Below are 68717 nucleotides of genomic sequence, written 5' to 3'. Positions count from 1 at the left end.
CATTTGAAGTTCTATGAGGACAACTACTTCCAATTGCTTATAACTCTACCACAGTACACAGTCAACATTGAAAGGCTTGCATTTTAGGTTCTAATCAGCATGCTTATAACCTGAGCTAAGCCAGGATTTACTTTATATTCTTTTACACTGGATCACTACTAGGATATGTTATTTAAAAAAATAAATTGCCATGGAAAAAATTCTGCTGTTTGTTAAGTATATAAATCACAGTAACTATGAAATGCTATAAGTGATTTTATTAGAGTATTTTATTGGAGTAGGATAAGGTTGGCAGGCACTGTTAAAGATTCTATAATGCATGATACTCAGTCATCACTGTCTGCAGGAAACAAGCCAAAAACTGTCCCAGCTTATCGTTGGACTACACGATTGGAGCTTGGTAGATCATTCAGAAATTATCACCAAGCCTGTGGAAATTCTTTCTCAGTAAGTCATTATTGAATGCTTTCATTCAGATCAATGTGTCTTAGTTTGTATCCTAGGTTCAAGATATCAAAACTGAAAACTGTCAAAATTGAAATCAAATGTGCATGCTAAATAGCCCTTATTATTAACATAGATCTTAGCAATATTATTACATTAGATAGATTCAGTTCAGCTGAACTCCAGAGCATAACATAGTTATAATTTAGTGCAAGACTATTTCTAACACAATAGGATTACTACTTTGCAGAAAGACAACTCCAGTTTTTCCTAATACTATATTTCCATTTGAGTACACCTGTAGCATCCCTTCTTTTATTCTGCTATAAATGTTGACGTTGTCTTTATAGCATATCTCAACCACAGCATCCCATGTCCTGTCACCATGTTGAATCTGAATTTCTATCTGTGTCTCAACATGAGAAAACACTTGATTACCGAACATAGGTGGAATATCCTGCACATATTTAGATTTAAAGTTAATACAACGTTCTTTAGGTTGTAAACGAATAACTTTTATAGGGTAAGCAAGGCAGAGAATCTACAAACCAGATAATCTCTTTGAAGACATGCTGGTGTGACCACAAACGGGAACCATAGCCTATCACCAATTCCCAAATATTCCTGAATATTAGCATCTGAGTTGGTGATTCCAGCACTCAGTAAACTGCCCTGTATAGGTTCATGAGAGCCAAACCTTTCCACCATTGAAGATGAATAAATCCGTACATAAAACTTCCGATTCCCACCATAATAAATCATGAGACATTCGCCTTCATGGATATTGTTGTCGTTCACAAACACTTCCCATCCAAAATCAAGGCACATGTACTGTCTGTTTTGCTCTGTCACTTTCAGCAACTGAACACTCCACGCTCGCCTGTTACTCCCACGGATGACTTTCACCGGACTATGCACACCAGCTAGCATGGTATTCCAGCCCTCTGGTAATTCCTGCAAGACATTGTTGCAGACAGCAACAAGGTTGTGCAAATTACCAATATAATTATCCTCAGATAAAATTTAAAGACATTATGTGCATGAATTCTGCTTACCAGCTCTCGAACGAACTCATCTTTGAAAAATACCATACAACTTGGCATATCTCTGTAGAAACTCATTGCCCCTGCAATCATGCAACTGATTAATACATAGTTTAAAACTTTAAAAGAATGGCATCAATGTGGTATATATATATATGTGTACAGCAAATGGCATTTTCCATTGGAAAATGCTACACAAGTAGAATCTAAATATATATAACAAAATCCAATCTTAATCAGTTGGAACCTCATATTACCCTTATTGAAGTCTACCAAGTAATGATTAGATGAATTGAAATCAGATTACTTCACTATGCAATCAGGCTTTCAAAAAAAGAAGGACAGATGGCAGTAGTGTGTTAAATCAGCTCTCTACAGCTTTGAATTTGATACTTCTGCATAGGCAGGCCTTTGAGGAGCTTCAAGGCAGACTTCTTTTAAAGGAGCCACAAAAAAACAGCTTTCATAGTGCTTATTTATGCCAGTACATACAATTAGCATTACATTTATGCCTATTGACCATATTCAAAGCATTTTCCCCACAAGCATTATTTACTGCTTCTTTAACAGTCAAATGTTCACACTGATTGAAACCTACATGCTTTGAACAAGCCAATTCAAGACCTCATTCATATCTATAATGTTTCACAATTGTATGTCCATAGAAAAGTTATTGGTTGAATCTGAAACTCACTTGGAAAATGAAACAATGCTTTCTATGTACTTCAGTCAATACAAGACATGGAAATCAGCTTTTAATTTTTGGTCAAGTTTAATGTTTCAAGATGCATGTACTTACTTATGTATAATTACATATTGATGCTATCTTATAATTAAAACTGAATACAGGATCATATATATCATGGCCTTATTGTTATTATTCTATCATACCTGTACCAAACAATAGTATATATTAAATCAGCAGATTGCATGAGAAAATTAACACAACAAAAAGGAAAATTTATTCTAAAAAGGAACAAGAAGCAAAAAAAGAGAAACAGAAAAAAAACATCCAAGGATGTATGGTAGCAAGGTCACATTGAACTTCTTCAGTTAGAAATGTTATGCATAGCGGGATTTAAATTAGAATATTAGTGCTCTTTTTAGAAGAAGTTTACCAAATGAAAAAAAAGCCTAGGATAGTGATTCTGGGTTACATGACCCATGTCTACATCTTGCACAGTTTGCATTGATTACAAAATAGCCTCTTTTGGTGGTGCTGCCCTGTGAATCTAACAATGATTAACTAACTTATTTAATACATAAAACATAATTCTGCGGAACAAGATTATTTTACAAACACAAGAGATCGTAGTCTTTCCAATGTAGATACAAGCATTGGCTACCCACAGATCTACATCTTTTAGTGATCAATACATAGGCCTTTTATTATCACTTACTCAACTATTACAGAGGATACATGTTCATGATAGTGCAAAAGACAAGCATATGAAATGGACAGCAGGTCTGACTGAAAAGCTATGCTGGTCCAAACACCACTTCAAATAGGAGAGGAAAGCCTGTTCGGTAAACCACTAAAGCACCTAAACCAGACACGGCAGACACGTGTTCATAAAACATATTCACACCATTGCGTAGTACACATGATGTGATGCTACCTTCTTTCCTATTCACTTGCAAATCAACACACCATTGGTCCCTTCTGTGACGAAGAAGAACAGCCGTGCAAGGATCTGCTGTCCAGAAATGCATTGTAGCAAATGGAGTTGGGACAACCTTTTCAGAAGTATATTTTACAAACAACCAATAATTAGATATCTGCTAATATAGATATGGTGAACATGTATTAATAGAATATAAACAGATATACAGTTTACTGACTCTAAAACGTACAATAATTCCCTGGAATATAGACCGAACATCAAAGATATACGTAAATGATGGCTCGGGACGTTGTTGCTGCATTAGCCTCAGGTGATTTTCCATTTCTGCAACAGACAATGGAAGCCTTCTTCGAGTGACTATGGTTTGTGTGACTGGTATACCATTATGGGTTTTATCATGACCATCATCTGAAAAAATTTGAGTGTGAAATACTCTTCTGCCTTTATAGTACATTATCAAAGTATCTCCAACTTCAATATCATTATCCGAGATGAACTCTTTCCAGCCTCCTTCAACATACATTCCAGTAATCATATTTCCAGATTTAGTGCGTCTAATAACAATATCCCATGCTGGTCCATCGCTGCCACGAAAAATTTTAGCTGCACCACATTGATTGTATAGAATGTGATAGAAAACAACAAGTATCTCCTGAACCATAACAAAAACACAAGTAATTAGTTAGATCAGTAAATACCCACATACATGCATATAACTGAATGTAATAACAGCAAATGGAGATGCATACTGCCATATCTTTGTGGTCTTCTTCAATTCTCAGTATCCATTTCATAATAGAATTTGTTTCAGCCTAATATCAAAAGAAGCCAAGGATTTAGATAAAGGTAAGGAAATACTTGGCTTAATTAGACACAGTTACAAATAACAAAATTGACATAGTTAACATGGACTGTGCTTACCATTCTCTTCAGAGCTAGGTATAAACAACATGTACTTAGAGTTGGGTGCTCATAATGCCTTAGCCCCTCCCTTTATATAACAAAATACCCTTGACAGTCAAGCTCTTATGCTTAGTCCTTGAAAGAATCTAATTGTTAACTGTGGCCATGTGAACTGCACCATATGTTAATATCTACTGAATCATTTGTGTACATTATGTGTTGTCAATCAATCATTGCAGAAAAAAGATTATCTTATAAGATTTTTCCATGCATTATACTTAATATACCACTGATGATATGGATAAGTAGTGATATTTTTACAAGTAGTATCACATTGATAATTTCATAGACTTATTTATAGACACTTAAATGTTTGTATCATGCGTAGCTCTAACAAGGCTACAACCATAGGGTATTTAGTGTATCAATATTTCTGTTATATGTTTTATGGCTTTAACAAAGCTACAAACTTAAGCTATTAAGTATGCATCAAATCATTACATACGAAGTTAATTCTACGAATTCTTATTCAAGCTTTCAAGGCACCATCCATTCATATAAATATACATTACAAAGAACTACCTGCCTATACTTATATGTGACGTTTTTTAAGAAAACAGGACATCAAGTTATTAATCCTTCAAAGTTATAACTTCAAATGCTCATATAAACTACCCTTAAATGTTATACAGATCAGAACTTTACGAAAAAGGTCACATATTAGAATTTGCATAGGACAAAAATCACTGGATAATTCTTTTAGGCATTATAGGCACGTAGATGTAGAACTAATGGCAGCAACTATGGTTGAATACCCTAACAACCCAATTGGATACAATGTGACACTATTCTTTGCCAGTCAAAATCTATAAATCTACATGTAGAAAACGGCCATTGTCCTCATAGATGAGTATTTAGTTTAACCAATGTGCATGTGGCATTTATGAGCATCCAATTGTATGCAATCCGAAAAAGCAAGTATCATTGTCAAATCCTTTCGACTATAAGCATATGTCATATAAGGGAATTTCATTTATAAGCTGTATATATAAGATTGTAAACATTGTCTTTCTACATGTGTGAATACATGTAAGCGTAGGACATGCAATTTTTGTTAAAAAAAATACGACTAAAGCCGTTAATTAACTAACCGATGCCATACATTGGACCATAAATGTTGATTTCAGGTGCCTATTGATTTATCTTTGGGCCATAAATGCAAGTATCATTGCTAATATTTTTTGCTCGGTTAAGTAGATAATCAATCCAAGGCCACTTCTTAGTCTACACCACCTATGAATTAAAGGGTAGTTTAGACTATTTCCATATATCACAATTATCCTATTTCACAAATTGCATTTAATGAGAGATGAACATTAGACTTATTATAGAAGTAAGTAGTACATATGGTCAACATTACTATTACAATAGGTTGCTTAAATGACTTATCATTTTGTACTTTGATAGTAAAAAGACTACAAAAAAGAACAAAAAAAAAGACAAACAAACAAAAAAACTATAACTTTAAAAGGACATGCATTTTATATTACATGGCTTCACAACCATTCAAAATAATATCTCATCAAACTTTAAATGTGTTTTCTATTATTTTATTGTTTATAAATGGTACCACTCCCTTAAATCTAGCAAACTTAAGATTTGCAAACCATACTTTTTCACTTTTTGACTTGACATTGTTTGTCCAACTTTGTGACCAATGCCCACTTTTTCAAGTAATTAATTAATTAAAAAGGCAAAAGAAAATCAGCAAGTACAAAAGGCAATCAGAAAATGGATTATATTTCAGCAATAGTAGTTGTAAACAACAGCAAAAAAAAAGGCATAGCAAAACCGTAACAGAGTTTGTAAGCAGAGGAATTCATTATCTGTCAAAAACTTAGAATGTACTATGCTACTGTTCGTCCTGCTTCAAAGGTCATGTTACTGTTCCAGTTTGATTTAGCTGCAAGCTTATTCATTAGTTTACTTAGCTGTTACACTTATTTCTTTTGGTTTAACTATAAATAGCAACCTCACTTCTGCCCAAAAATCACCTTTTCTATCTTTCAGATTCACTTCCTCTCTTGAGGTACTCTTATCTCTAAAGCCCTTTAATTTTTTTGAAATGCAATTCTTTATGCCATTGTTGTACTGCATATTCTGTTTAATCATCTGTTTTCTTCTGTAAGCATAATAACCATTCAATCTGTAAACCTTTAGATGGAAAACAAAACAAGAATAAATGCATGCTAGATTAGGCAAATAGTCTACATCTATTACAGAATCCGTTTTTTGTAATAAATGCAGATACTTAGATGTTTACTGCTTGCATCTTGCATGTCAATTATATTCTGCTTTCTAAGAAACTGTCTATAGAATATTTCCTGCATAGTGTTAATACCTTTTAATTGATTCTGCCTATTAAATGCTACAAATATATTTCTTTAATGGATTTTTACATGAACATTTATGACTATGTACCATCTATATAGAATATTCTGAGCTTCAGAATCTTCTGCGTGAAATACAGATCAGAATGTATGGACCTGTTCATTAGATATTGAAAACCACATAATATAGTTGGTCTGAAAACATACTCCCTTTTTTGCATGTAATCATACTTTGCATCTACCACTGTAAGTTACTACTTAAAAATTTTTGGATTTCTGAAATTTCAGTAACATTTTTGTTATCTTGCATGTCATGAATTTGACAACTTACATACCCTTTGAATCATTTGCACAGTCCTTTTTTCGTAAGACCACCATATGTAGAATTAATCATGTATGATCAGAACACATAATTCTTGATCATAAATGTATGCCTTATACACAGCTCTATTTCATAGTTATCTATATAACTGTATTATTACTGAAACTGGGTTGTTCTGGATTGTAGTTGATATACAATATGAAGCTTGAATCAGTGTATTTGGATGAGCTCAATACTCAGAGCAAAGATTACAAAGTTAGAGTGAAAGTTGCTGAAAAAGGCCGTCCCCGAGAATCACCAAAAAAGCCTGGATTAGTCTTCCAAACACTTATCATGGAAGATGAGAAAGTGAGTTACAGTATTTTAAATTTTGTTTACCCTTCAGCTTCCATTTATATATAGCTGTCTGAAAAAAAAAAACAAAACCTTAATTTTGATACACTGTTGCATAGGTCATGACATGATAATATAATATGGAGCCTGAAATATTTAGCATTGTCTTATTAGTTAATTATATCCATTCTATAATATGGTAGTTAGTGTATAATGAGAGAGGACAAATAATATAAAATCTGTACAAGGTTTCGTCTGATCAACGATTTATAGGTATATTTAAATATGAATGCCATAACAAAGCTGCTCTTAAGTGTTCAGCTGCAAGTAAACATTAACTACATTGTATTGTCTGTGTTTGAGTCTAACCATATGTTATTCTTTGAGATTAAGTAACATTATGTTGCTTTTGTATGACTCATAGAAAAACAAGATGCGCTGCGCTCTTTTCGGCGAACAGATCAAGGCATATGAAGAGATCCTGAAACCCACTGGACAATATGAAATATCCAGGGCTCCCATAGCTGCTGTAGATGATCAGTTCAAGTTTAACCTTGAAGAACTTCCATTCCAGATGACTATTGGACAACAGACCGTTGTGCAGAGGTTGAACCCTGAAGATGGTTCTATTGTTCCCAAATATCAGTCTCTATCAGCTATTCCAAGGACAGCTGACCCAGACATCAGATTTGGTATTCTTTCCTTTGTTACTTTACTACTTGCAGATCCTATTATACCACACTATGTGGTTTATTTTCTGACCTAATTCTGATTACATTGCTTGGCTTTAGATGTTGTCGTAGTAGTTCTCTTTGTCGAAGAACAGCCACGCATGGTTTCTAACTCACGTGGACGTGAGAGTCCAGTTCGTGAGATAGTTGTCACTGATACAAGGTCACCTCACTTTTAGCCAGTTGCTTTTAAACTTTCAATAAGCCTTATCAATTATTACTTGACTGTTATGCTCACATATACTCTCAAACCTATGTAACAACCATGACCAGTCTATCACCATTTCAGCATGGAATGATCTTGCTATCAATGACTGCAATGCACTGAATAACTGGGCTGATAGATTCAATGTTGTAGGCTTTACTTCTCTCAGAGCTCAGAACACACCAAGAGGTAAATTGCTTTCACACTTTTACCATTCAAGCTTGCAACACCAGATATGCACTATGAATTTAAGAATTAACAGACAGCACTACTGCAGGATTCATTTTGAGCACTACTATGTCAACTCGATTCATTCTAGAGCCTCAAGGAGATAGAGCAGCTGTGCTCCGCGAATGGTACATTTCTTACTATTCCATTTATCATGGTATATCTACCCTTTATCCTAAAATTGATCATGACTACACATTCATTACAGGGCGAAAGTGTACCCACAAGTCTTGCTTGATAGGCAGGCCAGGGTGCTTACTGTAAGATTCCCCAGTGAAGAGAAAAAAATCTACACAATTGCAGAGCTGAGAAACAAAATGGTTCACACTTTACTGTCATTACTAACATCGCTATACAGTAATTGTAGTTAATCTATCTATAGACAACAACTAACAGATTTCTTTTACAACAAATACAGCCATCCAACACTATGCAAGAAGAGATAGCATGGATAAGAGTCACCATCCCAAATGCTGACCTTAACAAAGTTCATGCTTATGCTGGCTGTCAGGAGTGCTCAAAACGCACAAATCTTCCGGTGGGATCTCGCTATCGGTGCACTGTCTGCAAAAAAACAGATACTACCTCTGTTCACAAGTAATTTACTTAAATGCTTTCTTTAACCTGTGCAGTCTACATTTCAGACTAATTCTAACTTCATTTCATTTATGTTCAACAGAGTAACATTCAAGTTTGAAGCTGTGGATGACACTGGAAGTATGTCATTCACCACTTTCAATGATGACACAGAGAAGTTATTCAGAAAATCAGCAACTGAGATTTCAAGTATCAAGAATACTGTAAGCAGCCCTTTCCTTTACACATGACCATGCTTTACTTTTTTATCTACTCCCAAGTATGTTACTCTTATTTATTTCTGCTTTGCTGTAAACAAAAACATATTCTTGCATTTGGACTTGGTTTTGAACTCTAAATATTAATATTACACAGTGTTTACTTTTAATGCCAATCACAACCGAATATTTAGCCCTTCTACTCAGCTATATTTGTATGCATAGTCTATCCCTTATTTACTAGATTACAGAAATTAATTTCTCTTTGTTTACTGAACCAAAACTTAAATTGCCAATAATGGATCACTTTATACATGTTCCAGGAAAACCACCAAGTTTTTGCATCTATACAAGAGATCCTGTCAACTAGCCCATTTTTGATCAAGGTGGGACCCACGAAGGAACTGTCTATGAACAATGTACTCATTTGGACACTTAAAACTGTCGAAGTGGAAGATGAAGCACAGCAACAGGTAATGTCTGCAATGGATACAGACCAAGAAGAACCTGTGTTGACTGAACAAGAGAAGAAACTGCAAGAAGATTTGATGCTCGAAGAACGAGCACATGGTAAAAAACCTCTGGTGATTGAGTTCAGTTCAGACCCTGCTGCTACTCTAAATCCATCAACCGGAAATGTTGCTGCAATTGCTGATCTTGCACAGTTGGAAGAAATGAACTTAGCCTCTCAATCATTCGATGCAGACATGTTCTTGCTGTCCGAGCCAAGTTTGGAGCCTCTTCAGCTTTCTGAAATCAGCACCCCACCAAAGGAAGCACTTCCAAGTTGGACCAGGCTATCTCGCAAACGTAGCCCAACAAAGAGGAAAGAATCTTCTGCAGCTGACTCAAAGCCAGAAAAAACTTCTGATGACACCCCGCCTAGGAAAAAAGTTAAGACAACACTGTTTCAAGACTCCAATGTTGAAGAAGGTTTTTATGAATTCGGTTCTACCACAACTCAGCCTGAAAACCCATGAAGTTCTGAAAGTCTTATTATGCATAGTCACCACATTTTGTCTTAGCTACTGGTGATAGTTAAAATCAGCCTAATGTTGCTTTGGATGTAAGTTACATGCTGCCTGATATATAGACAGGCATAAATATTTTGGGGGTTTAAAAGGAACAAATATGACCAGATATTGTTCCCTATAAACACCAGTTATGTCAGTAGTAGTGATGCTAGAAATATTAGAATATAAGTGTAGGCTTAAGTGGTAATGTTTGGATTTTGGGAATGGTAAAACATTGTACAAAGTAGTATTAGCATGTTTTGCTTAGTGAAGCAAAAAACAATATATGTACTGAAATCCTTAAATCAGGATTGTTATACATAATATTAGTAAATTTTAGTACCTCCCCTATGTCGATTATTCAAAGTTTAATATTTCCCTTACACAAGCATAAAAATAGAGCTATGGCCAATGCATACCATCTGTCTGCAGTTATTTTGCATACCATACATTTACAGATACAGTGTTTACAAGTACACCAGAAAGCTAATGAAATTCAGACTCATGTACATTATTCTGCACTCTCTTAATCAAAACAGGAATACACTTCAGGTGGACTATGGCCATGTTTATTCTGCCTTATATAACCCTTATCAGGTGCACATTTAGGTGTTGGTGTCATCGTCTGAAATAGGTAACACTTGGATGTGGAGCATTCCACGGCCAGCGTAGCGTACATTTAAAATATCACCCTGTCTCACTTCATTGTCAGATACAAACCTATCCCATCCAGTGTATAAAAACACGGCTTGTGTTTCAGGCAAATCAGCACCTAAAATTTCCACCTCCCACATTGGGCCTCCATTAAAGCGCTTAATACATACAGGACCAGAGATGGTTGACAAAAAAAGCTTCCAACTGGCTGGCAGTGGCTATAAGTAGAAAGAAGTACATGCATTAATCAGTCAGTTATTAAGTACAAATAAATGCAGACAGGCGTGTGACGCACATAGACATAAATATACACGATGCATGCTTAAAAGATGATCATGTATACAAGCACTTTAGATACAATAATATGTGTGCAAGAACAGAAACATGTCAATAACACTGCATACACAAAACAGCCTTCGTATATTTAGCTTATTTACAAGGTTTAGTGATATACCAGAGCATTTCTGTAGCAGTTTCGATATTCAGTGATATAAGCTGGAACATTTGTAGCCATTTTCTCGCCTCCTGCTGTAGAAGATTACTAACTTATGACTTCAATTATAATTTTTTGTATTTAATTTTGGGTTTTCTTTTTTCTTTGTTTGTTTGTTTCTTTCTTTCCTTTTTAGAGTTGCAAGATCATAAATAGAGTAGCATTGTTGTATGAGCAATTCATTTACTGCCTATTCCTTTTATATACAGATTTTACAAATGATGATATTTGATGCCTGTTTCTTTTTGATTGGATCCCTCTAATTTCTAAATCTGTAGTTATGCATGCGTGAAACTATTCACAATGTCAGATATGAATGTTATTTCACATCAATGGGCCTAAGGAATCTACGTAAAGCTTGGTATATGGTGCACTTGCCAATGAAACTAAGCATGCCATTGATTATAGGATATGACCTTAATCTGAATGTTGACAAAATTCTGTTTACAGAGTCTGAGTTATGGAATCATTTAAGTGGCAACAAGTTGTATTACTTCTCCTGTGTTTCAGTTAATATTCCAAACACCATTGAATAGTCCAAATAGAACATCTATCAATGAAATATCAGCAATATGTTTTGGTGTATTATCCAAAAGCTAGAAAAGAACTGACAATGCTAAGCTGAACTATACATGCTAATATCTAATCACTTACAACCAGATTCAGACTCAGACAGTTGCTATTAAATTTAAGTACATGTATATAGAACTGTCCATTATTGCATTATAATACCAACTCAGATAGATCTGTCCATTACCACATTTAAACTACCTTTATTTCAAGTAAGCCACAAAATACTAGACATTAACACAAAAGATTACTTTGTCTCATGTACATACCACATCATCTTAAAATGTTCCACATTGCATTCAAGTCTAAATTACTAGAACTGCTAAACAAACCAGACTATAGTTAGTATAATACGCTTTATTAGAAAACTTCCTAAGCCTTTCTCATTTGTTAATCATACTAAAACTAAGTCCACATCAAACACCCTAGGATAACCCTTCCTATATTTGAAGAGCCCAGCTTCATCAACTTGAACATTGCAGCAGTCCAGGAACTCTCTGACTCCATTCCTCAGAGAACACAGAATGATCTTGCCATTCTTCACCGCAATCTTCAGTTCAACTTCAAACTGTTTGTCATCATACTGTAACACAGCAGCTGTGGTTGGAGGGAATCCCATGAAATGCTCTTTTGCAAAGGGTAAAGGAATATTCTGACCAGCAAACGATCACAAGTATACAAAAAAAGGTATTAGTAATGTGCATTTAGAAATTAAGCTCCACAAAGTATACATATTATAATAGGTACATCGATATCACACTCACAATTATGGCCTGATTAAAGTACTCTTTGGTGAAGGTAAATTTGAAGAAATCTTCGCCACATGCTTCTGCGAGTGCATCTAACCAGGCATTTGCCTCTTTCATCTTTGCAGAACTACCTTCAATAGTTGGCTTACGGCCGCGTTTCTTGCCACTGTCACCAGATCCACGAGATTGTCCTGCTCCTGCACCCTGAGGGGGGCCAATGCGATAGATAATTCTAACCAGAAAAGAGTTATCACCAATGTACTTAAGCATTAGGACATCACCAACATTTATAGCATTGTCATCCATAAAATCGGACCACCCTACGTCGAGGTACATTTTCCAGCCATTGTCAGCCTCTTCATGCAACAGAGTGACATACCAGGGATCATCGTTACCATCTACCAGCAATTCTACGTTCAAAAATCCATCTTCTAAAACCTCCTCCAAACTATCAGGAACACGCTATAACATATATACAGATAGGTAAGCAAGCAGTAGCATAAAAAACCTGGCTGATAATACAAACCTTACAATCTATGATGTTATAAAGACTAATCACTGACTACGTACCCCTGCCTGAAACTAATAACCAACCACCACATTGCATACACTTTATAGCAAACAAATATTCATTTGCATATCCTAACAATCAATTACAGTTTATACAAAAACAATGAAAAAACAAGAAAAAAGAAAAAAACAAAATCTTTGAAACCAATATACTGTCTTCGTATTAGTCACCCTTTACGTCAATGCAATGAAACACAACACTAAATTACCATGACTACAGTATATTTCAATCTTATAGCCTATATATTCTCAATCGTACATCTAAAAGTTTTAAATGTACCAACCAAATTTACCTTACTTCATTCCATATGCTTCTCACATTGCAAAACCAATTATCGGAATAACACTATGGCCAAATTTAAACAGAAGATATAGAAACACAATATTAAATCAACCTTAGAATACAGAATTCAATTGTCTAAAAACAGGAAAACAACAAAAAAACAAAACATCAAATGCATAACCCTTTTCAATTTCAAATGTTCAGCATTAAACATATCAGAACCCTACAACCAAAAATCTGAGGAAAAAACCCCCAAAAAGTATGCAGTATACAAAGATAAACAATCCCAGTGTTTTGTCTTACCAGTTTGTCACGAGTTTCAGGTTCCACACGAACAGCGAATGATAAAGAGTATTCAGCCATTGCGCTTTAGATATCCAGAGAATGCTTGCAAATTCTTATTTTTCCAGTTTTGCTTTTTTTCTTGAGACAATAAACAGATACTACACTAAAACCCTATGTATAGCCTCATGAAGACTAAAAGACTTGGCATACAATACCATTAAATATAGTAACCTACTTAATTAATAGACTCATATCTCAACGTCTTTGCTTCTAATGTTAGGCTTACAAAAAGACAAAAATTGCTGCACATAATTATTTTGCCCAAAGTTCAACTTACGAATGATCAATATTCCTTTGCAACATTAACATCGAATGCAGAGAAAACTTCCTAATAAAATGGATTATCACTGTCCTGCAATATTCCTTATCTATGTGTGCATAAAAAGAAAAATACGTCACGAAATGAACCATTATTTTACGTGATCAATATACTAACCAAGGAAATCCCATATAAATTTTCTTTCCAATATAGTTATACTTCTTTTTATTTAACTTTCTTAATACCCGCAAAATCAGTCCAAAAAGGTCGTACTTATGTGATCAATATACTAACCAAGGAATTCCGTCTTGATATTACCTTGAGTGAATTGCGAGTTATATTAATAGCTCTATTTGGATTAAATTGCGTTTTGGATTAGAGTTGAATAACGCTACCCCTATTCGATTTGACATAGGTAAGCATTAGGTATCTCCAACAAACTCATATAAATGTATAGTAGTGTACCGAGTAATACTTACTTCACAAGAAATATCCCAAACTGAAACATTTAAGTGTATTTAATGCGTGACACACGTACAAACTGAGTTATACCTTAATCGGCCATTCTATAAACATCAACATGTTTTCTCGCACATAACCCTCTGCCACATGAACTATAGCAAAATTCCAGTAGTAATAAAATGCCATTAATATATATTCAAGTTGTAAACCATGCATGTGATGCCTTAGCTTATAACTACATAGGTTATATATACATTTCGACATACATATTATAACACCTAAACAAGTCACTACGTCTAAGCATTGTCCACAACATTCATAGCATACCGTTGGGGGGGCGCGCGCATTTGCGCGCGCACCAACAACTAGTTATGATAAATATATTGCAAATAATCAAATATACATTTAATACTTGTTATAATGAAAGTTGATTTCCAATATTTGTCGTCTTTATCGGTTAGAAGCTTAGAACTTAGGAGGCCAAAAATATTAAGCAACCGTTATACGGATTATTTTTATTTAGTCAAAATTTAGCAAATCAATTAGCAACTGCTAAAATGTTAAGGATGTCAATTAGTAGCTTTCAAAAAAAAAAAAAAAAAAATGTCAATTAGTAGTAAACTAATAATTGATCAAGATAACAATTAACAAATCCTGGGGTCAAGCCATAATTAAATTATAATGTGGTCATAAAAGATGTACTTGTCAATTTGGTTGAAAGTGATTGAGCCAATTGCATCACGGATGCACCAAATTGAATCCAACTCTTGACCCTAGTATCTTTTTTCGTTTTAGTACAAGGGTTATTGAAGAATAGTGATGCAGCGTGACTTGATCGTAAATTTTGAGTATTCTTCCATTCAAGCCTTTTAAACTAGGTTCGACTAAGGCCCCGTTCTTTAGAGCTGCTCTGCTCTGCTTTGCTCTGCTGAAATCTGCTCTGCTTTGCTCTGCTCTACTCTGCTGAAATCTGCTCTGCTTAAAATTAATACTTAATATTGAATTATTATAATAATAATGTATATTTAATAATAATAATAATAATAAATAATTAATACTTAATGATAATAATAATAAATATTTAATAATAATAATAATAAATAAATAATATTTAATAATAATAATAATATATATTTAATAATAATATATAATTAATATTTAATAATAATAATATATAAATAATATTTAATAATAATAATAAATATTTAATAATAATAATATATAAATAATATTTAATAATAATAATAAATATTTAATAATAATAATATATAATTAATATTTAATAATAATAATAATAATAATATATAATTAATATTTAATAATAATAATATATAATTAATATTTAATAATAATAATATATAATATTTAATAATAATAATATTATTAAATATTAATATTTAATAATAATAATAATTAATATTTAATAATAATAATATTAATAATAATATAATTAATATTTAATAATAATAATATTAATAATAACATAATTAATATTTGATAATAATAATAATATTAATAATAATAATATAATTAATATTTAATAATAAAATTTAATGATTATAATAGTAGTAGTAGTAGTAGTATTAGTAATAATAATAATAATTGTAGTAGTAATAATAATAATAATAATAATAATAATAATAATAATAATAGTAATAATAATAATAATAATAATAATAATAGTAGTAAAAATAATAATAATAATAATAATATTAGTAATTATAATAATATTAGTAATAATAATAATATTAATATTAATGAAATCTGCTCTGCTCTGCTCGGCTCTGCTTTGCTCTGCTCTGCTCTGCTTCAATCTGCTCTGCTTTGCTCTGCTCTGCTGAAATCTGCTCTGCTCTGCTCTGCTCTGTCCAGAAGCTCAAAAGAACAGGGCCTAAATATTTTCTATCATACTCCATAGTTATACTATGATAATATACATACTACCTAGTAAAATGGTTAAGTCCAAGCTTTGGTACATGTCACAAAATAAAAATCGGTATGACTAAAATTGTGTTCAAGACCCTAAAATTCCGCATGCTATAGTTCAAGTACTTAGGATCAAAAATTTTGTCCTCTTAATCAATTGAATCTTTTTAATTTGCATTACCTTACTACCCTTATATGGAAAAGAATCTTCTACGATTGACATTTTTGTATTTTTCAGCAACTTGACTAAAATGGCTAATTAGTAATTTTTAATTAGTTATTCTAATGCAGCTGAAAGTGCGTCCTTATCTCATATTTGTATGATAATCACACTTAACTACTTAATGTTTTAGTTTAATAAGAAATTAGAGACTCTAATCTATAGTCAATTATATAAATATTAAGTACCTAACACTCAACATTATTATATAAATTTATGTGGGCACACACTCCACGTATATGACGTCGTCATATGTATCCGTCAGTCCACTTCACACATTTTTTTCTTGATGTTCACCTTAATTCATGTAAAATTTTCCTATAATTCGCCAAAATTTTCATATAACCTATGCTTTTGAGATTCAAAGATTTTATTATAATCTTTGGAACGTTAGGTTGGAAAGGTAGTTGGATTATCTAAATAACACAAGAATTGAACAACAAAGTTCCACTACCACCAATACTATTTTTTCTTATCTTTAGCTTTCAACCTATCAAAAAAAAGTGTAACTACTAGTGAAATTGATCATACAACAAAAAAAAAGTGTACCAAGAAAATATGGGAGCAATGAAAGGGGCAGAGGTGTTAATGAAATCAACAAAACATCCACCAATTCCGACACCGCCACCACCACCGCCTCGGCCGAGGTGGAGCAGCTATACAAGGAGGGAGATTGAGAGGTTTTGGAGGAAGAAAAGACTTGAAGAAGAGGAACACTTTCTTGCTGCTATCAAAGCTGCTGCACGTCTCAGAGCTACTCATCTCTCTGTAATATAATCCATCATCCTATATCCACTAATTAAAACTTTAATTAGCTAGGCTAATTTTTTTGTTTCGTATATCAATACTCCATCCGTCTCATTTTAATAGTCTGTAAGTCATATATGGTTCGCAGTTATTTAAAAAAATAGGCTTGAAATAACATTTTTGTTCGGGTATTGATGTATTGTTATTTGTCCATGAGTCATGTTTGGTTCGGCCTTTGTGGTCATTTAAGGAATCGGGTTGCAATAGCATGATTTATCGAGTATTGATTAAATGATTTTGTGTTTTTTTTTTATAGGAAGAGGATTATTTGTTTTTTATAGAGAGTTTAGAGGAAGAAGAGGATGTTAACACCATCGTTCAAAAGAAGATTTGTGGAAAAAATCAAGAGATTCGTGTGGGAATTACGGATTGGTAAGTCTTTATTTTTGTAATCAATTAATGGTTGACTTTTTCTCTTAAACCCCTAATTCTTTTAAATTAATGTAATTATTCATTGAAAAAATTTCCTGAATTCTATAGATTTTAAGTGATGGTACTAATAATATACACGAAGTATACATGTCATTTGGAGTTGGTGATTGATATAGTAATTCGAATTGGGCGTTTGCCCTTATCATTTGATTCAAGTCTCGGATTAACCCGAATTTTACATTTAAACTTAACTTAAAAGTCACAATACCTCTAATTGAACAAGATTATTGATCCAACTTTAAATAAATCGATCTTAAGTCTGAACTACTTTTCTTATGTTACTTAATTTGGAATTTGTTCTGTTACTTAGTTATGTAACTTTTGTTTTGCTTTGCCTTTATTTGGTATATATACTTTAGCTAAAAGTGTCAAAATTGATAGTGAATAGACTATAATGTCTAATTAACCAAGTAAGGAATATGTTATAGTATTGTCACACTTATTTTATTATAAGATGAAATCATGTTGATCAATAAGGTGCAACTGATTTTCATTGGTGAAAGGATTTGAGTTTGTTGGAAACCTTAACAGTATCTAAACGGAATCTAAACATTAGATAGTATCTATTTTGCCCAAAAGAAACTCTTTTTTTTTTAAAAGAGGTGTATATAAGATAGTAGGTAATTCCCGTACATTTTAAATATCTTTCCCGTGTAGGTGGACAAAGAGCAAATATGCGTACTTGAATCAACCAGTGATTGGAAACGTGGGTCGTCCAAGCAGACGGGCATATTACAAACCAGACAGTATCATTTGGTTCTACCAGAAGTCATTCCCAACAACCACTGCTTCAGCTGAAGCTATTTATCTTGGGGCTTAATTGGAGCAACTTCCCAAGTTTTATGCAACAATAGTAAAATACTATGATTGATCAATTAATTCTAATGTCTTATTTACCTTGGAAAGAATTGTAACATTTGATGTGTGATTGTGATCCTAGCTAATTATCATGGATTTGATCAGCATGAAATGCAATTTATATTGATTTGCTCTGTAATTATGAAGTTGTTAGTTTGGATTTCAGATGTGCCAATTACAACATTGATAATTCATGTTGATGTACATATATATATATTAATGCTTTAATTTATGTGTCATCTATCATCTTATTCATCTAGCTCTTCATTTAATGAGAGCATTTGGCTTCCAACTGTACATGTCAATTCAAATTAAGTTGATTAAAGTTAGTTATTGCTTGATGCAGCTTCCAACTATACATGTCACCCATGTTTCTAATATCTTCCAATTTGTTTAGAGTTGTATGAAAAATACTTGGGTAAATTCAGGTTGCAACGAATACCCTACCGTGACATTTGATAATCTAGTAGTCCCTAATTTCATGGTCCTTCAACCCTAATGATCGATAAGGCAAACTCTAACTTCGTCTTTTGATTCTATACTAAAGGTGTCTAAATAATGCTTTTATAGTGGCTAATCGTACTTGGATAATGCTTTTATAATGGTCAATCACACAACATTCATAGAAGTTACCAAATCAATCAACCAAAATCATGAATCGTAACTATGATTGAAAATAATCACTCAAGTAGGGCTATATATCCCTCTAAATCATCTCAAGTAAAAAATAAAACTCCATATCGATCTAAAGATTCATGATTTTATCTACGACTTCTCTCAAAACTACTCAAATTCATACAAGTAATAAACTACAAAAATGAAGAAATCACAGTAATAAAGTTAAATTGATTACAAAAAAAATCAATAATAATAGGAACTGAAAAACTAAAGACATGAAATCAAACCATAACTAAGCTAAACAAATTCATTTATCTTTTTTTTTTTTTTTTTTTTTTGATGCAAAGGAGAGACAAAGCCCAAAAAAACAAACAAGACACTTACACCACCATCCGTAGCAAAGCCACCCCAACCTACAACCTAGTCCTCCCAAAGAAGTTTGTTTATTTCGAGTGGAGGATCATCGAAATAAACCACCCTCTCTTGAAGACCTACCCCAACATTAGCAAGCTTATCTGCTACCCTATACCCTCCCTAAAAAAATGAACAATGATAAAAGGCGACAAAAAACTACTAAGACGGATACAATTATTAATGATGTGGACACATTCTCCAGCTTGATAATATAACACATGTTTGAGAACCAGTGTGTATTGATTAAAAATGGGCCGGTTCATGGGGGCTTAATTGGGCTCGAAAGGTGAGTGATAGGCCCACTTTTCTGTAGTGTTATGTTTGGGCTGACCCAGGTCTAGTCCGTACTATACTATCACTAGATTCCACCTGTTTTAATCAGCTTAATTAAGAAAAATCGAAACGGCACCGTCCAATTGATCATGTCAATTACGTTCTTAGCCTATCTGGCATGAATTAATCATAAATTTCAATTGTTAATTAATGTATATTGTACTTAATTTACAAAAAAAATCCATTGAAAAAGTTTAATTTTAGAAGAATAGTCTGCAAATTAGACCAATCAACTGATTAAGGATTAGAAGTGTTGTTGTCCACAAGACTACATTTGGTGGGTCCATTGTTTAGGGAGGATAATTCACGTGACATTCATCAAATTTCCATGATATTTTTCAATGTTTTTCTTGTTAAGTTGTTATATCCTTTAAGCTGTTTTATGACTGGCAAATCATGGAACGGCAATGTTTTTATAAATTTTTTAATTTGAGACGATTTATTAAAGACAGCACAGATAATGTGGTACGAGTAGAATCAGTAGCTGATTTTCTTTTGTATGACTTGAGTAGGGCTGGCAATCGGATCAGGTCGGGTCGAGTTCGTGTTCGGGTCAACTGATTTCGGGTCAGCTACCCCCTGACCTGAACCTGATCCATTTAATGTTTCGGGTTAAAAACCTCAACCTGAACCTGATTTTTTCGGGTTCGGGTCAACCCGAAAATGACCTGATTTGACCCAAATTTTTTTTGGTCTTAAAAAAGGTTGATTTATTTGGGTTGGGTCAACTCAGTCAATCTGATTTTATTCATTCAAAAGGTTTTTTTTTTTTTTTTTTTTTTTTTTTTTTTTTTTTTTTTTTGCAGTTCATTCAATTGCATTTTAAATTCTGAACCAAAACAGCGATTCAAACCCAAACAAAATTGTCTAACAAAACTACTTAATAGATTACAAACCAAGTAGTCTATTTAACAAATTACAAATTGAATTTCAAAAACTATAGTGATTTAAATAAAATCTTCAAATCTCTTTATTATGCCCACCCTCTATAGTGAATGAATCTTCTCCTCTCTGAAAGAAAAATGGATTTGAGTGGCCGCAACTTGCTGCCATTAAAAATAACACAAACAATAATTAAGAACATAATTTCAGTATGTAAAACCATATAAATACAACAACTATTAATATTAATTAGCATGATAAATTCGTATAATTACATAAACTAGCATAAATTCGCATAGATCCATAAATCAATTCGTATAATTACATAAACCAACATAAATTCGCATAAATTTGTATAAATCAATTCATACAATTACATAATCTAGCATAGTAGCATAAATTCGCAAAAATCCATAAGTCAATTCGTATAATTACATAAACCAACATAAATTCGCATAAATTAATTCATATAACTACATAAACTAGCATGAATTCGTATAGATCCATAAATCAATTCATATAATTACATAAACCAACATAAATTCGCATAAATCAATTTGTATATACTTAAAATAACAAAATCAATTCGTATAAACTCACAAATTAAGAACAATAAACAAGAAAAGTACCGTATGAGAGTGAGAAGATAAGAATTGTAGTCGAAATCAACAATTGTGAAGACTTGAAGAACTTTGATTGAACAATGGTGAAGCCGTGAAGAGATTTAGGGTTTTTGAGGAGAGAGAAGAGAGAGAAGTGGGAAAAAGTAGTGAAAACGGCTGAAGAAATGAGTGTAGGATGAGAGGGGTTTAGGGTTTTCATTTTACATTAAGAAGCCTCTAAGGAATTTGGGCTGGGCTTATTTACTTATTTAGAGTTTTAAGGCTTTTTACGTTTTCTTTTTTTTTTTTCACTAAAAATACTTCGGGTTATCAGGTCGGGTTCGGGTTGACCCGACCTGATTTTGACCTGAAATTTATTTCGGGTTAAGTGGATCGTTTTCGGGTTGAGATTTTCAACCTTAAACTGACCCATTTAATTTCGGGTTCGGGTTCGTGTCGACCCATTTAAGTTTTCGGGTCGAAAATCTCAACCCTAACCCGCTTTTTTCAGGTCGGGTTCAGGTCGGGTTTTCGGGTCGGGTCAGTTTTTGCCGGCCCTAGACTTGAGAGAAAGGGATCCGAATTAGGTGTAAAATCTGTAGTTACGAAGTAAATCAGTTAGTTAAAATCTTTTAAAGGATATTTAAAATTAAATCTCGCCTATAATATTACTTGTATGTTTTGTGCATACAGTCTTTTGTGATTCCCTGTATAATTAAAGAAATTTTCTCCAATAAATTACTACTTTCGAAACTATCATTTTGTTCTTTGACTTAAAGTTAGGACATGGGTTTATCTTCTATTAACTATAAGGTAATTTCAAAATTGTCATATTATCAAGTCATATTATTATATACAGATATACAGTAACATACATTATAGGTACTATGTTTACAAGATCAAAGCTAGACCTTTAATGGTTCAATTCAAAACAACTAATAAGTCAAATTGAAATGCTTATCAAACAAAACATGTTTTCAAAGAAATTTACTTAAAACCAAAAAGTCAATGATCCACCAAATCCCCTTTCAACAATCATAGGCCAATAAAGAATGAGTACATGTAATTCAATAATACTACCTCTGGTTTAATTTACTTGACTCGCATTTTATATTTGGTGTTCTAATTTTTTACTTAAGAAATTTAATATTTCAGATTCATTTTCATATTCTTGAATTTGAAATCAATCATTCGCCGAAATTTTTTCTCCATGCCTTTTTCACACTCAAAAATCTTGTGCAAACGATTGAGGCAAATTAATTAAAACAAAAGAGTACTTGAATATGATACTAGGACCAACTCAACTTTTTTAGAAGAAAAGATTGGCTAGTTGGCTACCAAACTCGTTGGCATAATCTCAAACAGCGTACAAAGTTGGCTCTATTACATGTGGATCAGATTGTGATTTATATCCGGATAGGAATAAACAAAAATATATTATCTTTAGCCAATAATACAATTCATAATTTTAAAATATACTATATGTATCAATATATTATAAGCTCATCACATAAACAAAACCTCAATCATTGTATACATGATCAAATCTACTAGTTTATCCACAGTTATTTTGAGGAAACATAAAATTGACACATCCATGACAATATGACATACAAAACTTATAAAGTTCCATGTTACACAAAAAGCAAAACATATTCATCATTAAAATAAATAAATGGGGTAAATAAAAAAAAATAAAAAAAAAATAAAAAGACATTGATATCTCCCTTTTGAACCCAATTAGACATCAAGTTCTAGATCACATGATAACGATTCTCACGTATAGAGGGGCCCACCCCAAATTCCATAAGCCCAAGGCCCAAGCTGCTCCCTGCCTAACTTTTTGTACAAATGAAAAATTGTTCAAAAATGTGATGCCAAAGAATTTAGGAGAAATATTTGTATAAAACCGTTAAACAAAGTATTACGAAGTATTATAAGACCGTAGTTGTGACTTGTGAGTCACTGACCCTATCCTAGTAGTTCTTTTGTCTTGACCCAATTTATCTATAAGGTGGTCTTATAATGATAAGGCTGCATAGTCTAAAATTAGTCAATGAACAAATTATACATTCTAGCCTACAACGATACAACCCTACCTATAAAATCTCAATTCCTATGTAATTTTCCTACAACCAATGAACCAAACAAACACCAATTTTATGTGCTGTGACAAAGAACAAACACTCAATTATCAACCTATTACAAAAATATACGATGTGTGATGATGTATTAAGTGTTGGTTTGTAGGGCACGTTTGGTTACAAAAACATAGTGTAAATATCTTAGCTCAAACCTCTAGCTTAATTTATCATCTTTAGATTATTCTATAGCAAAATAAACGAATTTCATATTATAAGTCATAAAAAAATCTACTCCGATAACAGTTTTACAAGTGTCATTCCAATACAAGTATTAATGGACACACGTTAGAAATCCCCCTTTATAATTCTTTACATGACAATGGCATGTACAATTCATTTATTTGCCAATGAAGTTGATAGTCGAAACTTTGTTGTTTATTTCATAGTTGCGTTTATTAGATTTTTCCTTATCAATAAAATCAATAAACATAAAATAAAATCATAACTCAAAATCAAATAAAACAACACAAAAAAAAAGGTACCCAAAAACAAAAAAGGCAAAAAAAAAAAAAAAAAATTACTCCACACTAGCAACAGGAGTATGACGAGGAACAACATAATCAACGGCTATAAAATGATCATCAGAAACCTTAAACTTTTCAATCAACGATCTCATTTGATCTTCAAACTCTTCACCACCGTCCAATTCAATCAAATCAGGGAACACCACAAGTGCCGCCACACTGAATCCTTTCCCACGATCACTAAAATTCTCCCCAAAACTTATTTGCACAAAAGGGTCTAAATTCTCCTTAATTTTCTTCATACCCTCCAATATCTTCTCCTTTTCATCTTCACCCTCAACCTTCAGAAAAGTAAACCTCATAGCCGAACCGGGCCGGGGTACAGTCGGGCCCAAAAGATTGACGGCCCAATCGATGGCGAAAACGTCGTCGCAAATGGGCTTGACGAAGGAGTCGACGACTGTCACGTGTTGGTCGGAGAGAGAGTAGGTATCGAGGTCCGCACGTGTGGGGTAACGGGCGTGAAGCATGTGAGTGAATTTGAGGGAAGAAGGGAGGGATCGAGTGCGGAGGATAGGACCAGCGGTAAGGTAGACCACTGAATCGAGTGAGTTTAAGCCGTTGAGACCGTTGACCATTGCATTGACTTTTGATGGATCTTGATCATCTTCGTCTTTGATGTTGAAGAGTACCACGTGTTCGATGATCTCGCTTTCTGATGATGGAGAATTTGCCATGGTTTTTTCTTGGGGGAAGAGAGAGAAAATAGAGGAGAGAGAAATAAGGGTGAAGATGTGAGAGAGTTTTGAGTGGTGGTCTTTAGATGGACAAAGGTTTATTTTTATACTATAGTTTTTATGACATTTTTTAATGGATGATTATAGTGAAATTGAAAATGGGATAATGGATGGTACGGAGTAGATGCTTTGGTTTTGGGGTAGGTTAAGAGACCTAGTTTCATGTGGGAAAAATAGGGATAATAGTAGAATTTTGATGCCATCTTGAGAAATAGTGGGCCACTTAAAAGAATGGGAATATCACGTGTTTTACATTATTTTTTTGATGCATTAAATTTACACAATATCTTAATTTTTGTAAGTCGTATTCAAAGTATATTGAAGAAGGTTTAAAGTTACAAAACTGAACTTTTATAGTATAGGTTATATGAGCAAAAAACTACGAGCATGGTTTGAAGATTGAATATAACAAGGTCGAAATTTTGTGACTAAAGATAATCAAAATTAGCGCTAACAAAAGTTTGAAGACACAATGTCGAATTTACTCATTGCAAGTGACTGTGGGATGTGGGGATTAGATCTATTGAAAGTTACAAAAGTACTAACTCTGAAGTTTTGAACTAACAATCATAATGTATTAACAAAAAAATCACTAGGGATATTGTACACTTATGAGAACTCTAATAAACTACTACAAAATTGAACTAATATTTAACTTAATTCCCAAAAATAAAAAGATTAAAAGAAATTTTAATCTTGAATATATCTAAAACAACTAATTCAAAGAATCACCCAAATATGACCTTTCTAATAAATTCAATGCACCCTACCTTGTCTTTGGCATCTCTTTGTTTGTCATTATCGGAATCACAACTTTTTCTATCAAAACTAACTAAAAGCTTCTTCAACCAGTGATCAGGATCCTTCGGTGGCGGAATTGGCATAGGTTTAAGGTAAGCCAAGGCAGCATGTCTAGCCAACGGATTTTTTATCTTCTGAATATCTTCATAAGTTGATTTCTGACGTAACTCTTCAAAATTTGGAGGGATCAAGTCACAAAGACTTGTGTACGAGTATTTAACTGATGATTGCAACTCACTATTTGTATCAATGCCGATGGTTGTTATTAGGTGTTTTGAAGACATGGTGAAGAGAATACAATAAAAATATTTTTATTGAGTTTTTCTGTTTTTTTGAGTGGAATAATTTTTTAGGGTGGAAAAAAGCACGTGGGTATGTATATAAAGCGGGTTTTTGGAGGCAACAAGAATTTGAGTAGAATTAGGAATATGGAATTAGAGATGAAAAAATATAAAGAAGGAAGTTTTTATTAAAAGATAAATTTACAATTTGTTACACAAGTAAAAGTTGCTACTAATATAAAAAACGACTTTTTTTTTTTTTTTTTTTATCTTGTTATTTAGGAAATGGGCTGAAAAATTATCATTATGATATTTGCTAACCATAAAAACATACTTCGTATTAGACACCAATAAATTAGCCAAATTACTGTTCAGGAAATCTAGTTTACACTCACTGATTTATCCTGCTCATTCAACCATCCAAGACTCGTTCAACTATCCAAGATTCCAATTTCTCTCTCCTACAGTAACAGTAAACACATGAACTATCTCATTATCTATGCTATGTTTAAATTAGGTTTACAATTAATATCAATTAACATTATATAGTTGCTATTTTTCAGGGAATTGCAAGTAATTTGGTTTATTGCTGATAAAAATGGCTACTTTATCTGGGTTGCTGCCAAATTCTTCCGGTACCAATTTCTTTTTTTTTTTTTTTTTGACGAGCCGGTACCAATTTCTTTATTCACTCAATTTTTTGTTAATTGAATTGTTGTATTGAAGATATTATACAAAATTTTGACTGCCCTTTTTCAATTGATGTAGTTTTGGGTCATAAAAATGGAAACCCATTGCTTTCGGTTCGATATCGAATGTCTATTGAAGCCAATTCTAGAGACTTGATTGCTTGTAAATTTGTACCGAAATGGGTAAATAATTGTCTAATTTGTTCTATTGATTTTTTTTTTTCCCTAAGCTTAATAGTGTTTTGCATAGAATTTCTGAATTGCCCATTTTATATATTGCTAGAATTTAAGGTCAGAGATCAATTATTCAAACAAGAGGCAGATTCGACCTCGGTTTTCGATGTCTAGGGGAGGAAGTTATGGATTAAAGTTTGATGATGAGATTGATGAGGACCCATTTTGGGTGCATTTTTCTAAGGAAACAATAAGGTAATAGGATTAGAAGAATTTGTGTGGAATTATATTGAGGTTGAGGGAGTAGTAGCTTGTAATTCAACTGAGTGGTTTGTTGTGCCATATTCTTTTCAGGGGTTTGAAGTCTTTGCTTGCTTTCCTTGCTCAGCAACCTGGGCAGTTGAAGTACATAGAATGGCCGGGTTTTCAGGAAACGGTACCGCCTTTGCCTAACTTTTATATGCATATATGTTATGTATATTGCAATATTCCAATGCTGTTGAATAATGTAGGCCTTTTCAGGTTGAACAAATGCTTGTCTAGACTTCAAATACTTGTATACGCTTGTTTGTGCTCTTGAAAACATGCTACTAGAGTTCTGATTGGGTTTGCGTCCCCTCTCCAATAAATTGTCTTTATCTTGATGTTTGTTTTGGATCACTTAGACAATGGAAACTCTCATCGTATGTTGTCTTTGAAAATAATTAGACTGATGAAAGCAGAATTGCTTGTATGATCTGACCTTAAACAGAAGTAGTCTTTGAATCAGAATGCATTAACTGTCAGCTCAATATGCTATTTTGGCTACCTAGATGCTTAGAACTATTTAACATAGTCTGTGTCTTGTATTTATGGAAGTGCATAGATGATGGAGTTTCCTGGACATAATATCTAATGTTGTTATGTATGCAGAAATTTTCTTCCGCGGTGAAATGATTTAAGCCATGCTGGGATAGAACAAAAATCTAAAGTTTATTTGTGTGTGTGTGTGTTTGACAAAAAAGCGTGAATGGATGACAAGCAATACTCTTTCTGACCTATGAGCAAATGAAACATGGGAGTAATATTTACTTGTACCCTTTTGGAGTATTGGTACAAGGTTTATCAGTACATTACTCTGTATTTCATTGATGCCTTCAGCGTCAATTTTCATGTATATTTGAGAATCTATAGGACACCCTCTCATCTTATATTGACTTAGATGACTATCTTATATTGGCTATAAGAATGACCCTGTATAAGTGCGTATATCATTTTAATCCCTTAATGAACTCCTTGAAGTGGTTGAAATATGTTGATTTGGTTACAGACATGTATAGTATCTATAACTAATACTCTTGAGGTTTTTTCCCGCTCATCTCCCAGTCATGATAACTGATTTTATTTAGTTGCCCTACAATTCAAGTTCCTTTTATAGGTACCCTAGATTGTTTATCAAAGACCTTTAAGGTTAATGCTTAGTCCTTGTTTGAACTGCTATGGGACTGTGCCATGGAAAGCAGTAATAGATGAACACAGAGAGGATAATGTGTCTAATATCTGGCCTTCGTTGCCTTATGTATTGATAAAAAAAAATTAAGATGCTGGTTTGTCTAAAAAGTAAAAAGCATGTGTTTCGCTAGGGGCTGAAAATCTAATATTTTCCTCTGTTTTTTGTTGCAGCTGCGAACGGCCACCCTCACCCTTGTACTTGTAGCTGGGCTTGTTGTTGCTTTGTCCTCAATTGATGCCGCTCTTTCTTATGTGTTGGCTCTGCTTCTGCGAAAACCTGCATGATGCAAACTATTTTGGGCTCAACTCTAGCTTAATCACAGAGAAGCACTAAATATATCTGTAGCTTTGACAGAGATTCATTGCTTGATCACATCATTTCATTTTTGTGAGGCTCAACATGATATATTTAGATTTGTATACAGTGTAGAGTCTGTAGACACTAGCCGACTAGGACAAAAGGCTTTGGTAAAAAGCATGATAGAAGTTAAGTCTTGTTTGCCTATTATTTTGATTTGCCATTATTATGCAATTTGGTTTAATATCTTTTGGCACATGAAGTGTGTAGTCTATGTACTACCCTTGGTAGAGAAGTATTACTGAATGATTTGTTAATGTTGTACTTCGTATTACCTTCAAACCAACCTGTATCTTCTAGCCTGTTTTTGGGCCAATTTTGAGATTTTTTTTCTAAAATTAAAGTGAATCCCCTGCGGTCATATAAGTTGATTTGGAACCATAACTAACTTATCAACTTGTATATAAAGACCACAAGAATGAGTTTGATTCAACTATAGGGCTATTTCAACTGGTGATTCAACAATGTTGTATATCCCAGATCAATTCATTGTTGCAAATTTAAAACGAATACACGCTCTTATGTAAGTAAACGTACATACAATCGTGAATGAATTATAATTCTAAGATGACAATCAACTTGTGTAAATATACAAAGATTTTTCAAAGCATTACAACTTTACAAGTTTGCAAGCTTAGAATAGCTTCTGATAGGATGTTTGGGCCATTGTTGTGCACACTCGTATGGAAAATGGTTCTCGATACAGTTCTGATGGAATCCTCAGAAGATAAATTTTGCTTTCTGTCAAGAGGAAGTAGTCATCCAAAGCGACAGTCTGTCGGGTGAAGCCCGGAGCTTATGCAGCGAAATCATTAGCACTTTGTCTTATACTCTTATGCTTCCTTCTTGTTTGTTTTTTGTTTCTCTGCAGCCTGTTCAACACAAGGGAACAAAAGAAATAAGGAACAATTCAAGATTACACCAACTCATGGTAGTCAACAATATGATGGAATTAAAAACCATGCAATGAATCACAAACATGAAAATAAAACAAAGAGCCCTTCAAACAAAGACAACAACATCATCAGCCACAGAACAGCACTAGCATTAGATGGAAACTGTAATAGATACCACAAAGAGATGGCAAAACATAACATAAACAGTTTCGAAAGTACATCATGTGTTGTATACTAATAAGAAGTCGTTAGGTACATTTAAAAAAAACAAAAACCATGATGCAAAATGGAGTAGCTATTTTAATTTTTTTTTCTCAGGATCCAAAACCTAAAAAGTCAACAGAACTTTATGCCTACCAAATTCAAATCAGACCTTAAACAAAGGGAGATTGTCAATTTCACAAGGCTAAAAGAGATGGCATTTCAAATTATTCTGTTCTGCCCTAACTTGATGCAAAACATAGCTCATAGCACTGGCATTCATAATAAAACTCCAAAACTAAGGACCTATGGAAACAGCTTCTGATAATACTCCCTCAGTCCTCTGCTTAACACTGTTTGAATATGAAGATTTGGAGGGGAAGGGAGGTGAGTCCTTTCCCCTTTTATAAACCAAATCCCCCCAACGTTAAAGAGATTTGGAGGAACATTCACCCCCCGCCCTTGGAAAACATAGCTCATAGCATCGACATTCAAAATAAAGCTCCAAAACTAAAGACCTATGGAAACAACTTCCGATAATACTCTCAGTCCCTCTACCTAACATTATGTTTGAATATAAAGAATTGGAGGGGAAGGGAGATGAACAAGGGAAACATTTTCCTTATTTGGATAAGAAATAGGACAAGAGAAGGGAAAGGAAATGAAGAATCCATTTTCCTTTCCCCTTTTATAAACCAAATCCCTCCAATGTTAGAGAAACTTGGAGGACAGTTCACTCCCCCCCACCCCTCCTCCCTTTTCTAGCCTCTTTTTCATTTTCCTCCCTTTCCCTTGGATAGAATCATTACAAAAATAGCTGTTACTCTATAAATCATACAAAAGGTTCAGTAACTGACCCACTTGTGCAGGAAACATAGTACCCAGAGGAAATTTTGTTACAACAACATGAGCCAACACCAATCTCCACAGTCAACAACCCAAACTCAAATCTACGGACAATATAGTCATTATTGGCAGTGGGTTTTACATGCCCATAGTTAGCAATCAGCAGAGACACCCAGCATTTGTTTCACTCTCCCTTTCTGTCTCTTGCTCACCGCCTCACCCTCAACTGATCATGACAGAGGAGCTAACAATTTGAGCTCCTCACTTTCTTCTATTTCAGGAGGATGCAACGTTATCCACACAGCAAGGCAATGGATTAGATGTAAAATTATCCTCAAATTAAAGGCATATCATCTATTTCTCTGAAGGTGGTTAATAGTACGAGTAGTTTTCTACCCTTGAACAGGGTACATATATAACAGATTAACAGATAAAGAGCGCCAGCAGCAAATTTTTCATAAAACCGAAAGCCCTACTTTAGCTTAATTACTTAGTGAATGAATTAGCAGCCTAAGCATTTAGCTTTTAATCAACTAATCCTACAAATTCCTTTTCTTCTGTTCACAATCCTCACACAAACAACAGATAGAGAACAACACTAAAACAATCACATTATTACATAAATAAATAACTAACCTTTCTGAGTTTATCAAGAACTGAATCCTCAAACGCCTGAAATCCAGCCCCAACAACATTCCCCATGGGTGCTTCGTCTCGCTCCACCGGTTCTTGGGCTCTTACAGAAGGCATTGGTTTAGTTGGTTCAAGAGGCAAAACCAGCAATGGATTTGATAAATCACCAATCATAACACCAGTAGCAGCTACCTATCAAAACAACCACCACAAAATCACAATCAAATTCAACACTCAACAAAAATTCAATCAAACCCAACACTTCAATCAATCAAAAACAAGCAATCAAACTTAAATTTCAATACTTACAGCATCCTCTTTTGATCCCATAACAACAAGTGCAGAAGAACAAGAACTCTTCTTCTTAGAACCCTTAATCACAACATCCTCAACATCTCCAAATTCCTCAAACAATTTCCTCAATCGACTCGCGCTATATTCGGAATCACCCTTCTCCCAACTCACCTTCAACACCTTACTCTTATCCAATGCAACCCCAACACTCACATTCTCTCTCCTCTCCTCCTTCTCAAAAACTGGTTTCTTCGCCAAACTAGCTTTAATTCTAGCAATTTCCTCAGCCAATTTCTTCATAATAGCCTCCTCTTCATCACGAGCCTTCTTCTCCGGATCAACAAACGAAGCCCTTTCTCTCTCCTCCAAATCCGACATCATCCGACGTCGTTTCGCATCGAATTGCTTATCCCGAACCTTCTTCTCTCTCCTAACCCTAAGCAAATCATCGAATTCTTTCCTCGCTTTAGGATCTTTGAGAATTTCGTAAGAAACTCGAAGTTTCTGGAACTTAGCTGGAGCATCTGGGTCGTTGAGATTTTTATCTGGGTGTAACTCAATAGCTTTTTTTCGATATGCTGTTGAAATTTCTTTCTCAGTGAGTTTTGATCCTTCTTCTCCTGTAACTAATCCAAGAACTATGTAATGGTCTATTTCCTCCATTGATTTCTGTAAACCCTAAAAACAAAAAAGGTAATTGGGGAAGAAATCAAGAAAGGGTTTTTGCTTCGATAATTTTATTTGAAGAGAGAGAAAGATTGGTGTTTTACGCGTTAACGCCGACAACGGTTGTGGTTGTGGTTGCGGCGGCTGAAATGGGCGGCGACAGCAGCGGAAGGCAGGCTGCGCACAGAGATAGCCGAGGAGGAAGAACAGGGAATTTGGAACAGGGAAAAGGAAGGAGGAGAAGTTGTTTGGGTCGTTAAGATTTGGGGATTTTGGGTTTTAGGGGTAGTTTTGTCTTTTCGTCTTTGATTATTTTGTTGTTTTGCAGCGCCCATAATTTCACGAATAGAATAGGGAAATAATGTAGGCGGGATTTGATTTATGATTCAAATCATAAACAATACGAAGTATATGTTTGTGATTGTTTTTTTTTTTTTTTTTTTTTTTTTCTCTATTTTTATTCATTTTTTTAAAAAACAAAAAACTAAAAACAAGAAACCACATTAGAAATGTTATAACTATTTTTTTTTTTTAATCAATTTATGACCTACCAAAAAGAAAAGTACACTGATACCAAACCAACCCTACGCGTTATATGCAAGAAAATATAATCATAAGTGATGATTGAAATTAACATAATAACGACCTGAGAAGGCTGAGGTTTCTCATAATTTTCTAAACCTAAGAAGATTATCATGGAATGTTTAGTTAATTTTTTTTTATGATCAACCAAACAAAACTATGCATTTTCTAAGAATTGCAATTAGATGTGAAATAAAACTATTTCTTGAAATAAACCATGCAAGCACTCAGATGTTAGTAATAAATTTGAAGTTAGTTTTGGATATGATGCCAGATGAGAATGTCAATGGTAAATAGGTAGCGTAATCTCCATTTACAACAATTCATATACGAAGTGATTTTTATAAACACCTGATAATGCTGAGTGCTGACCAAGTGTTCAATAATTGCATACATAACTACACTCAAGCTCATTATCAATTCAGCAACATACAAAACCCAATTAGCAAACTAGCTAATATTCAAAAATCAGAAGCACAATCTAGATGCCTAACTTGATTCAGATTGCACACTGCAAGATTTGTGATGGAGCAAAAGCAGTTCTTTGTCGAATTCAATGATGTAACTTGCCAAGTTGCTGAACAGAAGGCTGTTTAAGGGAGGCACTACTTAAGGACGACAGCAGCATTTCTAAGAGCCAGATACCGCTGCACATAATCATTGGGAAGTGACCTGACGAGTTTAAAGACTTCAGCATTGGCATAACGCAATTTGGTCCTTGGATCATAATAACGTGCCTGCATAAAATGGCAGCAGAAAATTTCCAGTTCGTCAGAAAAATCAAACTATGACCAACCAACTCGATATACTACAACTTATACACATTATAATGAACAGATTAAAATGATGTTCTTTCATATCTTCGAAAAAGCAGGAAGGGTCTGGAAGGGACGGGGGGAGTACTGTTAGTAGCTTGTTTATCATGTATCACAATTCTCAAAAATTGGCTTAAAAATCATACAACACCTAAAAACCATCAATATACATCAGTGAAGAAATATAGGTACGGTGTTTCTAAACCTTCCGGACTGAGAAAAGGTTTAGTTATCTACAATTCTACATAGTATTACACAAAATCCATCTGAGAAGCAGATATCCAACTGTGTTCCACTTCTCTTACCAGCAGGTTTCAAGGTTAGTGAGACTAGAGTTATACTTTTCATGACTTTTTGAGCCTCAAAAACAATAAACGAGAGATGCATTCAGAAGAGTGACATATTTCAATGTAATATAAGTTATATAGCCTTAGTATGATTATTTTTTTTATCCCTTGAAAGATCGACAAATAGGAACCGTGAGATTTTCGTATAAATATGAAACAGCTTCAGTTATACTATACAATACCTATCATTAAAACATGAGGATATTTCCTTATGTATTGTTATCAAAACTCGCTTCCTATTCCTTGCCCTTATGAACATGACTTGAGATTCATCTCTTCACAACTCACAGGGATATAGTAAGGTTCAAGAAATTTTAGACTTCATCAAAACAATGATTCATACAACACCATACCTTTTTGATGAGCACAAACAAAAGGTATTGAAAATTTCAATTAGCAACCCTAAAACTAACCTATGGTAAGCAAACAAAAGAAATTAACTTAAAGTTGTCAGTATTGAAGCAGTGATATACTGATATTTTCATAGAGCAATCAATACTATGGAGTACAAGCTATTAGGGAATAATCTCTTTCTTACATCCTTCCTTATTGCCCAAGACAGCTAAAAACACAAATCAAAGTTTTCACTTCGAATTTCAGTCCACAACATCCTACTGATCATGGTATTTTACGGAGTCATAGTATAGTAAGCATGAGAACATGGTAGTGTCTCACCACATATCCAGTAATATCACAAATTCTCTTGGGTGGATGCATTGAAGGTTGTGCCTCAATGTTCATATCTGTGAAAGCAAATGCCCAATATGGGTTAGAAAATCAGTGTTAATTTCATCAAAACCAGTTGAATAGCTTGGAGGTAAAAAATAAAAAAATAAAAAATAAAAAAGGCACATTGAATTGATGAATTCAATACAGAAGTTGCTAATCCCATAATTTCTCCATTATAATCCATGGTACGAGTACGAGTAAGCGTACCCTCCTCGGATTGAATTCGTTCTACATCATCTCCTCTATAAGTCTATAACTCTCTAATGTCTAATCTACACACCCAAAATAGTTCCATTCACAATTATCATCAAGGTCCAAACTTTTTAATTACACACCTCCATACCCCAACAAAAACTAATCTTTTTCAGTTTTTTTGTTCTTCCCAAGCAAAAATCACAATTCAAAACAACAAAATTAACACATAAACCACTAATTGCAACAAAACCCAATTCAGAAACAACAACAAAAAAATAATAATAATTACCATTTACAAAAACACTTAATAAATTCAAAGAGATTAAAAAGAGAAAATCTTACAATTGGGTTCATCAGGAGGGTAATTTTGGTAATTTTCAGCTTGAAGAATCTGTTTAAGATGCTTCCAATGTCTGCCTCTAGATTGACCTTTAGGGTATTTTTCATACATCTGAACTTTCTTGAAGTTTAAGTGAGTTGGTAAAACTAATTCAGCCTCCAAAACTTCTTTCTCCATTTTTGCTTTCTTGCTTCTTTTTCACACACCATCTTAACCTCTACCTACCATATAATGCCATTAACTTTAACATTCTAGAGAGTTCTTCGTCCTGACTCCTGAGGTTCATCAGTTTATGTTCTTCTTTCTCAATTTCACTGATTTTTGGGTGTGTATTTATTGTTCATGTGAAAAGACAGCTTTGCCCCTTGAGGCTTCCTCTTCACCGACGTTTCTGTTGTGAATTTGTTACCAAGCCACACAGTTAATTACCACAAACACGGTAAAATGCTTAAAACCCTTTAAAAACCAAAAAAAAAGAAAAAAAATACGTAGTATTAACAACCTTAGAACTTTAGAAATACCTAAATTTTTTTTTTTTTAAAAAAAAAAATGAAAAGTTTCATATGTGATAGGCCACATCGTGTGACCGAGATTGCTTAGAGCCTGTTCTGATTTACGGAATTGAGCTGAACTGAATTGATTGGAGCTTAAGTGAACTGAACTGAATTGAATAGAGCTGGAATGAATTGTTTATGAGAGAATGAAATTAAGAGCTGAAGTGAACTGATTGGAGCTGAATTGAACTGAACTGAAATTAAGTTGAAGAGAACATACCCTTAGTCAGAGGTTATTCGATTGGTCAAGGTTTACTTTGTCAAGAGTTACTCGATCAATCAAGGTTATATGATTGGTCAAGGTTTACTTTGTCAAGGGTTGTTCGATCAGTCAGAGGTTACTCAATTAGTCAAGGTTACTTGGTCAAGGGTTATCCAGACAGTGTTTTGGGGTGTATCAACCGACCACACTAAAAACGCGCTATTTGGAGGATTGAAGGTTAGAGGAAAAAAAAAGGAGCAAAATATCTTATGTCAAAACGTCACCTTACAAAATTCAAAAAAACAAAAGTTTAAGTTTACTAAAAATAATTTCAATTTATTAAAATAAATTTTAATCTACAAAGTATTTATATCATAACTATAAAAAGTGATAAAGATTTATAGCAAATTTGTGCAATTATGTGCACAAAAATATTTGTCTACTACCCAAATATTGAATCCAAATCTTGTGCTATTAAAATTAGGCCCATTTGCTCTAATAGAAAATTAATTGTAAAATTGAAAAATGAAGAAGACAAAAAGGGGAAAAATAAAAAAATTCATAGTTCTTACATTCAAGAGAAAAGAAAGGGAAATTTCACCTGCGGAGTGAGGAGTGCATGTGTTCTTTAAACATTACTCTATCAATCGATTTAAAGAGTCTTGGATCCCCAATTACTCTAACAATCGCGCAATATTCGACATTTATACTTCTGGTAGGTAGCTTCTCACTTTATATGTCCTCAGATCTGGGTTGTTATTTAGATTCTGTTCTAATGATAAAATCATTCTTTCTCATAGATTTTATTATTTTCATTCGTGGGGTTTAACTATTCATTGTTAGTTTATTCTTGTAATGATTTAAAGATTTTATCTTTTTACTCGAATTGCATGCTTTTTACCCTTAGTATTAATTGATTGATTTATTGCTCTTTGCCCATAACAATGGCAATGCCTGGTTTATGGGTTTGTAAATGGCATGAAAATATGAATTGGGTGTATCATTCTTTTCTTGAAGATTGAAAATTAATCAGCATTCAACATAAAACCAATAAAGTTTCTTATTTTACCTGTATTATTTAATTATATGCTATTTTTCCTCGTACATTTTAGTACAGTACCCAGTATTTGATTAGTTTGAAGTGGTTAATTCACCTTCCATTGCCTTGAGTTAAGTAGTTTTTTTAGTTTTTTGTTTTTAAATCAGAGTTTATTGTGCTCAGGGTGCTTTTTGTGATCTGGGTTTCTGAGGGAATGGTAAGAAGTTGAGGGTAAATAACAATGGAGGCTAATTATCAAAGATCAGTATCACAGCGGCCGAGCCGTAGGGCTGACCCTGAGGCTCTTAATCAGAAAGATAAGGGTAATATCTGCATTGTTATGTGTCAGCTTTGAGTATTGTTATCTATTGTGAATCTTTTTCATGGTAAAATGTTGGTGATTTGCTTGTTGTTGCAGATCCTGAAGAGGGATTCTTTTCATCCGGGAGGTTATCAGCTGAGTACCCAATGAGGATGTTGTGGAAAAAAGGTTTTATTCGGTTGCTACTTGTTGGAGGCGTGGTTTGGATGATGCTCATTCTCTCTGTACTGTTAGTTCATATATGGTCATGTCAATCTTCTATCGTTTTCTTTTCAGGTATCATCCAGCTTTATTGTTATGGATTAATTAAAGCTAACGGTTCATTTATGTTCCGAATGTTATCTTTTTGAAGTTCATTTCTTACTAAATTGCTAGTTGCTTGTAGTAGTTCAGGAACTCTCTTTTTTTATGGTGGCTGTTAAGAATGAGATGCAGTAATTTAGGAGTTCATTTTTCCATTGGGTATTAGAGTTTACTCAGAAAATAAGTAAATATAGAAATTTACTGATCATATGAACCTGCATTGTCATTCATGGCACTCAATTAAGACTTCACAAGAATGAGGGCAAGGACTTTACTGGACGAGGTGGATTTTGTGGTTGCTTACAGTAAACCTTCGCATTTTTAAGGAAGTAAATATTTTACCTGTAACTTAAGAGCTATGCCGGGTAAGCATGGAAGCGTGGCATGTCGTAGGATGAGCTGTTGATACTAGAATAATTTTCATATTGCGGCAACCCCTCATAACACATTCACTGAATATCCTTTACGATCGTTGGGTCACTCCTTTACTCTCTCTATCTGTCCACTTATTTTAGGAAAGGTGCTAGCTTGCATACAAAGTTCAAAAAATTTGTATAGGACTTACATTTGAAGGGGGAAGGTGGGGGGGTGGGGTGGGGGGGGGGGGGGGGGGGGTGGCGGGGTTCTGTTTGACTTTAACACATCTTAGCAAACAAATGTTTTAAATGGAGCATGTGTTGGCTTCTCCTTGGTGTTTTCATTACTATGCTTTCCCTTTCTTCATATTTTGCTGAGTCCTTTATGGTTTAAAGTGCAGCTATGTGTAATAGAGAGGGAAAAGTATTTATCATGCTAGACTCAATGGGATTTGTACCAAGACCGCCACATCGTAAGTGTCTGGCCATCTTCTTATTGGAATTCGTTTAATTACTAACTTGACATTAACTTAATTGACAAGCTCTTCTGTTATTAGGCTGTTCAATTCCTGTGGCTGATGACCCTGATGCAATAGTTATACCAAAGGCGAAGACACCTGATACCATTGTGCAAAACCTAACCTATATTGTGGAGGATGAAGAAGCAGATAGTTTATCAAATTCAACCCCTTTATTTGGAGGGAATATAAGCTGGGCACAGAGACAGGATAGTTTTAAATTGAAGCCAAAAATGAAGGTGAGCTAGATTGATATGCATAAATGCTAGTTTGTTGGATGAATTGTGTTCACTTGGAAAGAATGTTTTTTAATTCAAAATATCTGCTTGTTTCAACCCTTTAATGAAAAGGAAAAAAAATTGATGTTTTTTAAAGAACTGATGCTTAGCTTAACTGGTGCCGTATTGCTTGCTTATGAACTTTTTTTATTGGTGGAGGGGGAGGAGGAGGGTGTGTGCAAATTGACTCAGAAATCCAAAGACTGATGGGTTTCAGCCCCTAATCTTACTCCAATAGATCTTTGTTGGAGTATCCTCTTTTTCATCATTTTTAGCTTCCTATCTTAAGCAATGAAGATACAAAGCCACTTCTCAGATATATAGGCTCCTGTGGACCATGTTATTACAACTTCTAAGTGGATTTTCTGGCCAATGAGCTTTCCTCTGCTTCCTGGAATCACTTCCTTTTTCATGTCCTCTTAAAATTCCTTTACTAAGAAAATGAAGGATAGAGCATGGTATTTGAACTTTGAAGCTTTTAGTTTTGGACTTCTCTCCCTTTATGACTAAAACAGGAGCATCTAAAGTGAGCTGATAACTGGAATATAATTGTATAAAGAAAGGGCACTGATAATTTTCCGTCAATTGTGTTGATTTATAAGCTTATAACTTTGATCTTGTTTCCAATTATTGATCACACTTTATATTTCAGGTCCATTGCGGGTTTATGCATAATGGTGGTGATGATATGGATCCAAAAGATATAGAGTATGCCAAGAAGTGTAGGTTTGTAGTTGCATCCGGTATATTTGATGGATATGATACACCACATCAACCTTCTAATATCAGTGCTCGATCACAAAAGCTCTTCTGTTTTCTTATGGTGGTCGATGAGAAGTCCTTTGACTTCATCAAGAGTAATGTCTCTGTAAGAGTGGATACTGATGGGGGCCATTGGGTAGGGATCTGGCGTCTTGTCCTTCTGAAGCATCAACCATATGATGAACCCAGGAGAAATGGGAAGGTTCCTAAAATATTAGTACATAGATTGTTTCCTGAGACGCAGTATAGCATATGGATTGATGGTAAAATGGAGCTTATAGTTGATCCACTACTTATGCTGGAGAGGTATAGCTTTTTTCCAACTATACAGTGACTGGCTCTTTGAAACATAAGTTCTTTTTTAAAATAAAAAAAAAAAAGAAAGTCATTTCTAGTAGTTTACTAGGTCTCACTGAGAGGTCTCTGCTAATACCAAAAGAAAACAAGTAATTGGAGTTCTTGTTCGAATTTACAACATAATACTTAATAAGAAAAAGATCTGCTGTATTGGTGATGTGAGGTTTATAACTAGCTGATATGCCGATCTGAGATCACTTTCTGTCATCCACTGAGGCAGTTTGTTAATTTACTATGAAATCTGAAGGTGTTATGCCATTCCTTGTAGCTAGAAAATGCTTAATTTGGCTGCATGGCACTGTACATGTCTATGGACTTTCTGTATGCTTATGTGGTGATTTGGAAAAGGGCGGGGGTTGTAAATTATTATTGGAATCTCTAGTGATGCACCTTTTAAGTCTTTTGTTTGTCATTTGCAGATACTTGTGGCGAGGCAAGAATACATATGCTATTGCACAGCACAAGCATCATCGTAATGTATTTGAGGAAGCTGATGCAAACAAGCGCAGGAAGCGGTATGCTCGACCACTTATTGATCTTCATATGAAAATCTACTATTACGAAGGAATGGAGCCTTGGAGTCCGTTGAAAAGAAATCCTAGTGGTAAGAATGAAACCATAAAGACTTGTCATGTCTTTCACCTTTATTTGATTCTTTTTGGATATGCTGTATTGGGTGCATACCTTGATACAGAGTACTTTTAAAAAGGGTTCATTAATTCAATATGTGCCATGAGCAATATGTTCAAAACACTCATGGCTAAAGATAAATACTTAGTTGAATGAATCAATTGAAATATACACTTTACTTGAACTTTATTTGCCCTTGTTGAGTCATTTGATGATTTTGAGCGTCACATTGCTCAAATATGTTGTTATATGTTTAAATTATTTTAGCTAGCTATTTTATTATAATGCGTTCTCTTAAAAGCAGTTCATATCTATTAATGATGGAACTATATAAATACAAAATAACTGCAGTCGTTTTCTGTTTTCACACAAAATATATGGTCACTCTATAGTTTAGTTCTCTTTCTTTTGTTTTTTCACGTTTGCTATTTCCTCCCATCCTAATATCCTTATATAATAAAAGCATTGCCTTTTGGCACGATCATTAAGGAAGAAGGGAGAGATAAGAATCTTTGATTTTAGAATGAAGAAAGAAAGAGAGGGTCCATGTGTGGAGAAAAGAAGGTTTCACTTATTGTGAACACAAAAAGTAACGGTGACAATTATATTGGGATAGAGGGAGTATAAATTTCAATTAAAGTTTTAGTCTAATTTAACAAAGTTAGTGAATGGAAATCTACTAATCTAGCCTTATATACGGATTTTGTCTACTATAGAAAATTTTCTTTCTGATACGTGCTTACACTCTGCAGATGTGCCTGAAGGAGCAATCATCATCCGGGAGCATACTGCTTTGAACAATCTATTTAGCTGCTTATGGTTCAATGAGGTTCATCTCTTCACACCAAGAGACCAGTTGAGCTTTGGCTATGTTGTTTATAGGCTGAAAGATAAGTTCAAGTTTTATATGTTCCCAAATTGTGAGTATAATGCACTATTTATCTTGCATCCCCACACTCGAGAGCATTCATCAAAGGTTGAGTGGGTGAAGTCTTTGAGTGAGTTCAAGAAAAATAGCGCTTTGAGAGAAAGTAGAGGAGGATTCGGGTTGTGGACTCCCTACCCTGCTGATCTTAGTAAAGTTGTTTTGCCTACTGTTGTAAGAACATCGAAAGCTGGATGAAATTGAATTAAAATACGATCTCTGATTTTGTTCCTTTTTTTCTGGTAATTATTATATGATCAATATTTTTCCTGTTTTATGTACTTGTGTTTCCGGTTTATGTTATTAAGAGTAATGTTTCTCAATTACGCTATAAAAGGTTTAGCGAATCTCTGATTTCACTATACTAGAGAAATGATGGTACATAAGCATCATTGACAAGGATATGGTTTATATGTAATTGACGGGCAAGTAGGCAACCTATAAGAAACAACAGAGTCAAACTAATGAGTTATGGTTATATGATCTAAATTTATGGCTTTGAGTTTAGAATGATGCTAGATTGCTAGCTAAATTTCTCCTTATTCTTGTTTAATCTGTCTTACTGCAAACGAAGTTGAAAAATTCAATCTTTTTTGGCTTTTAATGTCAATGAATGAAAATATAATGGCTCATCAAGCTCTCTTGCTTCTTATTGGTAAGGCTGTGTGCTGTAGGTATAGTATGTCTGGTTTGCCTGCATCTTAGCTAGAACAGAAGCTTCTTCCGAAGAAATGGAGCAACATTCGTTCCCACGATTCAACTCTTAAAAGTACTTCAAAACTTATTTTACAGCATATGTTTCAGTTGCTGCAATATTATAAATGACAGTATCTATTTGATTGTTTTTTTTTTTTATAAACTGATTACATCATGTACAAAATAATCAAGACTTTGAAAACCTGTACATCAGGACAATTAGAGAGAATTTATTAACAGATAAGGTATAGTTGTATATAACTTATTAGCTTATAGTATTATGTAGGCATAATCTTCTCACTGAAGGAGATAACTGGACCAAGGAAGCTGAGCTCTGAACTCATTAAAACTTCTGTTAAGGTTCCGAAGTGCTTCTATATGAGGTTCATCCTCCGTAATTGGAATAATTTTTGCAAAACTTCCTTCCTCTAGATAATCCACCACCCTGTTGGCAGCTTCAAGTCCGGTCACATAGGATTTTTCCTGCCAAAAGAGAAAATAAGAACTAGCATATGATTGCTTATACACAATACTGGTAATAATTTGATTTACAAGAATGGTGGTTTCTATACCTGTGACCATGAACCATGTCTGTTTATCGTCCAATCTCCAGCCATAAACAAATTCGGGAAAGAAGTTGAACCGCGCATCGAGTACTTGTAAGATCCTTTTGATTGACAGAGTAAAAATTACCAAGCATTAGTCATTGCAAGACTGGTCTGACAGGAAAATGTTTGACAGCAAGCGTTTCTCTAAGATAGTTGAAATAGAGGGCATGGTTTACTTCTTCTGTCTAGAATTAATAGTCATGCTTTCCATTCCCTCATAATAATTGATAACATATAGAAGACCCTTTAATTGTAGAGTGGTTCCTATCCTTTTCCCACGCCATATTAGAAGATTCAACCATAAACCAATCAAATTCAGAATATGTGACATCAATTTTCCACACCGTCAGTCAGTCATACTATAGTGCTACTTTGGGCAGGATATCGTATAAGTTCTTGCTCACTAACTAACCTGGGAAAAAATGAGTCAAGGAGTTCGGAAATCTTTTAATCTCCTTGTCAATGATTCGAGCACCTGCAAGTTCTTTAATGCATTTTGAAAGGTAAGACATGGCTCTTGCAGAGATTTGTTCGTCGGTCAGGGGCAAGAGTGCATTTGCATGATACTGCAACATTTAAGCACTATAAGGATAGACTATCGTATTTGCATATTACATATAAATATTTCTGAAGACATATCTGCTCAAGATGTTGTAAAGAAAACTATGTTATATACTTACAAAGTCAGCCTGTAAGACTGTTGTTTCATCATTTTCATGCTCCTCATATATAGCATTCAAGTCAAAGAAAGTCCACCCGCTTAATGCATCAAATCCTGAGCAGGCATTGCATGCTTTCGGAATGGTTATCTGGCAGAATATGAGAAAAGGAGATCAGTCTCTGTAAGTCTGATTTATATACTCTTGACATCCACCTTAACCAAAGCACAAGGTTCCCATGCAGTCTTACTTATGCTAAGCAAGATTGCGAGGAAGAGGTTTGCTAGTAGTAGCAGGTACTTCCAATAGGTAAGAATGTAAGAGTACTCTTGCCGTCAAGGTGTGATTATCACGTATAGTATTTTTCAACATATTAGAAATTTTTGAAAAATAAGTCATATTTCCTAGAATGCTATTGGTTGTGATTAGTCTTGCCATTACACCCCTACCAAGTAACTGGGAATGGTCCGACTATATAAGGGATCAGTAAATGGACAATGTGGCTATTACTTTTGGACAGGGGGTTTGTTTACGGTTACTCCAACAGATAATAAGAGGTGTGGGCGTATGGCCCTAGAAACAAAAGAAGTGAAGGGTATCAAAATTGCTAGTCTCTTTCGTCCAAAAAAAAAAAAAAAAAAAACTGCTAGTCTTGGAAAAGGAAGAATTATGTTGATAAAGAATGGAGAAGGGTGGCTTGTACCTTTTGATCAAGACGTAGTTTAACAGAAAGCGCATCAACACAAGCCAAGTTCAGAACTTTCAGAAACTCTTCCCTCATACATAATGCTGAACTAAAAAAAGATGGGGAAGCCAGTTAAACAAATAATACTGCAAATCTTGCAGTTAGATAGATAATGAAACAGAATAATTCGATTGAGTAAAATTTTCCAAAGACTCAGTTGAAGACAAATGCTTGCAATATACAGCTAAAGTACACCTCCAAAAAGGATATCCCCATCAGTCCATCACATATATATATCTGGATTGAATCTAAGGAAGAACATTTATAATGAAACATTTCAGCACGTGTATCTGAGCGCAGGTTATGGGAGTATATAGCAGACCTTCTTTGTATGATTTCCTGAAGGTTGGAGATACCCATAGCCAAGATCACTGCATCAGCCTTTATTCTGTCATTCCCGCAAAGTACTTCTGAAACACAACCTGTTTCTTCATTGAAGAAGAAATCTGTAACTCCTCTGCCTCTACGAAATTCACACCCATTACTTTTCAATAACTCCCTCCATGGCTCAAATATTCTTTCTTTCACACTTCCGCGACACAGCAACTTGTCAGAATTTTCCTGCCTCATTTCAGAGAAGAGTTCAGAGGCACAAACAAATCATCAACAAGGAAAAAAAGAAGCTGAGTGAGTTCCAATAGTGATTAGAGTACAGGGGCAATATAAATATGTAATTAGCATGATTTGAAATAGCACGGTCAATTACAATTTTACTAGAAAAAAGAACAGCAAAAAAGCAGGAGGCTTGTCCTGCTTGAATTGAAATAGCAAGGTCATTTACAATTCTGTTGTATCAATCATACTCCCTTCATCCTTTTTTTTTGAAAGACTCCATACTCCCTTCATCCTTGTTAAAGCAAGCACTGAACTTTTTGCTCGGAGATCAAAAAGAGCAAAAGAATAGAGAGAAAAAAGTTGATGAGTGGGTATGAGGTCAAACTAGAAAAAATTTAGAGGACAATTAACTAAAAATGGAATGTATAGTTAAATATGAGAAATCCAAGTATGGTAATTATATACTTTAACAAGTGAGGGAGAAAGTATTTCATTCGAGGTTTAAAAACTGTGTAAGTTGACAGGAAATACAAACTAGCAAAAGGTTGAATTCTTGTTCTATCTTGACTATATATGACTACTGAGTAAGCTGAACATGTTCTGAGTATTTAGTTGGAAACTGCTCAGGTGTCTTTTCTTCCTTAATTATAGTAAGCAGAATAAGCTGAACATGTTATGGGTACGAGCACATAACATAATGTTTCTATAGAGCTATAGGAATTAAACCTGATGAGCAACGACATAGTAGTAGAGCACAGCCAGAGTGGCAGCTGCACTAATTTGCTCAGTTGGGGCATATAAACGCGCTTCAAGCAATGGCTCCAAAACATTTCGGTACAGCTTCTCGGAGCATCCAAACTGTCTTAAAAGCTCTCTTGCAGTAACTGAGTTGAAAATAGAAACACCAAAGTGAGAAACCTAAAGAGCATCCTATAATTTTCATGGATGAAGGAAAAAAGATATTACAACACATTACTAGTACTTGGGCACCAAAAGCATTCTCACTTGGATCATATTTTCTCCATGCTGAATCAGTGTTGTCAAAATCTATCACTGCCAAACATATGTGACATACATAGAAGTCAAAATGCAATAAAAATAAGAATCCTGAAAGTTGGAAATCTTGGTTGCAGATATAAGACTTTTGTTGACTAGATTTCAGCAAACACGTTTTTACAGAAAGAAAATGGTACTGCTGATTGGTTGGCAAATGATTAACATCTTGTTAGTAGGAGATAGATATTGTTCTTAAACCAGTCTCAGATCAAGATTGAATTCTCTCTCAATACTATTTAGGATTCTATTTAGTGAGAACGGTATCATATAATGAGTTTTTCATTGCCTTACAAAATGCAAAAAAAAAAAAAAAAAAAAAAAAAACCTGATGCATAACTTAGCATTAGAAACCAGCTACACCATACATCACACTATCACACAGTAATTGTATCAAAACAAGCTTTACCTGCAGCCAATAGAGGAAGTGATGTCAAACGATCCACCAGAGGTAGCCGCGTGAACTGCAGTAATAGCCAGAAATCGCGTTGAAAGCATGAAACTTAGCATTGTCCACGATAATGCAATCAGAAACTTTATTTGCTCAATATTTATGTAATGGCAGCTTCTTTGGAACATACTTGGGTCTGTATTAGAGGTCCCAGTGGAGTAGGCAGTTGAGGCACATCTTGAAAGACAGGAAATTCCACCTGCAGAACAATCAAAGTGTGCTCAAATAAGATGATCACAAGACTGAAGCCGTGAATATACATAGATACCCGGTTTATTTCATCTGATTTTCTTACAGGTACCAAACAAACCATTTAGTCCATTTTGGCCTCAGATACTTAAAACCTCCCTTACAAAAACTAATAAAGTTTCTGGTGTAATGTATGTAAACATATGAAAAAGGACAGCAGCAGTACCTCCAATCCCTCCTCAGAGTACTGTGCAGATTTCAACCAATTTGTGAACGGTTTGATGCCAAGCTCATCGACAAGGCTAAATATATTGCAGTAGGGGTACCAAAAACCTGAAATCAACAACACTCTAGGCTCGAGAAGTATTATGTAAAATCATCCAACAGGATAGCAAGACAATCAAATCCTTAAGCCCCTTTCTGATATGGACAATATCATATTAAGTGTACCTAATAATACAAAATCACCAACAATATGAATATTCCTCTCACTCCAATACCCTATTGGCTTACTTGGTAGGCATTGTTATATTCTGGTCAACTGACTGCAATGATCAGCACTGATTTTGCAAAATTTCACAGAAATTGTTTCTTAAATGCAAAAATTAAACCCTAAAAGACACAGAATAAGGTTCATACTGCCAAGCTGCATTGGCCTAATTTCGACATTAGACAGTAATATAATCCCAATGTACATTATATTTGGCTCGAGAAGTATTATGTAAAATCATCCAACAGGATATAAAGACAATAAAATCCTTAAGCCCCTATTTGATATGGATAATATCATATTAAGTGTACCTAACAATACAAAATCACCAACGATTTGAATATATCTCTCAATAATTGAACACCCTATTGGCATATTTAATAGTTATTGTTACATTCTAGTTGACTGACTGCAATAATCAACACTGATATTGCAAAAAACACAAAATGATGTGCATACTGTCAAGTTGCATTAGCCAAATTTCGACTTTAAACAATAATATAGTGCCAATGTACATTATTTTTGTGCAATCTATTGCAACTTGTCTATGTACTCCCTAGTTCTCCCTCCATTTGCCTATAATCAATTGCAATTTATTCATTACATTTGAAGGATTTCCGGAAAAAGTTGTCGCCTTTCCTAATACAATCACGAGAAATTTGGACAATGCAACAACTTGCAATAGCAGAATTGCCAATCAAATAAACAATCATACAACTTTGTCATGATACCTTGAATTCCAACTTCATCAGGAGTATAAGTAGAAAACCCAGATTCCACACCCCCTTCAAGAACAGTAACATCAAACCCCTGAAAATTCAATTGACCCCAATCCAAAATCCATCAAACTCAACACAAAAAAAGTCAAAGTTACTCAATGAAGAAAATTTAGAGAGAGAAAGACCTGTTTAGTGAGATGATGGGCCGCACCAAGCCCAGCCCAACCCGACCCAACAACCAGAACTCTCTTCTTGCTTTCTTTGGGTTGTGGGCCCTGATTTTGGGAACTTTCTGCCCTGCAACAAAATCTTCTACTCCTGTTATGTTTACATGAATTTGAAACAAAGAAAGGGGTGATCTTCAAGCAAGACAACATTTATTTATTTTTTTCTTTTTTTAGATGAACACTTTTTAGCTTTTTTATATGAACACTTTTTTTGTTTTCAATAAATAATTGTTATGTTTGTTATGTTGATTTCCTTTAATCCTCACCACTAATGTTTACTGCTCATGAATCACTAATTTCATTCATTAGAGCCTTAAGACAGTTAAGTGGTGTATAAGAGCACTCACATCAGCGAGCAAAAAATGAGTTGTTCATTCTCTCTCTAGCCACTTTCTCTCTCTTCTAACTCATGAACATTTTTGTGATCATATTTTTATCCCACCAATGATCAAAAAAATTTTCTTCCCCATTCTCTCTCTGCTACATCTTCTCTCTTACTTTTACTAATACCATTTATAATTCTCTCTACTATATTATTTTTAATTCTTTTTTTTTACTTGTCTTGTGGACCCCACATGGTTACTATTCATCTTTAAAAATGCTCATCCTATGAGCAATTTTCATTTTGCTCATGAGTATTTTTGCTTTTGCTCATTGATGTAAGTCATTTTTGTTTTAATTTCACCTAAAGTTTTGCTCATGAACATTTTTTTGCTCATTGTTGGGAATGCTCTAAGAGCAATTTAGTATTACCTACGTGTCAGATTAAATGCATCATTTAACTTATGATCCTAAAAAAAAAAAATAATAAAATAAAAAATAAAAAACTTGTTCATAATTTTGAAATTAATTCGGAGTATATTAAATCAAATATTATAAAATGTTATGGGTTTATCTCAATCACTCAATGTATATGTTTGGGGTATAACCGTATAAGTCAAATTAGTTTTTTACTCTTAATATATGCTTGATATTAATGGTTAAAAGTATAGATCCAGTACAAAGACAAACATAAAATGAGTTGCCAATAACTTGTCATGTTAGGAATCCGCCTAGTAAAAAATTATACAGTAGTTCTATTAAAGATATAGAATAAGAATTTACATGGAGTACATGTCTTAAGATAAGCTACAGGGGAGGGGAAAAAAAAAATGGTTTTATCATTCACAAAGATGTCCCCACCTCATAAGTATCATCCTAAACATACAATCAAAAACTCCAAAATACCCCCAACCCAAGGGAAATCTATCACCCCTCATTCTTGTCAATTTGTCAATCTGAAACGCCTCCTAGTAGAATGATTGAATACCTTGCATTTTGGGCTATTTTAGCCTTTCCTTCAAAGCAATTCTTGTCCTCATTTTCAAGACTAGTTCTACTAAATTAAGCAACTTGGATTCTTTCTAATCACACAAAAAGTGAAACCAAAAAAACAAAAAATAAAAAAATCCCAAACCTTGGCTTTTTATTATTATTATTATTATTTTTAACAAATAGTTAAAACACGATAACACTACCACCAACAAGGCAACAACAACAATGTCAAAACCTTTATCCCAAAAGGATATGATCGGCCACATGAACCAAATTTTTTTCCCGATTAATGCCATTATCATTCTTAAAAAATTGAGGAGTAGATCCACAACTATACTTCATTTGTTGGTCCACAAACAAATAAGCTGAAACTGACCACCATTATATTTTTATCTCTTTCCCCTTCTCAAACACACAAACACTTGTATAGCAAAATCCTCTCACAACACTCAACCATCAAACCAACAATATCCAAAACAAAACTACATTCTTTTCAATCAAAACCCAACAATTTTTTTTTTTCTTTTTTTTTTTTTTTTTTTTTTTTTTTTTACATTCTTCAACCCTTTTATATTCTTCAAACAAATAAATACATAAAATAAAAATATTATATTTATAGCCTCACAAAATTTCTCTGGCCAAAAAACCCACCACCAAAAATGTCAGCTTCTCTCTCCGTGCGGCCCACTAGCCCCGGATTCCATCGCACCACGGCCCAGCCCAGTTGGCCCAGACGCTGTTGGGCCGTCTCTATACCCTCCCGTCGGACCTTAGCACCGGGCACCACCTTGGTTCGGGCCGGGTCTCGGGCCGATGACTCAGCCCCGTTTGGGATGTCAGTGGAAAACGCTTTGAAGCTTCTGGGTGTGTCGGAAGGAGCTTCCTTTGATGATATTTTGCGTGCAAAAAATTCAATCATAGCTTCTTGTAACGATGACCCTCAAACTGTTGCTCAGGTTTAACAAGTGTAAATTTTTCAGCACCTTTACTATTTCAATTTAGCTATTTATTTGTTTGATTTATGTTGTTATTTGAGTTAATTATTGATTTGGGTGTTTGGATTCATTTATAATTTGTTGTTTGGATGATTGGATTATGTTTTTTGATTCTGGGTTTTCTTGGGATAAAGTTGATTTTAGTTGGTTTTGATTTTGTTTTATGTGATTAGTTTCAATGACGATGATGAGTTTTTGCTCCCTTAAAATTTGAGGATGATGTTTTTGGAGTGTGTAATTATGTGGTTGTTAATTGTTGGTGGGTTTTGATCTTTGATGTGGTATATAGCATAAATTCAGTTAGTAGTACATGATTTCGCCGTTTTGTGATGAAATTCTATTGAGATGAGGCTAGATAGAATCTGATTTTATCTACAGAGCTTGGAAGTAGTACTTGATTTCGCCGTTTTTGTGATGAGTTGCTATTGAACTTACTATAATGTTTCTCAAGTTCATTGATGAAGTAATAATGTAGTATGCTATGTGGACAGTGGTGGAGTTATATTTGTCTTTACATAAACAAGATGATCTTTGGTTTCCTCATCTTGACTCGAAGATTTCCAATTCAATCCAATTTAGTTGATGTTTCTTTAGGTAGTCCTTAGCCAGGTAGCTAGGAAATGAAACATGTTTCAATTTGTGGTTTAGGTTTGGAGAATGGAGGGTTATGGCTAACTAATTAGATAGTAGAAACTAGATACAGGTGCTTGGTGATGATGAAAACTAAATAAAGAATTGGTATTGGTGGGGGCATTTTCTTGCTTTTGAGCTATTAATGAGACGGCGATGAATGTTATAGATGTTTCTGCTTTCCATACAAGATAGTGCATGAATATTTAACGTAATGTGTTTCCACTCATTGCCTAGGGTTTAAATTCAGGAAGAATCAATATAGATAAACCCAACTAATGAAATTGATAGTTTGGATGCTTATTGTACTGTTATATTTTTCTATACTTGGGTTTATTTTATTGGACCACTAATAATTGGGTTTATCTGTTTAGATTTTCTTAATCCTGTTACCATAATGTTGTAGCTGAACACTACATCCTCTCTCTACCCACTTCTCCAACCACCTGAGTGACTGATCACTACTGATGTTGATTTTGGCACTGGCTCAGTAATATAAGCATGACCAACTATCCTTGATGTTGCTCCTCATAGACGTTTATGCTTCATTCTTTTCACCTGAAAACTTCTTTTTAAACTACACTTATTAGATGCAAATAAATATGGAAGCCGCCCTTGTCATTTCACCTGGACTTGTTTTTAACTTTTTACTATGACTTGTTTGAACTTATCTGAAAATACTCACCTCAAACTTATTTTTGTAAGGTAAACAGAACAAGGATATAGCCTATGCCTTATGAGCTTACATGTCTTGCCTCAAATGTCATGTTTTTTCAGGTAGAAGCTGCTTATGATATGTTGCTCATGCAGAGCTTAACACAGCGCCGAGCTGGAAAAGTTGTTAACAACAGTGTTCGCTTTGCTGATGTTAAACCTGTGAACTCCCCTAGTATGGGGACGATGCCTCAGTGGCTGCAATCTTCAATGAAAAGTTCTTCTGTTACGGTTGAAACGCCTGCTGCATCAGACCTGGGATTGCAGGCTGGTGTTTATGGCGCAATGATGGTCTTGACCTATATCAATGGAACATCATCATCTGCTGGAGCTGTGGCTGGGGCAGATGTTCCGGGATTTATCCTAGCCACCAGTTTTGGCGCATCCCTATATTTCATGACGAAAAAGAATGTGAAGTTAGGTATGGCACACTGTGGCTCTTAACTCTAAATTTTCATTCATGTAGCTGATATACTCTTTTGCAACACATGTAACTGTTGTACTCTTCTGCAACACATGTAACTGGAATTATGTTCTAGATTCATTTGAAAACATTATTTCAAAGACCTATCATCATCTGGAGGGTAAGACCTTGAGCCTAAGTCACCTGCATTGTTGTACTGGGCGGTCAACATGTCATTGCGTAGTTGATGCACTGTATAATTATGTAAAATAATTCCAGCAAGAATAAAGAAGATTTCTTTTGTTGGTGCTGCATTACCTACCCATCCATAAAAAGAAAGAAAGCACATTAAGAAATTGATGTTGGGGAACTTGGCCCACATCTTTCCAGTTGAACCCAATTACCATTATGTTGTTCCCAAAGCATTTGTTATTTTTGGATTAAAAATTAAGTAGCCTATTTGTCTTACTAGTTAGGGATAGTTGGGCCATTGGGGAACTAACAAGGGCAAAATGTCCTGAATGTTTTAACTGAGCATGTTGTAGTTACACATCGTTTCAGCCGTTTAGGAAACTATTGAAAATATTCTCTCCCCCTTGTAAAGCTGTAGTTGCCTAATTGTTAGGAAATTATCTGGATCTTATCAAGAATGTGATTACAATTTAAACTATTTAAGCTTATGGGGAATGCATCCTTAACGTTGCTACTGAATGCTACGGAGTACATACTACTTGTATCATGTGTGATTATTATAAGTATTGATTGGAAGCTGGTGTGTTTTCAGGGAAAGCAACTCTGATAACCGCGGGTGGACTTGTTGCTGGTGCAGTTGTTGGTTCAGCTGTTGAAAACTGGCTACAGGTAGATATTGTTCCGTTTCTTGGTCTGCACTCTCCCGCTGCAGTTATCGGTGAATTTATCATCCTCTCCCAGTTTTTGGTCTCTCTATATCTTAGGTAGGCTCTAACAAAGTTGTAATTATGCCTTGCAGTTTAAAATTACAGACTCCTAGTTTTACTTTTTGCTCGAACATATCCTTGCATTTTTAGGATGTGTAGCTCATGTTATGTACAAAGGAAATGTAGCAGAAAATTCTTATTATTTATAGTATATACTATGGATTTCTTACTTATTACATACGACTACTTTTGTGCATGAAAAGTCTGGCATCATGAGTTATAAATGTTACAAAGTGCAGAATAATGAATATCAGCCTCATTAGTCATTATGTACACTTACGGTGTTGAAATGCATTGCTGAAACTTTTGTCCCATCAGGCATGAGATTTGTAGTAAGCTTACTCGAATCTGGTTGTGCGCTGAAGGATTATATATTAAGAAATTGCATGTTGATTCTGTTATTCAAATTAGAAGAGAAAATTAAAAAAGAGAGTTGTATCCTCTGCTTAGGGATAGCTGTTTTGTTTCAAATATTGTTTACTAGTAAAACTAATTATCTTATGATAAGAAAAACATTTCTTGGTTACCCAACTTAGTCATGTGAACTTTGACCCTCTCTTACCTAGGAAAACCCAAGAGCCACCTGACCACCTTCAATCTTCCTCTGTTTACCACAAACTCTGAAGCTTTGGGTGAATCAAAAGTTTTACTCCACACTTAGTTTTTTTTTTTTACCAGGCAGTAAAAAAAGAAAGGAGTGTTTTAACTTTGTTTTCTTGCTGTTTTGAGTCTTTTGATTCCCAATGGTTTGCCCCCCTTATTGCTACTGGGATATTTTCTCAATGATTTCAGATGTGTTAATAGAATGGTCCTTGAGAAGAAAAGGTTTGCCTTTTTTACCTTTTGGATCCTGAGCCTTCTCTAAGAATAAGAATGTTAACAGTTTTACCTTCCACCCGAGTCTTTTTCTATGCTGGTTGACATTTCTGTAGCCGAGTCTTCAAGGGCTAGAGACTAGCGGGTGCAAATGGGTCACAATACTATCTTCTGATTTGAGTCGTTTTAGATCTTGTTGGGTTGGTGGATAAACTTTCTGTTACGTATCGTAATCTCAGACACACATTATAAGGGCATTGCTAAAGTTGGGTGGCAACAATTTGTACTGAAACGCCAAGATGTACTCGTACTACATGTCTACATACAAATACAAAGAATGCCCACCTGACAATTCCTGGAGCCACAAACAACCTAAAATTACTAGGCCAAAGAGACATGTGAACATCAGGAATTCTTTGGTCTTACAGCAAAATTGTGGGCAATCATCACTTCTATCAATTACATCGCAAAAATAAAACAATCCTACGGCAAACAACTAATAATCACTCTAAACCTGCACCTCAGCGAGCTGCTTCGATGCAAGTCTAATGTACAAACTGACTTTAGAATCCTTGATTGTTAAAATACTCAAGGTCTTTTTACCCAACCTCGGCTCATTTTTACTTTAGGTGCTCATTGACATAGGAACCTTCTTGGAAGCTTGTCTGTTGTTCACCCTTCTCCAAATTTTGCCGGTCACTCACCAAGTCGTTATACATTTTTAGTGAAGCTTTTGAGAAGTGCACCATAGAGTCAAAAATCAAAGAGAATCCACTTTGGAATCCATTCAAAGTAATCCTTTGAGTTTCTTCCATGTAATTGTTATGTTTCTCCTTCTCAAACTCCAATCGACGCTTGAAATTATCCAATGCATCTTTCTTCTCTGCTAAAGAATCAGCTTGATGTTGTTGTTGGGTATCTTCTTGACTCTCTGCATCCTTTTCTGAAGGATTATACTCTAAAAGCTTAGTAGTCTCAAGAATTCTCCCCTCGACTTTCTGATATGCAATCATCTTCTTTTCTAGTTCTTTCGCCATCTTGTCAACTTTTCTCTTTTGCTCTTGTTCCTCCCCTTGTTGAACCCATAATGCCCTCACATCCCTGACAAAACTTTTCATTGCCACAGAAACAGCCTTATCAGGCAAATTCTCCATGGAAGTTAGCCAATCACGACATATCATGTACATAGGAGGACCTTTAGCTCGATATGGAGGTGGGTTAAAACGCTTTGATTTAGAGCCAAATTCAACTTCTGGGACAATGAACTTGGACAACCATCCATGAAGAGTCTCAACATAAGATCTTTGTGCAGCAACATACTCTGCAAAGCATTCCCGCCAGTTCTGAATTTCAGCCTCAAGCTGTAGGGTAGCAAGCCGGTGCGAGTCATTGCAGAATTTTCCATATGTTGGGCAGTCAAAGGTCTTAACCTCATAGATTATGTGGTTCTGGGTTTCATGGGATTCCATCATAATCTTCCACGACTGAGTCAAACTGCAGAGCAAGAAAGGATAATAAGAACACAGAGAAGTAAGAAATCCACTACCAGATTCAGTATTTTTAATTTCAGGGGCTGAATTTCTTACCCTTGCAAGAGTTCAATGATCTGTGGTTGAAGCTCATCATCTGCAAGCTTCTGAATTTGCTCAGAGATCGACTCAGCTCGTCTGATGGCAACCAAAATTCGGGAGTAGAGATCTTTCACTGATGCTTTGGTCTTGTCAACTGATAACGAATCGTCCCCTTTAACATCCTTGTTTCTCAAATGTGCACATTTTTTTTCATACAACTTTCTGATGTTGTCTCCAGCCTAAGAAACACAGACCAAAAGATTGCAACATCAACAGGAGAGTTAACACTTTATTATCTCATCAACTTTACAATCTAAACAGCTCAATACTTTCAGGTTTAATTTCCATATAATCTGTTTTCGGGCAGAAATGCTCATGGGTGCAGTTCAAATATGCAGGTATCTACCATTAAAAGGGAAATTTTCCAATTTAGATTCTTTACCTTGACCTCGTCATAGAGCTTCTTTTCCCAAGCATACAACCTTCCTAGGGTAAGCGAATGGCTTCCAGCGGACATGCCACCATAATCGTCAAAGAGATCATTCTTATACTCTGTCCATGAGGAGGAGTTCTTAGAGCTCGACGCCACTAAACTCTTACAAGATGAAGACCGTGCTGTATTTGATCGGTGCCATGTAATAGCCTGAATCAGTTTTGTTGAATTTTCTGCATTTTAACAGCAGGAACCTAGTGAGAAACTTTTTAGCACAAAGAATAGAAAGAACAGTACTTTAACTTCACATGCTTCTAAAGCAGTGAATAAAGCTATATCCAGTAATACAGATCTCCATATTTTCCTATTTCTAGTTAAGATCTTTCAAATTTGCTAGAAATTTTTCATAATTGCAGCAAATAATGTCAGGGGTCTAAAATCCATCATAATTTCCAAGATAAATATAATTCAACACATACCATAATCTATCCTTCTATCAAATTAATCAAAGAATGCAAACTAATTCAATCACAAAATCCAAAAATAAATTTAAAAAAACTACCTTTAATTTCATCAAGACCAGATTGCATATGCATTTTGTTAGCTTCAAGCATCTTAGAAACCTCTTTACCAGAATCAAAAGCCCTAATAAAATGATCCTCAATATCTCTCAATGCATCCAACAACTCTCTTCCTCTAACTGGTGTATCAATTACTGTCAACCCCTTCTCATTCTCCCTCACATTTCCACCATCCATTGTCTTAACAACATCACCTCCTCCTCCTCCACCTCCCACCATTTGCTCTACATTCCCCTCGCCTCGCCTGCCACCACCACTACCATCATTTTCTCCCACTACATTGCTCACAACATTACTCACATCCTCCCTCACACCCACATTCTCCTCTTCCAATTCAGGTATCCCTTCTTCCTCCCTCACTGCCCTCAATTCATCATCCGGGTGTCGCTGAAACCCGCCTCCGAAACCACCCCCAACACTAACATTATTATCCATGACATCGGTCCGAACCCCGGCAAAGGGGTTAAAAAAATCCCACCCACCATAATCCCTTTGAGGGGATGGCATTGGTGGTGGCATTGACATTGACATTGGCATACTCATATTACTCATGTAGTAATACCCATAAGGCAACTGCTGTTGCTGCTGTTGTTGCTGTTGTTGCTGATGTTGATATTGCTGTTGTTGTTGTTGTTTCTGGTTCTGCTGTTGTGTCTGCATATTTCCATTAATCTTCCGGTCTCTTTCCTCTGAATGTTCCTCCGAAGAAGAATCGGAGGAACACGAGGAGGAAGAAACAGGGGATTCACAACAGGGGAGTGCTTCTTGTGTTGTGGTTGTAGGCTGAGAAGGGTGATTCTGTTGCAGAAACATGGGGTTTGTGATTACCTTATCGGGTTCCGGTACCGGGGTTTGGGAAGAAGGAGAGCAATTAGGAGGTGGAAAAGTGATTAAAAATGGTGAAGAAGGTGTTGAATGTCTAGCAACAAACAGCTTAATAGCAGCTGAAACTGCATATAGTGAATGACAGTATCTGCAATGTGCATCTGCTAATGCATACCTTTTTTCTACTGCTAATTTCATTAATTTCTTTCTTTCTCTACAAATTGAAACCACTTCTTCTTCCTCTAATTTTGATGCTACACAACCCATTTTTTGTTTTTAGAAATTAAAATTTGGGAAAAGAAAAATTAAATAAAAGAACAAAAAAATGGTAGGTTTTAAAAGAAGAAGAAGGAAATCAAAAAAGGTGGAATTTTGGAGGAATGTGCACCATATTTTAGTCCCCTTTTTTCTTCTTTTTTATCATTAATTTGTAAAAAAGATGAAAGCTTTAGGGTTTTTTCTGAGGTTCTTCCAAAAATGGTGTTTTTTTTTTCTTCTTTTTGTCTTGTTTGGAAACACTCTTTCACTCAACTGGGGTTTAAGAGAAGCAAACTCAGTCTTGTAAAAGTTCTCCAAAAATCCATTTTTTTTCCTAATTTTGCAAAATACAAGCTTAATAATTTTAAAAAATCAAAACTTTACACAAACTCAAAAATGAGAGTAGGAAAAAAAAAAACCCAAAAAAAAAAAACAGAGGAATTTTACAGAGTTGAAGTTTCTGCTAGTTTTTCTTTCTTCTTTCTCTCTTTCTTTTTTACTTTGGCAGAAATACAGGAGAAGAAGAAGAAGAATATGGAAAAAAGAAGAGAGAGAAAATGAGGGAAATAGGAATAGTAGGGGAGGAGAGAGAAACAGAAAGAGGGTAGCAGCAAGAATCAAAGCTCGGTAAGGGTGGCAAGGGGCTCGAGAAAAAACTCTGTTTTTTTTTTTTTCTTTTTCTTTTTTCCCCTGATATGTTTTGATACCGATTATGGCGATTAATCAACAATAATCGTTACTAATGCCCCGGCTCCCATCAGAACTCCGCAGTTAAACGTGACATAAACAGAATGTGGTATGGCATGCAAACTAATAATAACAACATACAAGTAAGATAAGATGACATAATGTAACAGCAAAAGGAGTCATGTAATGTAGCAAAGAAAAACAAAGAAATGTACAGTATGAAATTAGTATATCTATATAAGATCACAAATATGGACTGGTCACTCAATAGAGGTTTGTGAGAAAAGAGGAGTCAAAAACACTGACAAAAAGTTGTCACAGCTCAAGAGGAAGAGAGAGAATGAGAGAGTCAGAGTGTTAGAGGTTTAGATTTTGGCTCATGGGTGCTAGTGTACTTGTACTATACTTGGATGACTTTTATTTTTTTTTATTATTTTTAAGAAATTTTATATATTTTTTTTAATATTTTATTTTAATTAATCTATGTAATTTTATTTTATTGTAAGATATGGGTAATGCCCAATAAGGGGGTATAATTTATTAGCATGTAATTATAGGGGTATGATACTGTCACCCACCTCCTGCTAGAAAAAAATACAGTAAATGTAATACTCAAAAATGGTGAGAATACAAGTGTTCCAAGGCATGTAAATTTAATGTGCTACTTAAATTAGTTGTATTAAATTTAATGTACTGCTCCTACCCTTCTATTCAAGAAGATTTATGATGAGACTATCAGTATCATAGAGATCCCATCAAAAATACAAAAAAAATTGTAACTTAGAGAGATTTTTGAGACATTAATTGAATGTATAGAGTAGGAGTGAACTCTTTGTCCTTTGTAGAGTTTTTTTGGCTTTCATTAACTTGCAAGGTAATTGCGAAAAAACATATTCAGGCATGAGCTTGTTAAGTTCTTTGAGCTTGTTGTGTTTAAAACATGCTTTTAGGGAAGCTTATAAAGCGACTCACACTGTAGTTCATCTTAAGTTCTTAGCGTTATTGAGTATTCTAGCAGAGTTGGGATAGGGAGATGTCGTCTATTATTGAAAATGTAATTGCTGCCGATTTTTGTTTAGCTAGTGATGAAAGTTAGGGTCGTTAGTCCTTTGCTGTATAGAAAAAAGACATAAGAACATACAAAAACTTTACATTTTAACCGAGCCCCTCTTTAAAAATTTGGATGAATGGGAACACTAAGAGACATAGGAATTAGAAAGTGTGTAGCATCACTTTGTATGGCGGAGGTTTCAAGCTTCTATCCGTAATGCTCTCATCTTCTTTTAAGGATGGTTATGAAATGTATTAATATTCATAATAAGGAGCTTTTTCTCACTCCCTAACTATAAATAGTGTCTACCCTCCTGTATTGTTAATGTCTACGCTTATCTAAATTGTATAAGAACATTACTAAACACTGGCCGTTTTAATTTACGCCCAAGGTAGGTATGTAATTTATCTTAAAGTTCATGCTTGAAACTTCCGTAGTTCCATCACTTCCAAGTCGTTGCACTCAAACCTCTTAGTACCGGAATTGTTGTCTAAATTTAGCATTTAGACACTTCTTCCTGTTACAAACACATTTTATGGTGAAATTGTTGTAGATTATGTCAAAATATTGCACATACAACTATACAAGTACATTTCTAGTGTCACATGTTGTTACAACTCTTACTACAAGTACTTTACTAGTGATGTTGCATCTAATTCCTAAATGGTTATTGCCAAATTTTCAAGAAAATGGTGCTAGTATAAAAATGGAGCATCTTTAATCTTAACATTACAGAAGCATTTTTCTTATCAGCAAAGTGACATTGAAATATGAGCCATTCACTAACTGTTAAAATAAAAATGTACTGGTGGAGTAGTTAAAAAATTACTACTACTAGTATCATTAAAAAGAATAGTTAAAGTAGTTACTTGCTACAAATAAGTTAGTACTAGTAAAAACCTTAAATTAGTTGTTAATTAGAGTATTAGACTAAGCTTAATTAGGTTGAAGAAATGTTTTTATGGGAGAGTGAGAATATGCTCTGACAATCCTGACATATATTAAGGGCCAAAATAGTCAAGATTATTATTTTCTCTTAAACAATTACACCTCGTTATTCTCCTCTCTTTCTTTCTCTCACTACCAACTTGCTTTACTTCTTATTTTAAAAAATTTTAATGGTGTTACGTGTTAAGGCTAAGAATTTAATTAGCTTAATTATTCTACGGTTTATAATCCTTAATCAGAAAAAAGGTAGCTTAATTAAGATTATCTTGATGTTTCTGTTCTCTTAATTATTCTCTTCAGATAAAATTTGTATGTACTTAGATTTTATTCTCTACACCTTCAATTACTCATTTTTGTAGAGCCAAACAAGTCTAGACAATTTTATAGTGATAGACTGATAGTGAATGAGACTAGATTTAAAAATCATACCCGACTAAAACTTAAAAAATTAATACCAAAACAACTTTGAGAGAAAAAGGTCTTAATCCCTCTTGCATTATGTTATTAATCGTTATACTGGGACAACATTGAGGTGAAGAAAATTCAACATTTTCCTTATTGCTCTTGATCTAGGATTGGCCATGCACTAAATTTTATCATGAAAATACATTGACTAAAGAACTAAACTAACGCTTAGAAATGGAAGAGAATTAGGCCTTTTAACTACCAGTCCTATATATTTTTTTTTTCTTTAAGAAATAAACATACTACCAATCTAAAGGTAATGATTTGAATATTATTTACCATTTTCTTATATTACATTCCATAATTATAATTTATGTCTACCCAAAAAATTAATCATATGAGAGTAATAAAGACTCGACCCTTATTTTGGTAAAACGAAATACTCATGTTTGTGTCAGTATAATTGTCATATCAAGCCCATACAACTGGGCCATTTGGTAAATGGTGGGTCGAAGAGTCTGATGAAACAGGCCCCACTCAAATAGGCGGTCCAGCGAAAACTGCACCCATCCATTTGTAGACCCATTCATTTGTAGCCTTCTAGGTTTAGAATCTGGAAGGTAGAGGTTACCTTGTGGTTAGCCATCTTATACGGAGTATCAAATAGCAGGAGGTTAGGGTAGCGGCTAGCTCTACGACTTAGATAATAAACGACGATAATCGATTAGCAGTAACGACTTTATAAGTAACTTTATAGAGAAGATTTTATATCAATTGACGAATGCTATTCTCCCCTAAAGTGACAAGTACCTCATTTTCTTCCCAAATTTTCACGATCAATTTAGAGGTGATATTGTGTGGTAATGAAAATTTGGGGAAGGGGGGATCGGTCGATCACATACTAGCTGGTAAGAGTTCCATTGACATAGTAATGACCTTCATTGCAAGATTACGTACAAATTCACTACCATTACCACAATTTATAATTGTTAACCAAACACGCAATCAGGTGTAGCCGTGTAGGTGTAAGGCTAGGGACATTCTCACTAAGATCGTATGAGGGATTTCCCTAAACCTTCCCTTTTCTTATAGGATGAGTTTTCCGAAAAAAAAAACACACAAAAAAAAAACACAAAAACACAAAAACTGTTCTACCAATAAGTGATGTTTCTCTTCATTATTTCAATGGGCCTTCCTATTAAAGAAAAAATTCAGTTTTATTAATGAAGTGTCAGAAAGTGTAACCCTTTTGGGGCAATGGGGTTGATCAAAATCGCTGAGACCTGAACAAACGATTAAGATTATCAAAGTATACTTGATCACAAACTCACTCAGCAATCAGCATCAGCGTGTAGACGTGTAGTACCTGACTGGTAAAGAGCAAAAGGTTCGGGAATCTGAGAGCAGGGCGACGAGGTCTAAACTTGTAACAGGGCTCAAACGAAAGCTCGATCTTGCTCACCCCTAGACAGTAGATACACCTGCTTAGTCTGTGCCATAAGCAACATATTGACAATTTTGATGTGAACATGTATTGTAGGATAGAGCTGTAGCATCTGAAGGTGGTCACGAACTCACGACTCACAAGGCAAACTGATTCAGGCTTAAGCTGTTTTTCGCCTTTAGACTAACATGGTTCTACAAGTTCCAGTCGTTGTATGAATCAGGTGTGGCTGGCTTGGTTCAGTTCAGCACTGCCTATCATCTGTACTAGGAAAGAGCCAAATTGTAATTCTTGGCCATCTTGTTAACTGAGTTTTTGCAACCCAACTCAACCCATTAAAGTTATCCTAATGCTGCAATTGTTTTCGCTTTGTTGGCCTGGCCCCATAAAAACAGCATGACAATTTGACCCAACAAGTGTAGTCCTCGTCCAGTCCGTTTCAAGTCTAGTCGAACTAGACGAGGTGAGTTAGCCTACAACCTACATTGACTGGTTCACCACCATGTTTCGCCAAATTTTGATTCAGACTAAAAGAGAACTTATACTCTCATAGCTAGAAAGGCCATCACGAACAATGGACAACATCCCGTGCTAAAACTGAGCCCCATGGAAAACAAAAGGCAATACCACAACCACAATGCTATATAAATCAATTCACCAAGGCATCACCAAAACAGGTAAATGGCAAGATATATACAACCCTATCCGTAAACCAGATGAACAGCTCGAATAGCAAACATCATCGTTCAACAAGTTAACAGCCAAATTTATACTTTGTATATTACAAGTTCCTCCAACGAAAAACAATTCAAAAGGGTCCAGCCTAAAGCCAATGTCCTAGTGCCTACCTTAAAGACGGTTTATGCAATAAAAGCGAAGAAACTATCCAAACCCGTATCTACAAACCCCAAGTGGGGAGCAAATTAACTACAAATCTGAACCAAAGGAGGCGAAATCACAAATTTGTGCTAGGCTGAAGAAGCTTAAAGCCCCTTTCAGTTAGCATCTTAGCTAAAAGTTTCGTAAGAAGTTCAGACTGAAGAGTATAGCCAAAATGGCCCCCTTTTCTTTCCCTTTCTTTTTATACAATGGGCCTAAAAGCACCCTTCGGATATATTAAGTAAAACAATAGAATTAAACAAATAGATAGGGTAAAAGTGGAAAATCCTCGTAACAAAAGATGCTAGTCAATATGAGGAAATTAACTACCATAACCATCACCTGAGGCATTCTGATCTCCAGATAACACTGTTCTCGATTCCACGACAGACCTTTAAAATCCACTGTCAGTTCCAAGTTAAAAGTAGCTACGGCACTCATCATGAGAACACGTTATTGTACCCTCTCTTTTTGCCTCCCCCCTTCTTCAAAAACGCACCTGATTTTCTGAAAGCCATATAGCATGACAAGTGAGCATCTATGAGGGTGCTAGAGTATTCGAAGGCAGGGTAATCCCACCTCCTCTAATTGATACTTGTGGACCCTTAGATCCACTCGTAGCCCGACTCACGAGATTTGAGTCGAGGAACACCACAACCACAGTGATGTCATCATGGAAATGACGTCGAACCCCACGGTCAATTTTCTTCAGGTCCGAATATCTCATTTCTCGCTTCTTAGCTGCTTCTTGAAGTGCAGTTTTAACCAGTCTCTTAGCACTTCCCTGCTAAAACATAAGGTAATAGATTAGATATGCATGTGATAGTAAGATAAACCCAAGACAAAGAAAACAGTTTTAATACATAAAACAATACTATTATATATTGAAAATTGAAACTATAGATAAACCGAAGACAAAGGAACAAGAACCAAGACACATTATCTTTCCTCCACATTATTGTGCATAAATTAGGTGTTTTTTTTTTAAAAAAACCCAAACAAGAGATGTGAAAGCATTTTGAGACATCCAATCAAGAAATTGTGTAAAACATCAAGTAGCGGGAGAAGAATTCAGTTACAGATGCACAGCTCAACAACAGCAGAAGCACATATATCTGACCTCATAAATGGTAAAGCTGCGCTTAGACAGGTACTTATAACAGAGTACTTAGCAGATCTACATATTAGACATCTCTCAAGGCGCAGAAACATAAAATCAAACCAGAATTTGTTTAAAATTTAAAAAAGAAAGAACTTTTCAAAATTTGACTAATATAATAAGTCAAACATTGCAATTCTACTAAATATGCCATGTAGCAGAAAAAAAAAGCTACTGATCAGTACTACTTAAATCTTACATTACGTGGATTATTTTGGACAATATCAACAGCTTCTTGATTGCTAAGGTGCTCCCACAGTCCATCAGAAGCAAATATTACAAACTGATCATGTGGCTGCAGCTCATGAGGTATAATTGATGGGTCTGCGCTCAATATCGGTCTTTTGATAGGTTCTCTGAGTCGGAATTTAGCAAATAGAGGTTCTCTATTGAACTCAGCCTTCTTAAGATATACATCTCCAATAGATCTAGAAACCTGCAGTTCAGAAACTCATAAATATTAGGCACATTTTTTGTGCAATAGGGAGAAAAGTTAAATCCATCTTCTGAATATTGCCAATTAACACTTTCATGTTATATAAAAAAGAAAAGGTAACATGAAATGGATGCATATACAAAATAATAAATCTATCAACCCTCACTCTACTCATCTTAAGTTGAAATAAACCCAGCTTCTCAAGATCCACTAAAACAAAGATACAGTAAAATCAAAAGCAAATCTTTTGAACAGCCAGAACTACTAAACACCATTTACAAAACAAAATCGGAAAAACATTTTGTGGATTTGTGCTTGCCAAAATGCATAATGCACTTCAAAATGGGATCAACAGTTTGCCCTAACTTTGGAAGTTTTCTGGTATCGGGGTCCAGTGTAAAAGGACGATACAGTGCTCATAATTCCACGTCATATACAACTTATAGACAGAAACTTTTTAATTTCTACAGTAGGAAAAGGTATAAACTAGTAGAGCCAATATGAATGTCATATATATATATATATATATATATATATATATATATATATATATATATATATATATAAATCACATTTACTGCAGTGAAGCAGCATAAAAGTTAATAAAATCCATCACTTCATATGCTAAAGCAAGATACAAACCCAACATTTTCTTCAATTGAAGCAGCTAACATCACTAATTTACTAAGATTATGTAATAATCACTTTAGGGTTGCATCTGAAAGCTACAAGCCTGCAACACCACAAGAGATATATCTTGCTATCCAAATGATGGTCTAACTGACGGGGTCCACAACCACTTTCACACACAATTTTGAATCAATGAGAAGTCAAGAAGTAGCTTTCTATTGTAGGGGTCATTTAGTTCCCCATAGTCTTGCAAAATTCTTACAGTTGGGTTATTGTGATAATTACATGAAAAAGGGAGGCAATCTCCCTATATAAAATTCGAGCATTTTCAACCGCACTATATAACAACACAGCCTATATTACATCAGATCAATTACTATGGAACAATAGAAGTACTTTTTAATAACAACAACCGCCAACTCACCATACATTGTTATAAGTACAGAAATATCCATTCAGTAGTATGCCTAAACAGTTTCCCTCAGTCCCAGAACTGTTATACGATTTTTAGTTTAGTTAGTCCGAAACTGTTGTCCTCTTTAGTGAAAAAATGCCAGTTTGCCAAATCAATTTTTTCCCCATTACCATTAATCCATTATGCCATAGCCTAATTGGTTAAAATCTCCAATATTAGTTAATTACAATTCGCATTCATAAAAAGCAAAAAACAGACAATTATGTGGGACAGAGCGATTAATGTAGGATACAATACAGGACAATGAAAACAAAGTTGGGCTGACATTGAAATTGACAGTACAGTTCAGAATTTATCTTATGGTATTGGGCTTACTAAAAGAAACTACATCACAAACAGGAATAAGATTTTATCCAAACACTAGTGAAATCTTAGCAGGGTAAAAATCAAAAAAACATTGGATTGGTCCTCAGTTTCAAAGCAGTAGTTAATTCTTTTTGCATTCTAGTGACAATCTAATGCAAGTAGCAGGAGCAAAAATGAGATAAAGAAAACTTGAAGAGATCAATAGTCCTTCAAGAGACAACTGAAGAAGCTACAAGATTACTATCCACTGCACATAGCTATCAAACTAAAGTAAACTAAATTATAACTAGACCCCATTCACACTCCCATATCAAGCAACTTATCAGCTACTCCTTTTACTGGTTGCATAAACAGGATTTTTAACGCAGTCTAGTGATTCCATGGTTTAGCTTACTTATAATTATGTGAGGATAATTGACAACAGGAAGTTATTCGAATTGAAGTAGGACAATAACCAATACGATGCAAGTAACAGCAATTCTGGACACAAATTATACCTGTATAAGGCCCTTTACACGCCAAACATTATGCTTTAACACGACTATATGTGAATCATCAGGATGCATTGACTGCAGCTCCTGTCTCACTGCCTCTAAACATGCATTGTGCTCTGTTGAGAGCTGGACTGCAAGAACTTCTCCTGTTGCCTTGACAAGTCTCCCCAAAACAGCTCGAGAATCACCAAGATTTGCGATATAAAGAGTCCCATTACATATCACTCCTACTAAGCAGCATGATCCAACAGCTGCGATTTGGGGTTTCATTGGCCATTGCCTAGTCACAACAGATAAAAATCCTTCTTCTGTTGCTTGAAATGCCTTCCGAATTACATCAGCAGATATGCACTGGTGCTCAGTAGCAAATCCTGCAAAATAATTGATATAATTTACTCGGGTGAACTTAATCTCCAAACTCATAATTCATAGGCCATTGCATACAGACAACAGGATCTTTCACAAGAATTGACAATTTATTTGGTTTCCTGTTCTTTTAACAAGCACATAATGGAAAATTTTATACATACATTCAGTTTCAAAGAAAACAACAAAAGAAACAAAATTTTAGTTTAGAGGAAATCTAAGAGAGGATGGTCTTTGGAGTCAAATAATTTGATAAAGCGAAATTCATAACTTCCAAAAGAATCTTATTTATCCTAACTTAGGAACTTCCAACAAAATTAGCAGTGGGTAATAGTGATTGGAATAAAGAGAGTACAACAGTTTCTCCCCATATCCGTACAAAAACACAAGGAACAAATTAATTCTTACTTTCGTTCATTACTTCATTTTTATTCCACAAACCAAACAAGAAACATAGAAAATCATTGTTCCAAATTCGAAAGCAGTTTTAAGAAACTTACTGCGGAGGTGACGAAAGAGGTGATCATTGATATAACGGGAAGTCTCCGGGCCACCATGCCCATCATAGACGCCCACAAAAGTACCAAAGGGACCAGAATCAAGTGTGCTCAAGCTGCCTGATTCAAGTTGACTTTGATCCTCAAGCAAACTATTGGCTTGCACAACAGCCATTGAGAAATCACCATTAACATGCTGCCCAATATCCTTGTACCATAGTAACCCTTCTTGACGCCCAATCGAATCCGAACCCGCGTGGATTGAAGGATCCGAAACTGGCCACAAACAGGCCCTCAGAAAATTCATGAACCCTGATAGCATACCTCATCTCAACCAAACCACCCTCCTAATTCCCCACATTTCATATGGGACACTTAAAACAACTTTTTCACCCAACAATATTGCACCCTCCTTCTTTTCCACCTAAAAATTTCAACTCCACCCTTCTTACAATATGCAAATCACCACTACTAGTCTAGTCTACAACACCATAAAATCGAAACACACCCTAAATTCTACAATATTGACATATATATTGATCAATATGTCTAACAGATCATATTCCAGTCTAATTTGGTTTTGCAAATTTCGATTCGATTTGATTTGATTCGATTCGAGCTCTGAAACCCAGTTATAATTCTCCCTGAAACATAATAATCAGCATATCAAAAAAGTTTCTATCATGAAAGATATACAAAATATTAATCAATTTCAATAAAAACAGTTGCAAAGAGGTAATAAACTCCAACTTTTTCTTTTTCCAAATTTTTAGGCCACGAATAGTGCTTTGAAGCTATATATCATAGATAAACCCACAACAAAGGAAGTTTCACAAGGAAGAAATTAAAGACAAAGATGACATAATTCCAAATTTTAACTCAACCCCACAAAGTCACAAACACTTCTATTACTATCAACCAACAAATCATCAATATAAAAAAATTACGAAATCATAACCCAAGATTTAAAACAAATTAAAAAAAAAAAAAACTGACCTTATAATTGGGGGACTCTCACTCTTTGTAGGGGTACCCAGAAGCTGAGCAAAGATCCAGAAAAAAGAGAAAAACAAACAAATACTACTTGTGGCTGCAAATACTTTCAGATCTAAAGATCCATCAAAATCAAAACCAGTAAAAATTGCAGAAAGATTGTATTTTTATTTTTTGGGTACTTTTTTTTTAATAAATTGAGCTTTGTTTGGTATGAGTAGTTGGAAGAAAGTGATGAGACTGAAGAAGAGAATGAATATGAGGTATCAGCATTTCCAGAAAAGAGGTGAATTGAATTGAATTTTGTTTAAGTTTTTTTCGAAGGGGAGTTGGGGTTGGGTTGGAGGGGTCTTCTTAGCAGACAGACCCCATTAAAAACCAACAATGGAGAGCTTCAAGCCAGCAAAGCATAGGACCAACTATGGGCTCCACATCCCACTTGAAATAAGGTTATTTTAAGAGAGATTATACTCGCTTTGTCCTAAATTAATTAAGTGCCATATTTTAAGCATTTTTCGTAACATTTTCTCGGGTTAAATGTAAATAGCATAAGTCAAAT

At 34.6% G+C, this 68717-nt stretch overlaps 10 protein-coding genes, 1 long non-coding RNA gene and 1 pseudogene across 15 annotated transcripts in view; 5 read left to right on the top strand and 7 right to left on the bottom strand.

Annotated features, from left to right (window-relative positions):
- LOC145620135 (uncharacterized) overlaps positions 1-462 on the top strand; it is a 5805-nt gene extending 5343 nt beyond the window's left edge. The window contains exon 7 of the mRNA XM_081674778.1: positions 282-462. Within this exon, the coding sequence (XP_081530904.1) occupies positions 282-462 (181 nt within the window). The remainder of the gene's footprint in view (positions 1-281) is intronic.
- A 16403-nt stretch (positions 463-16865) lies between these two features.
- Positions 16866-18898, top strand: LOC145620979 (uncharacterized). Its single transcript, XM_081675719.1, has 3 exons — positions 16866-17330; positions 17626-17741; positions 18459-18898. Exons 1-3 carry the CDS (start codon positions 17121-17123, stop codon positions 18619-18621), a joined length of 489 nt encoding a protein of 162 aa, XP_081531845.1. The 5' UTR covers positions 16866-17120; the 3' UTR covers positions 18622-18898.
- Positions 18899-20870: 1972 nt separating this feature from the next.
- On the bottom strand, positions 20871-21728 carry LOC145621440 (uncharacterized). The gene is made up of 2 exons (XR_014108419.1): positions 21536-21728; positions 20871-21070 (listed from the first exon to the last, which is right to left on the bottom strand). It is a non-coding gene; the product is annotated as an uncharacterized LOC145621440 (long non-coding RNA).
- Positions 21729-24005: 2277 nt separating this feature from the next.
- On the bottom strand, positions 24006-24952 carry LOC145620822 (stress-response A/B barrel domain-containing protein UP3 pseudogene; annotated as a pseudogene).
- Positions 24953-26381: 1429 nt separating this feature from the next.
- On the top strand, positions 26382-28942 carry LOC145621181 (uncharacterized). The gene is made up of 6 exons (XM_081675917.1): positions 26382-26467; positions 26559-26630; positions 26764-26867; positions 26968-27113; positions 27213-27294; positions 28521-28942. Exons 2-6 carry the CDS (start codon positions 26594-26596, stop codon positions 28632-28634), a joined length of 483 nt encoding a protein of 160 aa, XP_081532043.1. The 5' UTR covers positions 26382-26467; positions 26559-26593; the 3' UTR covers positions 28635-28942.
- A 264-nt stretch (positions 28943-29206) lies between these two features.
- Positions 29207-32455, bottom strand: LOC145620312 (pre-mRNA-splicing factor cwf23-like). Its single transcript, XM_081674955.1, has 3 exons — positions 31593-32455; positions 31287-31475; positions 29207-29579 (listed from the first exon to the last, which is right to left on the bottom strand). Exons 1-3 carry the CDS (start codon positions 32238-32240, stop codon positions 29541-29543), a joined length of 876 nt encoding a protein of 291 aa, XP_081531081.1. The 5' UTR covers positions 32241-32455; the 3' UTR covers positions 29207-29540.
- Positions 32456-33103: 648 nt separating this feature from the next.
- LOC145621160 (protein EIN6 ENHANCER-like) lies at positions 33104-35573 on the bottom strand. Its single transcript, XM_081675893.1, has 3 exons — positions 35254-35573; positions 34663-34730; positions 33104-33562 (listed from the first exon to the last, which is right to left on the bottom strand). The coding sequence occupies exons 1-3, from the start codon at positions 35426-35428 to the stop codon at positions 33431-33433; spliced, it is 375 nt and encodes a 124-aa protein (XP_081532019.1). The 5' UTR covers positions 35429-35573; the 3' UTR covers positions 33104-33430.
- A 1001-nt stretch (positions 35574-36574) lies between these two features.
- On the top strand, positions 36575-41772 carry LOC145620527 (putative hexosyltransferase MUCI70). 3 transcript variants are annotated; one of them, XM_081675213.1, is made up of 8 exons: positions 36575-36722; positions 37230-37369; positions 37465-37644; positions 38429-38500; positions 38585-38784; positions 39476-39891; positions 40362-40546; positions 41325-41772. In XM_081675213.1, the coding sequence occupies exons 2-8, from the start codon at positions 37288-37290 to the stop codon at positions 41693-41695; spliced, it is 1506 nt and encodes a 501-aa protein (XP_081531339.1). In that variant the 5' UTR covers positions 36575-36722; positions 37230-37287; the 3' UTR covers positions 41696-41772. The 3 variants fall into 3 exon arrangements, with proteins under 3 accessions (XP_081531339.1, XP_081531340.1, XP_081531341.1); XM_081675214.1 differs by lacking the exon at positions 36575-36722 and having other exon boundaries at positions 36749-37369; XM_081675215.1 differs by lacking the exons at positions 36575-36722; positions 37230-37369 and having other exon boundaries at positions 37471-37644; positions 38424-38500.
- Positions 41773-42233: 461 nt separating this feature from the next.
- LOC145621099 (uncharacterized) lies at positions 42234-48154 on the bottom strand. Of its 2 annotated transcripts, none has more exons than XM_081675832.1 (13): positions 47848-48154; positions 47675-47753; positions 46680-46786; positions 46395-46463; positions 46223-46277; positions 45727-45813; positions 45487-45644; positions 44528-44766; positions 44164-44254; positions 43482-43610; positions 43214-43367; positions 42766-42860; positions 42234-42676 (listed from the first exon to the last, which is right to left on the bottom strand). In XM_081675832.1, exons 1-13 carry the CDS (start codon positions 48037-48039, stop codon positions 42491-42493), a joined length of 1641 nt encoding a protein of 546 aa, XP_081531958.1. In that variant the 5' UTR covers positions 48040-48154; the 3' UTR covers positions 42234-42490. The 2 variants fall into 2 exon arrangements, with proteins under 2 accessions (XP_081531958.1, XP_081531959.1); XM_081675833.1 differs by having other exon boundaries at positions 42235-42676; positions 45766-45813; positions 47848-48152.
- A 1299-nt stretch (positions 48155-49453) lies between these two features.
- LOC145621145 (protein CHAPERONE-LIKE PROTEIN OF POR1, chloroplastic-like) lies at positions 49454-53080 on the top strand. The gene is made up of 3 exons (XM_081675875.1): positions 49454-50159; positions 51606-51963; positions 52730-53080. The coding sequence occupies exons 1-3, from the start codon at positions 49863-49865 to the stop codon at positions 52903-52905; spliced, it is 831 nt and encodes a 276-aa protein (XP_081532001.1). The 5' UTR covers positions 49454-49862; the 3' UTR covers positions 52906-53080.
- An 898-nt stretch (positions 53081-53978) lies between these two features.
- LOC145621233 (protein ALTERED PHOSPHATE STARVATION RESPONSE 1-like) lies at positions 53979-58005 on the bottom strand. Its single transcript, XM_081675974.1, has 4 exons — positions 56287-58005; positions 55734-55957; positions 55307-55530; positions 53979-55214 (listed from the first exon to the last, which is right to left on the bottom strand). The coding sequence occupies exons 1-4, from the start codon at positions 57395-57397 to the stop codon at positions 54341-54343; spliced, it is 2433 nt and encodes an 810-aa protein (XP_081532100.1). The 5' UTR covers positions 57398-58005; the 3' UTR covers positions 53979-54340.
- A 4583-nt stretch (positions 58006-62588) lies between these two features.
- LOC145618896 (putative protein phosphatase 2C 46) lies at positions 62589-68513 on the bottom strand. 2 transcript variants are annotated; one of them, XM_081673500.1, is made up of 5 exons: positions 68162-68513; positions 67169-67809; positions 66306-66673; positions 64161-64397; positions 62589-63589 (listed from the first exon to the last, which is right to left on the bottom strand). In XM_081673500.1, the coding sequence occupies exons 2-5, from the start codon at positions 67485-67487 to the stop codon at positions 63341-63343; spliced, it is 1173 nt and encodes a 390-aa protein (XP_081529626.1). In that variant the 5' UTR covers positions 67488-67809; positions 68162-68513; the 3' UTR covers positions 62589-63340. The 2 variants fall into 2 exon arrangements, with proteins under 2 accessions (XP_081529626.1, XP_081529627.1); XM_081673501.1 differs by having other exon boundaries at positions 62589-63586.
- Between the last annotated feature and the right edge of the window lie 204 nt (positions 68514-68717).

Source organism: Chenopodium album, chromosome 27 (genome assembly GCF_948465745.1).
Source record: "Chenopodium album chromosome 27, dcCheAlbu1.1, whole genome shotgun sequence".
NCBI classification, from domain to species: domain Eukaryota; kingdom Viridiplantae; phylum Streptophyta; class Magnoliopsida; order Caryophyllales; family Amaranthaceae; genus Chenopodium; species Chenopodium album.
This window is presented reverse-complemented; position numbering and strand designations above follow the sequence as displayed.

What these genes read in the sequence shown, in the direction of transcription:
- LOC145620979 (XM_081675719.1), top strand. Translation starts at nt 17,121, where the DNA reads ATGGGAGCAATGAAAGGGGCAGAGGTGTTAATGAAATCAACAAAACAT. An exon ending in TCAGAGCTACTCATCTCTCT is followed by an intron (nt 17,331 to 17,625) that starts GTAATATAATCC and finishes TTTTTTTTATAG; the next exon opens with GAAGAGGATTATTTGTTTTT. An exon ending in CGTGTGGGAATTACGGATTG is followed by an intron (nt 17,742 to 18,458) that starts GTAAGTCTTTAT and finishes TTTCCCGTGTAG; the next exon opens with GTGGACAAAGAGCAAATATG.
- LOC145621181 (XM_081675917.1), top strand. Translation starts at nt 26,594, where the DNA reads ATGGCTACTTTATCTGGGTTGCTGCCAAATTCTTCCG. An exon ending in GTAAATTTGTACCGAAATGG is followed by an intron (nt 26,868 to 26,967) that starts GTAAATAATTGT and finishes ATATATTGCTAG; the next exon opens with AATTTAAGGTCAGAGATCAA. An exon ending in TTTTCTAAGGAAACAATAAG is followed by an intron (nt 27,114 to 27,212) that starts GTAATAGGATTA and finishes TATTCTTTTCAG; the next exon opens with GGGTTTGAAGTCTTTGCTTG.
- LOC145620312 (XM_081674955.1), bottom strand. Translation starts at nt 32,240, where the DNA reads ATGGAGGAAATAGACCATTACATAGTTCTTGGATTAGTTACAGGAGAA. An exon ending in TGGGATCAAAAGAGGATGCT is followed by an intron (nt 31,476 to 31,592) that starts GTAAGTATTGAA and finishes TTGTTTTGATAG; the next exon opens with GTAGCTGCTACTGGTGTTAT. An exon ending in TTCTTGATAAACTCAGAAAG is followed by an intron (nt 29,580 to 31,286) that starts GTTAGTTATTTA and finishes TGTGTTGAACAG; the next exon opens with GCTGCAGAGAAACAAAAAAC.
- LOC145621160 (XM_081675893.1), bottom strand. Translation starts at nt 35,428, where the DNA reads ATGGAGAAAGAAGTTTTGGAGGCTGAATTAGTTTTACCAACTCACTTA. An exon ending in CCCTCCTGATGAACCCAATT is followed by an intron (nt 34,731 to 35,253) that starts GTAAGATTTTCT and finishes TTGCTTTCACAG; the next exon opens with ATATGAACATTGAGGCACAA. An exon ending in GTGATATTACTGGATATGTG is followed by an intron (nt 33,563 to 34,662) that starts GTGAGACACTAC and finishes CATTTTATGCAG; the next exon opens with GCACGTTATTATGATCCAAG.
- LOC145620527 (XM_081675213.1), top strand. Translation starts at nt 37,288, where the DNA reads ATGGAGGCTAATTATCAAAGATCAGTATCACAGCGGCCGAGCCGTAGG. An exon ending in TCTTAATCAGAAAGATAAGG is followed by an intron (nt 37,370 to 37,464) that starts GTAATATCTGCA and finishes TTGTTGTTGCAG; the next exon opens with ATCCTGAAGAGGGATTCTTT. An exon ending in TGTACCAAGACCGCCACATC is followed by an intron (nt 38,501 to 38,584) that starts GTAAGTGTCTGG and finishes TTCTGTTATTAG; the next exon opens with GCTGTTCAATTCCTGTGGCT.
- LOC145621099 (XM_081675832.1), bottom strand. Translation starts at nt 48,039, where the DNA reads ATGTTGTCTTGCTTGAAGATCACCCCTTTCTTTGTTTCAAATTCATGT. An exon ending in AACTACGTCTTGATCAAAAG is followed by an intron (nt 43,611 to 44,163) that starts GTACAAGCCACC and finishes ATATTCTGCCAG; the next exon opens with ATAACCATTCCGAAAGCATG. An exon ending in GACATGGTTCATGGTCACAG is followed by an intron (nt 42,677 to 42,765) that starts GTATAGAAACCA and finishes CTCTTTTGGCAG; the next exon opens with GAAAAATCCTATGTGACCGG.
- LOC145621145 (XM_081675875.1), top strand. Translation starts at nt 49,863, where the DNA reads ATGTCAGCTTCTCTCTCCGTGCGGCCCACTAGCCCCGGATTCCATCGC. An exon ending in ACCCTCAAACTGTTGCTCAG is followed by an intron (nt 50,160 to 51,605) that starts GTTTAACAAGTG and finishes ATGTTTTTTCAG; the next exon opens with GTAGAAGCTGCTTATGATAT. An exon ending in GAAAAAGAATGTGAAGTTAG is followed by an intron (nt 51,964 to 52,729) that starts GTATGGCACACT and finishes GTGTGTTTTCAG; the next exon opens with GGAAAGCAACTCTGATAACC.
- LOC145621233 (XM_081675974.1), bottom strand. Translation starts at nt 57,397, where the DNA reads ATGGGTTGTGTAGCATCAAAATTAGAGGAAGAAGAAGTGGTTTCAATT. An exon ending in AGCTCTATGACGAGGTCAAG is followed by an intron (nt 55,531 to 55,733) that starts GTAAAGAATCTA and finishes TGTGTTTCTTAG; the next exon opens with GCTGGAGACAACATCAGAAA. An exon ending in ATCATTGAACTCTTGCAAGG is followed by an intron (nt 55,215 to 55,306) that starts GTAAGAAATTCA and finishes CTTGCTCTGCAG; the next exon opens with TTTGACTCAGTCGTGGAAGA.
- LOC145618896 (XM_081673500.1), bottom strand. Translation starts at nt 67,487, where the DNA reads ATGCTATCAGGGTTCATGAATTTTCTGAGGGCCTGTTTGTGGCCAGTT. An exon ending in CCTCTTTCGTCACCTCCGCA is followed by an intron (nt 66,674 to 67,168) that starts GTAAGTTTCTTA and finishes ATTATTTTGCAG; the next exon opens with GATTTGCTACTGAGCACCAG. An exon ending in GTGTAAAGGGCCTTATACAG is followed by an intron (nt 64,398 to 66,305) that starts GTATAATTTGTG and finishes TCTGAACTGCAG; the next exon opens with GTTTCTAGATCTATTGGAGA.